Here is a 72089-nt window from a genome sequence, read left to right as displayed (position 1 = left end):
AATTCTAAAATATATGCCTCCTCTAGTGTACGAGGCAACAATCTGAGCGCATCCTCACCATGATATGGCATGGGTACTACAGACAAGTGAGCTAAGCAACTACCGCTAGCTAAACTATCAAGGAAATAACCCACCATACTTCAGAAGGGACAAGACTCAGTAACATTATTTCATAGAATGATGGTGTAAGTGCATAAGCTCTATCCCTCCTCCCTTACTCTATGAGCTCTTCTTGTGCTTTCCTTACTTGATAGGGTCCTCCCCTTGGGTAAAGTACACTCACTTCATCATGTCATTGTTGTGAGGTATCTCCTACCATGGACTACAAGAGTTCTATCCCATAGTGCCTAAAATGACTTCTATAGTGCCAGCATAAGTAGGACGCTACGGATAACATGTGATGTGCTCACAGTAAAAACATGGTGTAAGGTGATGAAATTGTAAGTAAAATAGGTCCACAAATGTGGCTCCACAACAATCACTCCCCTAATGGTGCATAAAAATATCGTGAGTGGGTTTGGAAAGGAGGAATACTTAGCCCCCCTTGATAGTACCAGTCTAGACAATGCAGGAATACTTAGCTCCCCTGGATAGTACCAGTCTAGACAAAGCAGGTCCAAGATAAGGTCACTCATATCAGTCCACAAAAAGTCCATGCTCAAGGCTTATAGTAACAACAAAGACATACATTCATTCTCTCTTTTTGGTATGTGCTCTTTCTCATCATCTTTTTTAATTTTTATTGTTATTTATATTTTTATCGTGTGTATATGTGCTATATTGTTGTATATGTTGGTGCAAGCTGTATTGTCATGGGGCTAGCATTTCCTAGCAAGCTTCCTTCTAATATGGACATGAAATTTGTTGGTGACCGAAATGTGGGGGTAAAATTGATGATATTAGAATAAATTCCCCCTTCCTACTTCATGTCATATCTTTACTTTGCACAAGGTATTGTAGGTCTAACATAACCATCCTTTACAACTTTGCTCCATTAGTGTTTGTTGGTTAGGAGTATCCTTTGTGCTTATTTGTGACATATTGATTTCCATCTTTAAGGGTGGTAAGGGGATTTCATAAGACCAGATGGAACTTATGGGTTTTTCCTTATAAATGAGCATTGGAGATGACACTTGGTAAAGAAAATTCTATTTGCGTAGTGGGTCACTCTAGGGAAACCAATGGGATTTTGGCTTGGATAACCAACAAGGGTTTTGTAACATCTTGTGAAGTAGAAGCTTTACCATCAATCACCCTACCTCTTGAGATAGGGTTTCTCTTAGGGACATATACTTGTTTGGGTGATGGATGGCAAAGGTTCATCTACAATAGTCTTCACTTTGTTTGAATTTGAGTATGTGGAGGAGACTTGGGAATTGGCAAGCAACAGCCAATGAGGCTAGTGGTGTACATTTTGGTTTGGGATCCAAATACAATGGTTACCCTTGTAGTAGAATTGAGCTTCCAATAAGCATTTAGGTATCTATTTTGGGGTAGCATATAGTTTGGACTTTCTGTGCCAATTATTTCATTGAGACCTCCTTCGCTTGGGTGGTACAAATGAAGAAATCTTAGGAACCTATTTCAAGGTAGATTTGTGTGCCAGTTTTTAACCCGTTGTATTGGTTGGTCCTTTTGACATGGAGGGAAAAGAATCAAGATTTCTTTGAATAGTAGACGATGAGGTGGAGGGGGTTTCTTTAGATTTGGTTGATGTTGAAGCTTCAAGATTTCTTTGAATAGTAGACGATGAGGTGGAGGGGGGTTCTTTAGATTTGGTTGATGTTGAAGCTTCCTCCTCGCGTTGTGACTTCCAACAAGAGTGAGAGGGGGAAAAGGGTTCTGAGTATGCCCATTCAATCATACATCCTACAACCTTCATCCATGTGCGACCAAGTAATGTTCTTGTAGGCATAACCAAGAAGTCTCCCACCAGGTGTTTGTTATCATAATATGTTTCAATTTGTTGTAGCCCAAAAACCTTGGCATTCCTACCATTGATACCTTTCACCTCAAAGAGGTGTCTAACAAGTTGAGGTTTTCCCATTAGTCCCATGCATTGTGACTAGCCCCCATGTCAAGCAATGCATTATAGTGCACTTCAACATAAAGGCTAGGCAATTGAATGGATGTTCTTAGAGGTGTTATGTGCTCATCTACATCTCCTTCAAAGTCTCCAACAAAGGCTTGTACATATCCAAGGATAGCTTCTTGTTTGCTACTGTTATATTTTCCTTTCTTTAGCTTCTTGTCAAGCTTGAGATTTCTTTAATTCTACTTTTTCCTTGGCTTCCTTCTTATCATGTGCACTGCAAGGCTTCCTCAGGAAGAGGACCATAATTCTTGAGTTTATTGCCATTAAGGAATCCTATAGTTTCAACCCCATCAAGGGTTTCAACATGCATGGTACTTGATGTGTTATTTCACATGCTTGAAATGGTCCTTTTTTGGTATACTTGAGTTTCTTTTTCTTGTTAGACTTCGTACATAAGTACAAGGTCTCCCTCATTAATTTTCTTATTCTTGAGATATCAAACAACTTTTTTCAGTGATCCTTTTTTGTTAACATGTTTTACATAGAAATTTGCCTTTCTTCCTCCAATTGTTCAAAAATGAACAACTAGTCAACCACCAACATATTACCCTCAAGTCTCTCAGCCACCCACTGATACCCTTAGGTTGTGTATCATGGATTCCCATGGAATTGCCGCCTCAACCCCGTATACCATCGAAACCAATTACAACTTTGTAAGAGGCTCAGTAAGCCCATAAAGTTGCTATGAGCTTGAATTCTCGATCATTGCATTGAGCCTCAATAGTTTTTGTGAATATGGAAATGAGAACTTCATTGGTGCTCGTGGTTTGACCATTTGCTCTCGCGGTAGTATAGAGTGGACTTGCAGTATGAGACCATGAACGTTGTTGTGGGATTTTGGATTATATCATTTAAAAAATGTTTTCCTTGGTCACTCGCCAGCTTGAAAGGACAACCACAGTGGGCAATGATATTCTCATAAAAAAACTTAGTTGTAACCACATCATCCACTTTTCTTGAAGCTCTTGCTTCAGCCCATTTTGTGACATAATCTATAGCTATTAAAATGTACCTTACTTGGGCACTATGTGTAGCCTAAAATCCCATAAATGATTGGCTTAGAGAAAGTTTGAGTTGGTGCTATAGTTGGCTTCTTGAAACAACAATAAGAGATGATGTTGTTTGGAAGAAGTCACATGATATAGCACAATTTTATGCTAGCCAAAAGCAATCAGGTTCCTCAAGGTTCTTAGGTAAGAGGATTGAAAAAGTCACATGATAGAGCACAATTTTATGCTAACCAAAAGCGATCAAGTTCCTCAAGGTTCTTATGTAAGAGGATGGAAGAAGTCACATGATAGATCACAATTTCATGTTAACCAAAAGCGATCAGGTTCCTCAAGGTTCTTAGGTAAGAGGATTGAAAAAGTCTATGAGTTTTCTCCGAGATATTATGGACCTCAATTCATCTTTAAAAATATTCATGAGGTATCTTACAGATTGCGTCTACCACATGTGCATTCTATCTTTCATGTTTGTAAATTGAAAGAGGTGCAGGAGATAGCTTAGTTTCTGACCAAGAGCTTATGAGACTTGAGGATCTAACTATCTATGTTCTTCATAAGGTATTTATGGTTCATGATCGTAGGGAATAAACCCTTAGAAATATATCAAATTTTTAAGTGGTTATTAGATGGAGAGATCATGCAGATGAAGACAACATTTGGGAGAAGGATGCTTCACTTAGACATCAATATCTAGATTTTGTATCCCAGCCTTCCACTTTCTAGGAGGGGTAGAATGTTATGCCTCATGTCCAAACCTATAGAGTGTGGCCGCTCGATTTAGTGCTCATTTATGAGGGAGATTATATGTGGAACTCTAGCTTGGGAGAGGGGCTTTCCAAAGGATCCAAATTTTATCTAGCCCACTTGCTATCAACACTAGTGAAGAGTCATCAGGACTAAGCGGGTGCATGGTACATAGGCCTTGAGGGTGTGGGCTATGTTGGGGTCACTTTGGTATCTATCTTGAGGGTGGCTTATTGATATACTTGATCTAGAGCCTATGTTTAGGTGTTCACCCTTACGTGTGTTCTTGTGGGTGGTTGTGTGTAGACTCATAGAGTGAGCATATATGGATTATGGTAGCTTTCGTTGGGTGGCAAACCTTCTATGTTCTTATGGTTGTGTGTACACTTATGGAGTGATCATATATGGATTATTGCAATAGCTTGGATGTGCTTCTTAGGCTATTAATTGTGAGTATTGGTCTTGGGTGACAAACACACAGACAAACCCTGTTATAACAATATGAAACCACACAAAAAGGCAAATGTGATTGGAAAATGTATTGGTAGTGTTCTAAAGAAAATTTTTGCTCTTTTAAAAATCCATACATGTACCAATTATGGGTGCAGGAGATAACTACACCATATTTTGGTTGCCCAAGTGGGTCACTAATACCAACCCTAAAATGATGAGTGAAAAAATACCAAAACATTAGTCTTGTTCTTGTAAGATAGACCTTTTAAATGTTGTGTTTAATATCATTTATCCAGTAACCTAATTATGTACACATACCTTTATGGGTGTGCCCAAACTTCTCCCTCGATTTTAGTGGCATTAGCGCCTCAATGGAGGATCACCGATGCACACAATTGGAAATCCTCAACTTCAAAGAATGTTGCAAAAGATAAGTGAAAAACCCAGCATACATACTAGAGTACTATGTACAAGCGGTCCATAATATGAACATGCTAAACAGGTGAGCTAGCAAGATAAGTATGTTATAACTTAGTTGGACTAGTACGTAGGTGTAGTTCAATTGCTATAGAATCACTAGCGAAGATCCATCATGTCAACTACCAAACACGTTAGTGGTGTAAATGTGAAAAAGTCACCCAGGCGCATCATAAGTGTCAGGTCATGTTGATCTTGACATCTCAAAACTCTCCCTCATGCTTAACTCCATCTCCAAGACTCCAAGCATAGTGCAAAATCTGCAAAGCTTCTCTGCTCCTAAGGCCTTGGTCAAAATGTCAGCCACCTACTCCTATGTGATGATATACACGAGGTCAATATCTCCTACCAAGACCTTCTCTCTAATGAAGTGATAATGGAGCTCTATGTGTTTGGTCCGCACATGAAACATTGGGTTCATGGACAACTATATGCTAGCTTAAGTAACCAAACTACCTCACATGTTGCCATTGCAGCACCCATGTACTCTACCTCTGTACTTGATAAGGCAACTGTTGGATGCTTCTTGCTGCTCCATGTAACAGCGCCTCTCCCAAAGGAGAACATAAACATATACAAGCCCACTAGTAGATCTTCGCTCCAAGATGCTACCAGCCCAATCTACATCAGTGTATCTATATACTTGCACCTGTATACTAGCCTCATAGAAGAGACATAATCCACTATGGAACTTATGTAGTGTAGTGTGTGCCTCACACTATCCAGATATGGTTTTTGAGGAACCTGCATAAACTAGCTCTCCAACCCAATTATGTAGTTTAATTCTGGCATGGTGATTGTCATGTAGATCAAGCAGCCCACTATCTTCCTATACATAGTGGCATTCTCCAAGATCTCACCTACGTTTGCACTCAGCTTGCCATTCTAATCTAATGGTATAGAAATAGTCTTACAGCCAGCCATACCATATTTGAACAACATGTCCAATGCATCCTATCTCTATGAGATAGCTATATGCCCTCAAGCATCCTCGTGACCTCAATGCCAAGAAAGTATCTCAGGTCACCCAAATCCTTCATGTCAAACTTCTTCTTGAGGAGAATCTTTGCATTCTCAACTTCCTCTTCATTGTCACCACCAATAATCAAGCCATCCACGTAGATGGTGATGACCGTAATCCCCTTATCACTCTTTTGCACATAGAGTGAATGATCAGCCTCTGCCATATGAAAGCCAATGGTAATAAGATATTGTGCAATCTTATCATGCCATGCTCTTAGTGCCTGCTTTAAGCCATGCTCTCAGTGCCTGCTTTAAGCCATAAAAGTCTAGCATGCACACATAGTCTGGGTGACTCAAATTCTTATAACCAAGTGGCTGTTTCAAATATACTTATTCTTACAACTCACCATGCATGAATGCATTCTTTACATCCATGTGATGTAAAACCCTGCCTTTTAACACACCCACTACAATAACATCTCTCACGGTTTCCATCTTGATAACGAGGCTAAATGTCTCCTCATAATCAATGCCGTAGGTCTGAGCATAACCATTGGCAACCAATCTCGCCTTGTACCTGATGCTTTTGTGCTTCACTTTGTAGACCCACTTACATCCAATAGCCTTTTTACCCTTAGGCAAAGGCACCAATTCCCATGTCTTATTTGCATCCAATGTAGCCATTTATTCATCCATGGCTGTATCCCAATTTACATGCCCAATAGCATCCTCAAACATGTGGGTTCAACATCTTGCACAACCTTTGCCATGTATGCATAATGATAAGCTACATAACCATCATACATCAATCTCTGAATAGGATTTTTCACCTTGTTTAACCTGCATGGTCCAAGATCTATCCTTGGTGTCCTTGTGGCTACCTTAGCCTTCCTTACACTAGGTGTTATAAATAAGCTATAATCCCAAACTCCTCGCCAAGGCTCTGCTCTGAGCCACTAGACTCTCCATTAATAACAAATAAATGCCCTGCTGAAATGTTAAGCATTCCAAGGGACTCATTGACCTTCTCTTTGTCTTTATGTGATGGCACCAATCGAATTTGTAGGGCTGACATTCTGACATAGTCTGAGAGACATTGAGCTCTTGCAAGCACACACACACACTCACACAACAATGGATAACACACACACAAAGATGGAAGGCTGAAATCTCCTTCTTCTTCTTCTTACTCTCAAAAGAAGGCTGCAAACAAAAAGATAAGTGAAAACCCAACATAAGTATGCCATAACTCGGTTGGACTAGGTAGGTGTAGTTCAACTATAGAATCCCTGGCAAAGATCCATCATGTCAACTACCAAACACACCAGTGGTGTAAATGTGAAACGATCACCCAAGCGTATCATGAGTGTCATCTTGTGTTAAGCTTGACATTTCAACAACCATAATTTAACTTTTTTAAACCCATTAATGCAAAAACTTTGGATAAGATTTGAGACAGAATTGTTTTCAAATTTAGTTGATTGATAGTATAAAGGCATGGTCTAATTTGGGATAGGATTACCTTATGTGCCCAATTAGAAGATCTATTCCTACATTTGTGGATGTAGTTGATAGGTTGAAAGGGAAGCTTAAAATTATTTGTCATATAATTAAATCACATAATTTGGTAAGCCTAGTTCAAAACTCATGTTAAGAAATGTGATATAGTTTCCATAGAAGTGTCTAGTAGGTTAAGTTTTGAAAGAGATATTGTGAGAATTCCATTTCAATGAATTTCTTTGTAGTTTTCATAAAAGTGTCTAGTAGGTTAAGTTTTAAAAGAGCTACTAAGAGAATTTGATTTTAATGACTTCCTTTTGTTTGGGTTTAAGCTTCATTACTTGTGGATGCCTTAGGGATTTTTTATGAGCGTCTAGCCCTCAAAAAGAGTAGAAGCAGACTTTGATATTTAAATTCAGCCTGGTGCTATTTCAATGAGTTTCTTTGTTTGGATATAGATCCAAGATGTACTTGAATCGGCATCGGAAGTTTCATTTTGGAAATGAAAGTAGATTATAGGATTTGGTACATTAACCACCATAAGAAGGTTGTTAAAAAATCAAAATGTGTGATCAATTTATTAAGAATATCCCACCTTTGCAATCTAAGAGTCCTTTTGCAAAAGGTGATTTCATTTAAAATAAATAGAGGTTGTTGTGTGAGACCCCTACCCCCTATCTATATAATAATCTAGCAGTGAAAATCACCCTAGGGGTAGAAAGACTCCCTTGAGCCCTCATATTACAATGTCCCAAGGTTTGCCCTTAGTCTGATTGAAACAATTCGTACATAAGGAAAGGTGAATGATTCCACCAGGTGTTTTCCCTTCATAATTCTCACAATCACCACACATATAGTAGCTCCCAAGGCTCAACAAGATATCCAGACTCCTCGATTATGAAGGCAACTTCTCTAGCCTTTTGATTGACTTCTAATCTAATATATTCTTCCCAAGTTATCTCGTTCTAGGAATATTGATTTGGTTTTGTTTTGGGAAGCACCTCGTAAGCTTAGGTAGCCTACCACCCACTTTTCGGTATTGGATCCTTATCTACTTAGACCACTTTCATAGACTCAGCCTAGTCCCATCCAATCCCATGTGTCTAGCCTTCCACCCAATCACCTGCTCTTGTATCTTTCATCTCAAAGGGGTGCCTTTATTTTAAAACATTTAAACATAGCTAGCCTATGAGTCACATAAGGCATTCATGATCATATAATCTTGTTTATTGCTTCTTCTTGTTGGTTTTAACAATACCCAATACCCATCCATGGTATTCTATGGGGATTGCATGTATATTCAGCCAAATTATAGCAAAATATTCCATCTAAGCTATTAGTATATGGTCTGCATACATTTATAAAGGCGTACATAGGACTTAATACATGGCCATGAAGATGCATGGAAATATTTCAATCCCCCGATGATCAATCTAGTAATTCCAAGAATAGTCCATAAGAAATAATGGTCAATCTACCGATGCCATGAAAAGTCCATAAGAAAATGTGCAACTATAACTTATATACATACATGAGTAAAACAAAGTCATTAATTACACCATCTAGATAAAGGTGTTGTTCAATCTATACTTTCGGACATACATAACTCAAAGCTCTATTAGGACTTGAACTAGGGAGAAATTTAATACACCAATGATATTAATGCATGAATGAGGCCTCATCTTATAAATAGGACCACCATACAAGAATGCATATGCATATACTGCATATGAATGAGGCCTCATCTTATAAATAGGGCCATCACATAAGAAACTTAATGCATATGCATATACTACATGTTCTTTGATATCTAATTTACCTAACTATTGTTGCATGGGCCTTTGACAAGTAAGGTTTAAAAAAAATGTGGCACCTTTGATTGGGATAAAAACTCATGGTCTTATGAAGGGTGCATTCCAAAGAATCATAAGTAAGTACTAACATATTACTTTTGTTTGGATGGTTGCAAGTGAGGGCTCCATCTTAAGCGATCTACATTTACTTTGAATATAATTGTTATTATCTTGCCACTAGTTTGACATATTTATGAATGTTGATCTTCTTATATATTTTTTGAAATTTTAAAGGTGTGTAAAATGATCCTTCAAAATTTTTAAATAAATTTTCAATTATTTTTAAATGCTCATATGGTGCTATTTTTTACCACTTATCTTCACACACACACACACACACACACACACACACACACACACATTTTAAAGCTGTGTAAAATGATCCTTCAAAAATTTTAATAAATTTCCAATGATTTTAAATGCTCATATGGTGCTACTTTTTCACACACACACACACACACACACACATACATGCACATGCACACGCATGCACGTGCATGTATGCACACACATGCATGTGCATGTATGCACACACATGCACGTGCATGTATGCACACATGTACATGTGTGCGCGCGCGCGCGCACACACACACACACACACACACACAAGACTATTAAAATCCATGAAGGTACATTTATAGGGGAAAAACTTTGAGAAAGTTGTAACAAGAGTAGAAAAACTTTGAGAAAGTTATAAGAAGAGCAGAAAAGTTTTCACAAGAGTATAAAAATCAACTAGATGTAATAAAAAATTCCTAGTAATAACTAGACCTTCTCCTATTAATCAAGTCAATATGATGCCACTTATAAAGGGAATTTCTCAATCTTGTCTAAATAGTAAATGAAAGACTATGGATAAGCACTCACAATTGACAATGTGAAGAATATATTTTTCTACAGCTCAAAATGGTCATGTGCTTTATTTTCATAAACGAGAGTGGACCCTCTTTAAGAAATACAGTGTTAGGAAAAAGATACAAAAGTTCTCAATTTAAATTGCTTAAAATATAGGAATGATTAAAACTATATAGAATATTAGCCTCACTAGCTTAAGGTTGGGCAAAAGGTCATGAGCAATAGTTAGTCAATAATATTGAGAGCAATGGTTTACTATCGTTTTATTCGGCTCATCTTCCAATACATTATTATCTTATCTAAGTAAGAAATACTATGGACACATACTTATGATTAACAATATTATCTTATCTAAGTAAGAAATACTATGGACAAATACTTATGATTAACAACATGAAAACTATCACTTTTCAATGGCTCCGAATGGTCACATTTTTTAGTTTCACAAATGAGAGTGGAACCTTCTTAAGAAATAAAATTTTGGGTCCAAGATAAAAAGTCCTCATTTCAAGTTGCAAAAAAAAAAATAATGATTATCTCATGCTAGCTCAATGTCGTGCATAAGCCGTGGGCAATGAAGAACTGGTCAATGATATTGAAAGCAATAATAATGGAGTAAGACATGGATGGGATTGTTTAAATGGTAATGACCAATGGAGGTTGAGTTGGTGGCATAGATTTACATGACAATGCATACTCAAAACACAAATGGAGATCATTAATGTAGTGGTTAGGATGAAGGTGGAAAATGACATACTTTTATATAGCTCTCTTATTGTTAAAATTAATTTAATGTACTTTCTTGTACTTGTTTTATATTTGGGCTTATTAGGCATGCTTAGGATATCTATCATCGTAAAGGACTACAATGGTTCATGGTCCTCTTTCTTTAGGTAAAGACTCTGCAATTTTTAGGCAATAAACTTAAAGGTTATTAGGTTGTGTTGTGCTGCATGCATGAATGCATGTGCATGTGTATATACATCTGCACATGCATACATGCACATGCAAGTGTCTACATGTGCATAGATGCACATGCAAGTGTATACATGTGCATGTTCATGGATGAGAGAGAGAGAGAGAGAGAGAGAGAGAGAGAGAGAGAGAGAGAGAGAGAGAGAGAGAGAGATTTGTATGCATGTAAGCATTTATATGTGTCTTCATGAGAGCATGCAGGGAGGGGGGGGGGAAGGAGAAGGGAGGGGTGCCATTTGATGTGATATATAATTTAATTTTGTTAAAAATGCAGGGAAAAAACCTCTAACCTTTTAAAAAGTAAGAGATAAAAGAACCCTAGATAAAGTGAACTTACAAAATAAATCGTAACCTAAAATAAAGCATGCAAAAGCAATGTGATTTGGCTCTCTTGTCAAATACACATATGTAGTTTTGATCACAAAAGCAAAAACTTGAGCCTATTTTGATTGAATATCCAAAATTTGTCATACCAAAATAGAGCTCACATGCAAATTACAAGAATGATCTCTAAGAAGATAAGGAATGAGAACTTACCATAAAAACAATAGCTTGGGAAAATTATTGTAATATAAAACATGAGTGATAATAGCCCAAAGAGGGTTTCTGCTAGAATTGCAACCTTGCATTTATGGGATACTTTGGGTTACAAGGTTAGATGAGTACTATATGATTGTGTGAACTGATCAAAGTGGTAGATTTGTTTATGTGATGATAAGATTATCTAAACATTTTAGCTCTTTTATGAAGGATCAATGCATGTATATCCACCCTATGTCCATGAGCATGAGATTGTTGATTGGCCCTTTGTAATGCTCCTTTTAACAAAACATTGCTACCATTGCCTCCCCTTGTGCAATAATAAGGGTACCCCTACACATCTCTCTCTCTCTCTCTCTCTCTCTCTCTCTCTCTCTCTCTCTCTCTCTCTCTCTCTCTCTGTCTGTCTCTTCTAGCCATCCTCACAAATTGCATCGACAATCACATAACTAGATGAGGGTTACTTTAAACTAGAATCCAAAACTAAGAAAAGCGTTGCATTCTTAAAGCTCATCAAAACTGACATTAGTGAAGGGTGTGAGGAGGAGGTAGATAGGGATGTAGCACACACATAGGGTGAGATAATTCTAGCTGCATTAATAGAGGAGGAAAATAGTCTTCAAGAGAGGGCCAAAGCTTCTTAGCAAATGCATGTGTGTGAATTGTATTTACATGACCTCACTCTCACGACATTTGGAACAGTCATTTGTGAAGTAAGGGTATTTTCACACTTGGGTGGAAGCCCACGAAAAAGTTTTGCCCAACCAATCCGATCACCACAATCACTCAGTGCTGATGTGTTTGCTGACTCGAGCCCACCAACAACCACCGTTTCAGTTCCAAGCGGAATAGCCTGCCCACAACTCTCAGTTTGCAGGACTCCTTTTTCGTGGGCATGCCCACGGTCTGTAAAGGGTATTGTCGTCCGGCAATTGTTTATCAAAAGGTGCATGCCCCAACCTTTTTCCTGGGGGGGAGATCCGTAGTCTATAAACACCCTAAGTATCCCTTAATTCTTGACATGAAGCATATGTGGGTTCTAAGGGCCCCTCTTGAAATGGAATCAACAGTGGGGCCGAATGTTAAAAAAACCCCTCAAATTGCAAAAAAGTTTGTAGAGATTCCTATGGAGGAAAACACCATTTTACTATAGGCCATGTAATCAACTTGTACATCATCTTCCAAACGACCGTTCAAGGCAAGTAAGAAAGCAAACAGAAGCAGATTTTAGCTTTTGTCCACAGGGCCGGAGTTTGGCCAGGGGCTGCCCGGAAATGCAAAGCAAAAGTGATTTTGTCTAGCAGACAGCACTGCTGAGGAGAAAACAAAGCAACAGACGGTGCTTGGGGAGACAGAGATTTCGGAGATATTAATCAAGTTTTCTTAAGTTTAAGCTTAAGCTTCATCTTGAGTTTATGCTTTGGGGTAGCTCGTGGTCGTGAGTGATGGCTGGTCCGTGGAACAATTCTTTCTTAACAGACTTTGCGGATGCTCAAGAGTTGAATGAATGTGGGGATGCTGCCCAACAAGGAGTCCAGGACCTGGGCGGGCACGGGTAAGTTCTCCTTATTTTCAGTTAACCATGGTCATCTTGCAACATCTCTTGCACATAGAATGGTGCCCTCTGTGCCCATTTCTTTTTTTAAAGCATAGACAGTAATGGCTTTCTTTCTATCTCTTTGGTTTCTGGCTTACTTGGGCCATGGATGCCATGCTTTCCAACAGGCTGTAAACCCTTGTGCCATCCCAGGACCTCTTGATCCTAGACAAGCATCTTTACCACTTGAGCTATCACCTCATTACCACAGAGCATGCATTCTACTGCATAAATGTTTACATACCCTTTCATCTTCAATTTTTCTTCATTTTGCTTACACGAGAGCATGTTTTGTACACCTTCCTTTTTGGTGCTTATGTTTTTTAGCTTAAGCATAGATATGATTTGGGTGCCGGTGTCTAGTACACAGAAGGAATTGATGGAGAGACACAGGCTGGCAGTTCAATTATGTTGGTACCTGTGCTTCATCAGCAATCAGAATTGAAGGGGCTTCACATTCATGCTAAAAACACCCATGAAATGCATCAAGTGACACGATGTATTGATATTGTATTGTCAGTTTTTTAAGGAGAATGTCAATTGCAACTTGTAAGTTGCTGGCACGTGAGACAGGAGATTTTGTGGCCAAGGACTTACTGGAAAGGGACGAGGGGATTGCAAGAAGCAGGAGGTTGCATTATATATGTGGCAGTAGAGAGGTTAAGGGAGTGACATATGAGAGGGAAGAATTGTCAGAATAGCACTTACGGAAGCAGGATTCATTGAACTTCCTGCTACTCTCTCTCTCTCTCTCTCTCTCTCTCTCTCTCTCTCTCCTGGCTACTCCCCAAAGGCTTGTAGAGGATGTGTAGAATGGGGAGAGGGGGGTCGTTTTAACAAAAAAGTAGGCAAACTAAGTGGATCAACTGGAGGCGTCTAACATTGTGATAATTTATGCTAGTTGGGTGCGTCTTGCATTAATTGGATTCTTACACAATCTCATTTGTGTATTTTTAGATTAGGGTTAACAACACGGCCCGATTATTTGCAAAACACTAGTCATTATTGTAATTGGTGACCTAACCCTAGTTCTAATCTTAATTGTAGCCTCATGACAAATGCATCCAACCAACGGTTGAGGATGATGCATGCGACATCCCCTCTTGCTTATATTGGAACAGTGAGAGGGGTGATCATTCTATAAAGCTGCACATGCGTCCAGGTCTGGACCTGGATCAATAAGAATTGCTGCTATTGCAACAATAGGAAGGTTTGGGTTGAGATCTTGATCTAGGTCAAGAACTCAATCATCTGTGCTGCAAATATTCTTGAAGAACTTGCCGTTTTACTTGCGAAAGTCAAGTGCACCAAAATTGTTTGGTGTGCATTTAGACAAGAGTTGATGTTATCTGCACACTTGTCCCTAGCTAGTGAAACATGCACGATTTGATTTTTTCAACAAATATGATGGATACGAAAACTTGTCTTGCTGCGTTAATTTTTTTTGTGTGGGTCCTTTGGTGAAAGCTCTTCCTCAATCATTTTAGTTGTCGTTGACACCATATACTTTGAAGATACCAAAAACTGGACACACCACACTAGGACTGGAATGGGTGGCTCCTCCCCCCCGCCCCTTTGGATTCTATGTCACATTACCAAGGAGTGTTTATCTGTATCAAACTTTGGGGGTGCTTCCCAGGTTTAGCACTAGGTTACCCAGAATAAAAAAAACAATGTCTCAAAAAGATATCCACATAACCACGGATTCCTGTGGACCATGGAATCTATAATATATGGATTTTAAGTCCCACACATTGCTGTTGAGACCGACAAACAGTGTGAACATTAGTATCCATTGCTGGGTCCTTAGATCAAACAATCCACCATCTGCAACTCCATGATATCCAAGAGCATATCCATGATAACATCGATTTCCAAGTGCAAACATGTGAAGAGAAACAGTCCCATAAGCTGTCCCCGAACTAGTTTGGTAAAGCAGAAAAAGCTTGAAAATTGTCCGAAAAACAGCTGTTTTAAAGCCGAACAACCATATTTCAGATTCTTGAAGACCTTGGTATGGGCATGCCCATACAGTCTGTACGGCATTCGTGAAGGAAGTTAGGGTTAGCCCATGCTTCTGCATGATGAGGAGTGAGTGTGAAGCTATGGAGGATGAAAGATCTCCATGGTGGGTGTATGCAAAGAGAGGAGAACAATGCTCTTAGAGAGAGTATTTGTACAACTCAATGATATTCTATTGATTGTGTCGAAGCTTACACCAAAAATACATGCTTTTGTAGGTTGTAAGCGTTATCTTTTGACTCAAGGGAATTACACACATACTACACAAGTAAGACATGGCATGTCACGTGCACGCCCGTGCCATGGCTAATCTTTGGCATGAACAACATTGATCCCTGGTTAAGTCAGCATTTAGCATCAAAAGCATCCTCATTAGCATCAATAGCATCAGCAGTAGCAGCACACATCATCATCATCAACATCATCAACAACATCATCATCGTCAACAGCAGTATGGAGGGCTAAGGACCCTGTCGACAGCCATCAAGGGGGTTTTCAGCCTGCAGTCGGCAGCCCATAGGAGACCTAGGCAGCAGGCAACACAGTCTCATGAGTGGACAGCAGGGGCAGCAGCATTAATATGAAACGCAGCATTTAAATACAATATAAAAAAGATGTGCCATGGCCCATGTCCAATGCTGGCCGACTGGAACTAAGCTGACCGACCAGCACTCCAGCCATATATGTAAGTACCAAGTCATAAATCAAGTTCATTAATGAGTTCATTCATTCATCCAAAGCATAGTTATCAGTAGAAGCATGTAGAAGGGGCCAGGGGTAATGCCTATGGGGCTGACCAAGGCCCAATCATGTACATATATTTAGCAACCTTTTTGTACAATATAAATACAAGAAAACCTTGATACCAATCTCTCTCTTCTTCTCTCTCCTCTGTCTTAATCATGTTTATTTCAGCATCTTGTTCTTAATGAGGCTTAGGGCTGTGGATCAGTATAGGAAGGCTTCCGCGCATGCAACATGGCACACTTATCTTATCCAGACCAGGGGTACACGTACACGATCGGTACAAAAACAGAGACTCCAAAATGCCCAGCAAACCCCGCGTTGGAGTCAAGGTAGTGTTATAAAGATTGACTTTCATATCTATGGCGCAATTGCTTCAGAAAAGATGTGGGTGCAGTAGTAGCTAGCCCTAGCTTTAGCTATGGTGTTAAAGAAGCTTCCCCCAAATTTCTCAGAACCCACTTTTCAATACTCAAATACGCCCACAAACTCCAATTTCCCTTCTGTCAGTTGAAAATAAGGTTTTTTTACTGCTAAATCTTCTTCTCCGCTACCTATGACCCTACGATTCTTGTTTAGTGCGTAATCGCCGCTATAGTGTCAACCAAGATCGCAATCCATCTGCTAATCTGGATTCTATGACCAACTATCGTGCCACAAGGCTTAATTGCAAACTCTCACTAGTAGCTTTGGTGTATTGTTTGCTGCTAATCGCCCATAATAAACACCAGGCTTTCTAAAGACGATCGTCCACAATGCTTACTTCACTAATAAGTTTAACCAGACAAGAACCCATCAAAACCGATGAGAAACTGTGGGTTTTGAGACCAGCTATGATGTCAAAGAGCACAATTTCAGCTCAATTGCAGTAAGTCCATCATCTAGTTAGGGCTCCTGAGAGCAGCCATGACCACATGCTGCAAGGGAGCGATCTTGCCATGTGCATCTCTCGTGCCATGTTAATCCTCCAATTGCGGCGGCTTTGTCACCCCCCTAGTTCCTAATAGTAATGAAGGATAACGCAGAGCCTTTTGTAAGTGAAGGCACACAAATCTTTTTGGGGGCACGACCCGAGGAGAGAACCCTTATTGCCTCCGCACACAAGAAAACTAGAATGCCCAATCATAGTCTTCCTTAGCTATGGCTAGGAGTGTTTCACTAGACATGGCATACCTTTGGTAGTGCATGGTGCTGACGAGAGTTCAAGCCTCCTCACTTATTCTATCAGACCTTCATGCCAGACTTGTCAAGGCAGAGCCCCCTTCCAAGGATCTCAGCAGATGTACTCTGTAGAGAGTGTGGGTGATTGGCTTCCACGAGCATGGTTGGTACATTGACCCGCCACCGGCCAAGGTGGCCGGAGAGGGCTTTTGGCGCTTATGGTTATGGGAGGGCCGTGCGCTCACACGCCTTGAGCAACCACCAGGCGTTCCCAAATCTGTCCATAAGTCTTGGGCAAATCAAGCCTATTCAATAGCTTCCAATTAGGGTATCCATGTAAGAAAACTTTTTGATAGTAACAGCTTAGAATCAGGGTTTTTGTGCAAAAGCGGCAAATTAGAGGTCCAGCTTCTTCTCAGCAATAGCGTAGAAATTAGGGTTTTTGTATGACAGCCTTAAAATTAAGGTTTTTGAACAAAAGAACCTCAAGAATTAGGGTCTTTATAGAGCAGCTCCTCAGCAAATATTTTTTTTTGCACATCTAGAAATTAGGATTTTTCAATAGCAATAACTCAGAAATCAAGGGTTTATGTACAACAATTGATTGGAGGTCTGGGAATGCTCAAAAACCGTGGTGTCGTCCACTTGACCAAGTAGGAACCATAGAGAATGGGCTTCTCATGTGCTGAAAAGTAGGTGCTATGTTGTAGGGTAGCCTCTTTGACAAGTGTCCCTTGTGTGACATGTCGCTGTCCATACTCAAACTATCAACACTCGTCTTTAGATTAGGATGCTCAATTTATAAGTTTTCTGCTCTTATTTTAGCATCATGTGAACTCGCCAATTACACATGGTTATAAAACCTTTCAAACAATAAAATGGGCCTAGGGGCAATATTCACCACATATAAAACCCATAAAATACACATGCCAGGCCTCAAACAGCTTCATGCACACGTGCCCAGGTGGCATTCCTAGGCGTCCCTAGCTCAGTGGACACTCCAAGGCATTTAAATCCTAGGCAATATCCACATTGGAAAACCAGTTCATGCGTGAAAGTCATTGTTTATTCATCAAACAGGCAAACTATGAATGCACGGGCAAAGATCAAGAACAATCTCCCATCTTCCAAAGCTTGTACTATTCCATACATGGGTCAACCCTAGCATGTCTCTTCTACAAGTCATCCAGAGTGTTGAAAACCAAATGAATCCAGGGGTCAATCCCAGCATCGGAGTGTTGAAAACCAATCGAATCCATGGGTCAGTCCCATCATGGAGAATCAAAACCAATCCACCGGTCAATCCCAACATGGATACCCGTCCAACGTCAGTGTCTCTCTTTTATGGGTCATCCCAAGCGTGGAAAACCAAGACAATCTCCCATGAGAAACTCTCTTAGGCTTAATTTATAATCCACAATGCTTGGGTCAATGTCCAGTTGGCAATATACTTTCGCATAGGTCCATGCATAGGAAGGCACAACATCCATAGTGTTCGCTTTCAGCCCATTTAACGTGAAATAGGAGAGATATCACATGCATTGTTGGAAATCCTTCACCTTCTGTACAGCATGGGTAGTATTGGGTAGCTCATGTTTATATGATATGGTGTGAAGCTTTTATAGCTTAATTAACATGACTAGAGACTTGATTAATGAACATAAAACAAACACTGCAGGAAAAGATTAAATGATTGCATTGAGACAGGGGCTTTTCTTAAATAGAGGCCAAAAAGGTACAAATAAAGAGGCACATCCTTGATGAAGGGGTGTGGCTCTTGAACCAATGGTTATGTCCTTAGGACTTAGGGGTGTGTTTTAATGAATAGGCATGTTCTTTGATAGTGACCCCTTGTGCAAGGGTGTGAACCTTCACAGGTTTCTTTACAGTTAATGAGGGATTAAGGAGCAATTAGGGAGAGATTAAGAGAGTTAGTCACAATCGTGACATTCCCTCCCACTTATAATAAGACTCTGGCTAAAGAAGCGATGGTTGTCTTTGAAATAATTCCCGAAGAAGTTCTGGATATTCTTGTAAGTCTTCATCACTTTGCTAAGTAGAGTCAGAATCATCAAGATCTCTCCGTTTAACCAAAAATTATGTAGTGAGCTTATGTCGTGTTTCTTTCTGTCCGACATCAAGAATTGTCTCTGGAATTAAGAGTATGTGTTCATCTTCGATTTTTGGAACACAATCTAAAACATCTGAAACTAGAAAGTCACCTTTCACAAACTTCTTGAGCCAAGAAATATGGAAAGTCCAATGAATTCTACCCCAAGAAGGCGGCAAATCCAACTTATAACTGAGAGATGTGTTCTTCTTAATAAGGAATCCATAATATCTTGGGTAAAGCTTTGGAAAGACTGATTTCACTATCTTGTATCGGTGAGAGGCAATATATAATAATACCAAGTCTTCTTCTTGAAATTCAATATGATGACTATACTTATTAGCTGTGCGCTGATATTGCTCTTGGACATTGACTATCTTATCCTTAATCTGCAACAGAATATTTTGCATCTCTCGAATGAGTTGGTCTGTTGGTCTGCTAAAGCCACTTTATGTTGAAGAACAAAGTTGGTAGGAACAAGAGGAGTATAACTATAAGCTGCTTGAAAAGGTGTCATTCCAATAGCTGAATGATAAGAATTATTATAAGTAAATTCTACCAAAGGTAAATATTCTTTCCATGAAGCTAATCGAGATTGAACATAATGTCGCAACATTTCTTCCACAATCTGATTAACTCGTTCCGTTTGTCCATCTGTCTGTGGATGATAAGCAGAGCTAAAAAGCAAATTCGTACCAAGAGACTTGAATATCGAAGTCCAAAAATGTCGTGTAAACTTTGGATCTCGATCAGAAACTATAGATTTTGGCAACCCATGAAGTTTGAAGATATACTGTATGAATAGTGTTGCAATATCCGAAGCCTGGGCTGCTTTCTTGCACAGAATGAAATGTGCCATCTTAGAAAATCTGTCAACCACCACAAGAATATGTGTATTGCCTTTAGAAGAATGTGGCAGTGAAGTAATAAAATCCAGACTAATACTTTTCCAGCGTTCATTGGGAACCGGAAGTGGTTGAATAAGACCAGCTGGAACTTGTCTTCTAGCTTTCATACGTTGGCACGAAAGACATGTTGTGACAATCTTAATAACATCTTGGGTCATTTGAGGCCAATAATATGTAGCCGTCAAAAGACGATACGTCTTGTTGATGCCTGGGTGTGCAGCATAAGTGACCTCGTGATGTTCCTTCACCAAGACTCTTCGAACATGAGTATCATGAGATACACAAATACGATCTTGATAATTTAATAAACCATCTACCAATGTATATGCTGCATAAATCTTCAATTCTAAAGGAGTTGCATTCTGAGAATTGAGAATTCGAAATGCATTTCCAAAATCACGATCCTTGAAACTTTGAGGTATATCCATTTCAACTGTAGAAATAGCCAAGACCGAAGTTCGTGGCATACGACTGAGAGCATCCACAACCACATTGGTAAGACTAGGAACATACTCAATTGTCATATGAAAATTGGCTAAGAATTCGGCCCATAACTGGCTGCGTGAAGATGTATTTCAAAGAATGATGATTTGTTTTCACCACTGAATCTGCACCAAGGATAAATGTTTCCATGCACGATAGGCATGAACAATAGCTAAAAATTCTTTGTCATATACTGGGTATCTTACTTGAATTATAGAATGCTTATGACTGTCAAATGCAATAGCTCATCCTTGTTGCATCGAGACGGCACTAGCGGCAATATCAGAAGTATCCGTATAAACATCAAAGGGGAGAGTAGGGTCAGGAATAGCCACGACAAGTATTGTGGTCAAAGCTGGCTTTAAACTTTCAAAAGCTTGAGTTGCGGCTTCAGTCCACTTGAATGCATGAGCAAACTTTAAAAGTTATGTGAGAGGAGCAGCTATTTCTGAAAATCGATGAACCTTTGTGTGATAGAAGTTGGCAAGTCCCAAGAAAGAACGAACATTATGGATGTTTGTGGGAATTGGCCAATTGACAATAACTTGTATTTTCTTTGGATCCATAGAAATACCGTCGGTTGAAACAACATGTCCGAGGTACTCCAAGGATGTCTTGAAGAATTCACTTTTGGCTGGATTAATGTAAAGAGCATTGTCCACGAAGCACCTGGAAAATGATCTTAAGAAGTGCCTTGTGTTCTTCCATATTATGACTGAACACTAGGATGTCATCAAGATAGATAATAACGAACTTATCCAGAAAAGGACGAAAAAGATTATTCATCAGACTCATAAATGTTGCAGGGGAATTGGTTAACCCGAATGGCATGACCAAGTACTCATAATGACCATATTTTGTGTGAAAAACTGTCTTATATTCATCACCTTCGCGAATGGGAATCTGATGATATCCAGACTTAAGATCAATTTTGGAGAAGACCTTTGCATGGAGTAATTGATCAAACAATTCATCAGCGTGCGGGGAAGAGGATACTTATTCTTGATAGTCAACTTATTAAGGGCACGATAGTCGATGCAAAGGCGCATAGACTTATCCTTCTTTTTTACCAAAAGTACTGGAGCTCCAAAAGGGCTTTTGCTTGGTCGAATATGTCCTTTCTCCAAAAGTTCAGTGAGTTGTCGTTGTATCTCTTGAGATTCTGTAAAAGAAACTCGATATGGAGCACGAGTAGGGGGAGCACTGCCAGGAAGGAGATCAATAGCATGGTCAACTGGTTGCCGAGGTGGGAGAACCGTTGGAAGCTCCCGAGGAAAAAGATCCAAGTATGGAGCAAAGAAAAGTTGCTTGAGGTACATCATCTTCGTATCCATGTCCTCGGGAGGATCTTTGGCTGAATAAGGAACAACCACTCTTGCGGACCCACCATTTTGCTTGAAGGGTTGAAAGGGTCGGTGTAACGCGCGGAAGCTTTGGGTAGTCTTCTTTCAGCCCTAAACACTCTTGGAAACCTTCTGATGCAAAAACGCACCATCTGATGCAAAAATGCAGGTAGAGAGAGAGTAGAGAGAGAGAGTGAGAAATGCTGGAATTTCAGTATATACTATGGTACAAAAAGGTACATATCTTTGCAGCCATGGGCTGCCTTCATAAAAAGGTTGTTAACCCTAAAATCTGTCCCCTATGGGACCTCTAGTGATCCAATCCCCTAGTGGGAGAGAATGCCTAAAACAAAGAGAAAGGGTGCCTTTATATAGGCCTTGGAGTATGTGGGAAACTGGCCGACTGCTGGTCGGCCAGTTATTAATTCATAAAATCAATTAAATGCAGCCGACTGGGTCTTCTGGATGCGCCTGCTGCCAGCACCCTCTGTCCTGCAGCCGACAGCCCTTTGGTACTGCTGATGTCAGCCTCCATGCAGCCGACAGCCTTCTGATCCATGCTTTGCTCCAAGTCCTGCTCCATGTCCATCTTCTACTGGTTCATGGTCTTTATCTGTTTGCCTCTTCTGGATCTAGCCCTAGAAATGTCCATGGCATCTGTGATGCACATGACATCCCCCTCTGCTAAACTTGATGACGGGAATCCAACCTGCTCTTGGATGACTGTCATCATCCCAATCCTGTCCCGAAGTCCCTCTGTCATCATCCATCCCTGGCAAAACCTTTTTCTCTGAAAATCCGATCTGTTCTCCAAACCACTCTGTCTCTGATGAAGATCTATGCATCTGGTCTTCCTCTAGTCCACAATCCATTCCTGCCCTGACTCTGAACACCGTCTTGGTCTTCGTTCCTGGAACTGAGTCTGGCACTCTCACATCACCCTTGGAGGATCAACCTCCCTTGGGACCGTTACCTGAGAACCTATCTGGCTCACGGAACTGCCATCCCCATCTGGCACTGTGGAACACCACCAACAAACCTCCTGGGAGTTCTTCCCGATCTGTGTTCCTGCCTTGGGCTTCGAATCCGTGTACTTTCCTGTACCTTGGACCTGTACACCATCATCTGGGACTGAATCAGTGTTTAGCTTTGCTGAGCCTGATGCTCTGATACCAATGTAACGCGCGGAAGCTCTGGGTAGTCTTCTTTCAGCCCTAAACACTCTTGGAAACCTTCTGATGCAAAAACGCACCATCTGATGCAAAAACGCAGGTAGAGAGAGAGTAGAGAGAGAGAGAGAGAGAAATGCTGGAATTTCAGTATATACTATGGTACAAAAAGGTACATATCTTTGCAGCCATGGGCTGCCTTCATAAAAAGGTTGTAAACCCTAAAATCTGTCCCCTATGGGACCTCTAGTGATCCAATCCCCTAGTGGGAGAGAATGCCTAAAACAAAGAGCAAGGGTGCCTTTATATAGGCCTTGGAGTATGTGGGAAACTGGCCGACTGCTGGTCGGCCAGTTATTAATTCATAAAATCAATTAAATGCAGCCGACTGGGTCTTCTGGATGTGTGGGAGAAACAGGAATTAGGGTTAGGCTAGAGATTCATGTGGGAGACATACACAGAGAGAACAAGGGAGAGAGAGAGAGAGAGTTGTGGGGATAAGTCAACTCATGAGGCATGAGTGTGTGACTCCCCTATCACACATGTATATTGCACTAGTACACATAGTGCACTTAGTACATTAAAAGTACTAAGTGTACTATGTACTATAACTTATGGGCTTGTACACACTATAAGGGTGGGCATAACGCCTTTACCCCAACAACCTCCCACTTAAAGGCAAAGTGCCCTTAAGTAAAGGAAAAGAAAAATCAGCATGTACATGATAATATACAAGGCCAAATCAAGGCTGAAACTGGCCTCATCCAATGCCCATCAAGTGTCTGCAATGAGCAAACCGCTCCGGAGGCAAACTCTTTGTCAACAGATCAGCCGGGTTGTCATCCGTATGAATCTTAACAAGCTGAATTTGCTTGTTCTCTATCACCTCTCTGATGAAGTGATGCTCCACATCCACATGCTTCGTCTTTGCATGAAAGACAGGGTTCTTTGCCAACTGGATGGCACTCTGACTGTCACAATGCAACAATGGAATATCCCCTGTATAACCCAAATCAACCACTAACCGAGATAGCCATAATGCCTCCTTGCAAGCCTCTGTGGCTGCAATATACTCGGCCTCTGTAGTAGATAAGGCAGTGCACTTCTGCATCCTGGATATCCATGACACAGCACCTCCTGTGAATGTAAACACATAACCGGTAGTAGACTTCCGGTTATCTGGATGACCGGCATAATCCGAATCCGTGTAACCATGCACTAATGCATCCTGTTTGCCAAAGCAAATGCACATATCCTGTGTGCCCTTCAGGTATCTCATGACACCTTTCACTGCTTCCCAATGCTTCTTGCCAGGGTTGGCCATGTATCTAGAAACCACTCCCACTGCAAATGCAATGTCCGGCCTAGTAGCAACCATGGCAGACTGCCACAAGCTGAAGCATACGGAATCTTGGCCATATCAGCCCTGTCTCTATCCGACTGTGGGTTGTCCATAGCACTGAGTTTCACATATGGAGGCAAAGGAGTACTAGTCTTCTTCCCCCCGTCCATATTGAACCTCTGCAAGACTTTGCCAATGTATTCCTTCTGAGACAAATACAACACATGCTGATTTCTGTCCCGAAGTATCCGCATACCCAAAATGTGATTTGCATTACCCAAATCCTTCATATCAAAGGTTTGATGCAGCCTCTGCTTCAAGGCATCCATCTCTTTACGAGATTTTCCGGCAATCAACATATCATCAACATACAAGATGAGGATCAATAGACTGCCATCCAAAGCTTTCTTGGTGTACAAGCAGTGATCTATGTCACTTCTCCTGAATTTCTGTGATTTCATGAATGTATGAAATTTATGATACCATTCTCTTGGTGCCTGTTTGAGCCCATAAAGACTCTTTTTCAGCTTGCATACAAGCTCCTCCTTTCCAGTCACTGCATAACCCTCTGGCTGCTGCATATATATCTCCTCATGGAGATCACCGTGAAGAAAAGCAGTCTTCACATCCATCTGAATCAAGTCCAGATCATCATGAGCAACCAAAGCCAATACAGCTCTAAGTGTGGTCATTTTGACCACTGGAGAGAAGATCTCATCAAAGTCCACACCATATTCCTGCTTGAAGCCCTTAGCCACTAACCTGGCTTTGTATCTTGGCTTTGCATCTGGTGCAACTTTGAGCCTGTAAACCCACTTGCATGGCAAAACCTTCTTGCCTGCAGGCAAATGCACCAACTTCCAAGTTCCATTTTTATGCAGAGAATCCATCTCTGACTTCATGGCACGCTCCCAAAGAGCCTTATCTGCCCTCTGTAAAGCCTCTTTATAACATGAGGGCTCCCCACAGTCAGTGAGCATCAAGTAGTCAACCCCTGGAACAAACCTGTCAAGGGCTCTGGAGGGTCTTGTGGACCTCCGTACCCAATGACCATCATTTGCAGGTTGCTGTCCAGCCTGCATATCACCCATTGGTGGCTCCTGTTCCATGCCATAAGGCTGAAAAATCATGCCCGGTATCTCCTCTAACTGTGGTATATTCATAGGGATATTTTCTACCATCTCTGGCTGTCCATTTGGACCATCTTCAGCACCATTTAAGGGCTGGTTTTGCTGCTGTAATGGCTGATTTACAGCCCTTTGTTGTTGTCCATGATGTCCATCATCATCAAAGATGACTCTGCTAGGCTCCTGTTGCCTTGCAGGCTCCTTATACATGCATGTTTCATCAAAAATGACATCATTGCTGCGTATAATCTTTCTATTCATGGGATCCCAAAGTCTATACCCCATTTCACCTCTGTCACCATATCCTAGGAATATGCAGTTGTGAGACTTAGGATCAAGTTTGGTGCGCATTTCCCTGCGTATGTGCACGTACGCAACGCAACCAAACACTCTCAAGTGCTTGTATGATGGAGGCTTCCCTGTCCATACTTCCTCTGGCACTTTCCCACCAAGCCTCGTGTTAGGTGACCTGTTTATAAGGTGAACGGCTGTCATAACAGCTTCAGTCCAAAAACCATGAGGTAATGCAGCATGTGACAACATAGAACAGACCTTCTCCTGTATGGTCCTGTTCATCCTCTCTGCTGTCCCGTTTTGTGGAGGATCATAAGGAGTAGAGAGCTCCCTCTTGATGCCTTTAGCATCACAAAAGTCCTGAAACTGTTTGGACATATACTCTCCACCATTGTCGGAACGCAAAGCCTTCAGTGTTTTGCCAGTTTGATTCTCAACAAGAGCAACAACCTTCTCAAACACTGAGAATGTATCACTCTTCAAACGAAGAGGATAAACCCACACCTTGCGTGTGGCATCATCAATAAAAGACACAAAATATTTTGCTCCTCCCAAAGAAAGCTGAGGCATCTCACATATCCACGCATGAATCACACCGCATGACATAGGTGCATCCTTATTCTCAAAATATGCGAGAAAACACCATCAATTGCTCCATTCCTTTGACACTCATGTGTCCCAACCGGCTATGCCACATAGAGATTTCCGGCAGCTCGGTTGCATTTACATTAGCATGGTGACAAACACCTGCATGCATGAAATAAAGAGTGTCCACCTTAGAGCCTCTGGCAACAACCAGTGAGCCCTTACTAATTTTCCACTTTCCACTACCAAATGTGGTAACATAATCAGCATCATCAAGCTGTCCAGTAGAAAGCAGATTCTTCTTGATCTCAGGCACATGCCTGACATCATGGAGCATAAGCTGTGAGCCATCTGAAAATACAAGCCTCACATCACCTCTGCCAGGAATCTTGCATGCATGGTTATCACCCAAATAAACCACTCCTTCATTGCCAGCAGTGTACTTGACAAACAAGTCTCTGCAACCTGTGACATGAAAGGAGGCACCTGAATCAATGATCCATGAGTGCATACCATGACCACCTGTAAGAAGTGAATGGGCATCAAGTGAAGACGTAAAGAGGACCTCATCCTCACTGCCACCTGCATGTGACACATTGCCCTTTGGCTTTACATCTTTGGCTTCATCTTTCTCTTTGTCTTTGCCTTTTCCCTTTTCCTTTTGATCATTTTTCCATTTGTAGCATTGCTTTTTAATGTGTCCCTTTTTGCCACAATAATGGCATTCCAAATCCTTTTTGGAGCGAGACTTGCTCCTTCCCCTTTCTTGGCTTTTCCCCCTTTGCTGGGATCTCCCACGTGCATTCATTGCATTGGACTTTCCAACAGAGTTGTTTTTCCTGTTTATCTCTTCTTGAAGAAGAGCACCCTCAACATCTGCATATGACAGCATAGCATGCGAATTGCTAGTGGCTGTCCTGAATGTGTCCCAACTCTCTGGCAAAGTGCATAACAAAAAAGTGGCTTTGAACTCATCGTCCATTGCCAATTTTTGATTAATGACTTGGCTGACAATACCATTAAACTCATTTAGATGGGCTGTCATAGACGCCCCTTCCTTCATCTGAAGACCTATGAGTTTCTTCAACCAATACACTTTGCTTGAGGCACTTTGTTGGGCATACAAGTCCTGCAATCTCTGCCACATTCCCCAAGCTGTCTTCTCTTCACGAATGCTGAAAAGTAATGAGTCTGACACAGACAACATGATAGTAGATCTTGCCAGCTCATCCATATCTTCCCACTCTTCAGCAGTAAGAGAAGCGGGCATTACACCCCTTGCTTTGATAGGTTTGTGCTGCTTTTTCTGGAGCAACACATTGTAGCACTGGGTTTGCCAAATATCATAATTATGCGAGCCTTCAAGCTTCTTGATGTGAAGCAATGAAGAGCTCTCACCTGTGGTTGCCATAGCAATATGCAACTTGTTAATGCCTGACTCCCTGGAAAATGTGCAAACACTGCACCAAAAGCACACAAAGTGCTCACAGTTGTTCTCCCAAGCTTTATCTCCCACTGCGGAAGCACAAATGCAACTTTTCTCCCACTGTATGTGATGAAATCACCAAAATCTGGTTGCTGCAGATTTTGGACAGCACCTTAAATGTGCTCTGTTGCCCTTCCAAAATACTGTACAGCAGTACCAAGTGCTCACCAATGATGTACCAAACCTGTACCGGCAAGTACAGGAGCTGAAATTGAACCTTTTGGTTACTCAAAACAGTGTACAGCCATGCCAAAACTTGCACAAAGCTGTGCCAAATCTGTACCAGTAGGTACAATAGCAATAAATGCTCTCCTGGCTGTCCAAATGAGTGAAAATCAGACTTTTACAGTCCCGAACACTGCATACAACAGTCCCAAACAGAAATTGGGCAAAAGCCCCTTGACTGCAAGCTGATTTCTGAGGATTCAAGGCATAAATGTCTTGCCTGCTGCTTTGCCAAGCTCAACAAGCATACAAACTTGAAAAGCCCCTTGATTTAAGATCAATTTCTGATCATACATGGTACATTGACGCACATGAAGGCATCCAGAGTGTTCACGATGCTTCCCCCTGGCCACATATACATCAAATACATGAAACCCCCTTGATTTACAGGCACATTGAGTGCTTGTAAGGCATCAACGCATTATCCACAGCATCAAATGCGATTGCCTGCATGCAAATCAACCAAATCGGCACAAAAGCCCCTTGATTTGCACTGCAATTTGCTGCAATTTTGCCCAAATGTGCGATTTTTCACATCATACAGCATGTATGAGTGCTTAATTGCACAATTACATCAAAAGCCCCAAATTTCGACATCCAATTTCCTGCAAATTGATCCTGATTGTGACCAATTTCTTGCAAATTGATCCTGATTGTGACCAATGTCACCCAATTTTGCCAATTTTGCTCAAAAATTGAGCAATTCGGCGCCTGTATCTGCTCAATTAATGATTGCACCTGCTCAATTGCAAATCCCAAAAAAAAATTGAAGCAAAATACCTTGTAATTTTTTGATTTTTTCTCTGATTTGCAGGCGGGTTGATGAATTTGGTGCTGATGCTTATGCAGTTGCTGCTGCAATTGTGATGTTTGATTGCAGACATTGATGCTCTGTTGCAGAAGAGGGTGATGAAGCTGCTGTAGAGAAGTGGCTGCAGACGTGTTGGGGAGACGAGAAGGGGCTGCACACGTGTTCGGCACAGTCGCCTACTAGGCCAACGCGCACAACTCCCAATTTTGCCCGTCAACTGGCCGCGTAGCCAACAAATTCGATGTGGACGTTCGCTATGCTGCTTTCACCGCGCCATCGCGTCTCCGCCTCTTCGCTCGCCTAGTAGCCTTCGCTGTGTAGTGCTACGTCGCCTACCGTTGACGCCTAGTGCAGGTAGCCAGCTGCCTTCGACGCCTACCAGTTGTGCTGTGGTAGCCTTCGCTTCACGCCCGCCTGACGACTTCGTTCGCCTAGCGCCAGTCTTCGCCGTGTAGCGCTATAGTAGCCAGCGCTTGTTGACGTCGCCTTATGGCTAACTACGCGTAGCTCTGATTGTCAACCCCTAGTCGACCAAAGCTGCCGCCTGGGTTCCCTTCGTAGCCAGCTATCCTATGCTGTCAACCGGCGCCTTGTCTGCCTGCGATTGCTGCGAGCAAGCTTCACTGTTCTATGCTGGCCGAAGGAGGTGTGAAACGAAAGCTATTTGTAAGCACCTATTCCACAGCCTGAAATGCAGCCTGAGATGCTATCAAGAGGGAGGGGAGAGAATGACCATAGCTCTGATACGAGTTGTGTGGGAGAAACAGGAATTAGGGTTAGGTTAGAGATTCATGTGGGAGACATACACAGAGAGAACAAGGGAGAGAGAGAGAGAGAGAGTTGTGGGGATAAGTCAACTCATGAGGCATGAGTGTGTGGACTCCCCTATCACACATGTATATTGCACTAGTACACATAGTGCACTTAGTACATTAAAAGTACTAAGTGTACTATGTACTATAACTTATGGGCTTGTACACACTATAAGGGTGGGCATAACGCCTTTACCCCAACACTGGATGCGCCTGCTGCCAGCACCCTCTGTCCTGCAGCCGACAGCCCTTTGGTACTGCTGATGTCAGCCTCCATGCAGCCGACAGCCTTCTGATCCATGCTTTGCTCCAAGTCCTGCTCTATGTCCATCTTCTACTGGTTCATGGTCTTTATCTGTTTGCCTCTTCTGGATCTAGCCCTAGAAATGTCCATGGCATCTGTGATGCACATGACAGTCGGTGTAGAGGGTTGGTCTCTGATGCTTTCGAGTGCCACAAGCTTATCATTGTGAGCAAATTGTATGGAATGGTTTCGGAAACTAATGAGGGGATCATATTGATACAACCATTCTTGACCAAGAATCATATCATAATGTGCCAAAGATATAATTTGGAAATCCAATTTGTCACGATAGCGCTGAATTCGAAAGGAGAGGTGTTTGGCAACGCTGTTACACAAGGATATGGAACCATTGGCAAGCTCTACTTCATAAGTAATAGCACTCTTAGAAGTCCAAATCTTCAATCTGTGTGTTAAGGTGGTTCCCACAGAGTTATGAGAATATCCACTATCTATGAGCACATGAATGGGGTGATTGGAAATAGAACCTTGAAGAACCAAAACCTGAATAGACCGCTGGGGTAACGGTGAAGAGGTAGATTCAGCTGTGGCAGTAGAGGTGATCATCGAAGCATGTGCAATAGCACGGTGATTAACCGCACGCTTTCCTTTGTCAATAATTGGGGGTTTCTCCTTTCGGAAGTGGAGGGTTCAGCATTAGAATTCTGTCGATGGGTTGGTCTTTTGGGACACTCAAACCAACGGTGAGGTCCATTGTAAATTGTGCACAATCCTGTCTCTTGTTGATCCTGAACAGAAGAGACAATGGAAGGACGAGGATTGCAAGATTGATCACAGTCTTGGTCCTGTCCACGATCCGAATTGCGTGGTTGGAAGGATTGAGGATGCCTTGACTGAAAAGAGGACGATCCTTCTGGTTGGTGAGGTTGTTGAGAATTGTTCCATTGGGGATTAGGCTGGGAGGTAGAAGTATCAGAACCGTCCCTTCGACTATCTTGGTTTATACGAGACCCATTGGCTTTCTAAAAGGTATTAGCTCGTTTGAAAGAGACCGGATTTTGAGAAGTAATGTCTGCAACGTGCTCTGCATAACGTATGGCATTGGCAAGATCGACAGGATTATATTTCTGAACATCGGCACACAGTGTGGGGTTAAGACCTTCAACGAAGGCATGGAGTTTGTCCGCATGGGACAAGGAGTCAATCTCCAGTATCAAGTTGGTGAACCGGGAGATATTAGAGGCCAAGGAACCATTTTGGTCCAAATAGCGTAAGCGAGTACGGGCTTGGAAATCCGCATTGGCAGGTACGAACTGCTTACGAGGATCCACTTGAATTTTTTCCACGTTGTAACTGATTTTCGGGCGTGCTGTCGTCGTTGCCACCACAATAAAGTAGTGTCTTTGAGTAGGGATACGGCAAAAGTAACCTTTTTGGAGTTAGAAAGAGTCATGGATTCAAAGTATAACCGCAGTTTGTAGAGCCATTGGTCTAGGATGTGCTTATTGCGCTGGCCACCATAAGATTCAGGGGGTTTAATTTCCAATTTCTTTGTTTTACTGGCTTATAAAAGACGATACAGAGTTTTAAGGTTGTCGCCTTCTACCTCGGAAGTAATGACATCTTCGTCCGCTGGTACTGCTGCTGGTACTGAACTCGTGTGGGAGTGGCGGTCCGTCTGGAGCTGCTGGAGCCTGGATCTGTGAAGCCAAGGATGCCATGGGAGTTAGAATTAGGGTTAGAGTTCATGTGGGAGACATACATAGAGAAACAAGGGAGAGAGAGAGAGAGAGAGAGTTGTGGGGATAAGTCAACTCATGGGAATGAGTGTGTGACTCCCCTATCACACATGTATATTGCACTAGTACACATAGGGCACTTAGTATATTAAAAGTACTAAGTGTACTATGTACTATAACTTATGGGCTTGTACACACTATAAGGGTGGGCATAATGCCTTTATCCCAACAACCTCCCACTTAAAGGCAAAGTGCCCTTAAATGAAGGAAAAGAAAAAATCAGCATGTACATGATAATATACAAGGCCATATCAAGGCTGAAACTGGCCTCATCCCAATGCCCATCAAGTGTCTGCAATGAGCAAACCGCTCCGGAGGCAAACTCTTTGTCAACAGATCAGCCGGGTTGTCATCCGTATGAATCTTAACAAGCTGAATTTGCTTGTTCTCTATCACCTCTCTGATGAAGTGATACTTCACATCCACATGCTTCATCTTTGCATGAAAAACAGGGTTCTTTGCCAACTGGATGGCACTCTGACTGTCACAATGCAACAATGGAATATCCCCTGTATAACCCAAATCAACCACTAACCGAGATAGCCATAATGCCTTCTTGCAAGCCTCTGTGGCTGCAATATACTCGGCCTTTGTAGTAGATAAGGCAGTGCACTTCTGCATCCTGGATATCCATGACACAGCACCTCCTGTGAATGTAAATACATAACCGGTAGTAGACTTCCGGTTATCTGGATGACCGGCATAATCCGAATCCGTGTAACCATGCACTAATGCATCCTGTTTGCCAAAACAAATGCACATATCCTGTGTGCCCTTCAGGTATCTCATGACACCTTTCACTGCTTCCCAATGCTTCTTGCCAGGGTTGGCCATGTATCTAGAAACCACTCCCACTGCAAATGCAATGTCCGGCCTAGTAGCAACCATGGCATACATGAGACTGCCACAAGCTGAAGCATACGGAATCTTGGCCATATCAGCCCTGCCACTATCTGACTGTGGGTTGTCCATAGCACTGAGTTTCACATATGGAGGCAAAGGAGTACTAGTTTTCTTCCCCCCGTCCATATTGAACCTCTGCAAAACTTTGCCAATGTATTCCTTCTGAGACAAATACAACACATGCTGATTTCTGTCCCGAAGTATCCGCATACCCAAAATGTGATTTGCATCACCCAAATCCTTCATATCAAAGGTTTGATGCAGCCTCTGCTTCAAGGCATTCATCTCTTTACGAGATTTCCCGGCAATCAACATATCATCAACATACAAGATGAGGATTAATAGACTGCCATCCAAAGCTTTCTTGGTGTACAAGCAGTGATCTATGTCACTTCTCCTGAATTTCTGGGATTTCATGAATGTATCAAATTTATGATACCATTCTCTTGGTGCCTGTTTGAGCCCATAAAGACTCTTTTTCAGCTTGCATACAAGCTTCTTCTTTCCACATACTGCATAACCCTCTGGCTGTTGCATATATATCTCCTCATGGAGATCACTGTGAAGAAAAGCAGTCTTCACATCCATCTGAATCAAGTCCAGATCATCATGTGCAACCAAAGCTAACACGGCTCTAAGTGTGGTCATTTTGACCACTGGAGAGAAGATCTCCTCAAAGTCCACACCATATTCCTGCTTGAAGCCCTTAGCCACTAACCTGGCTTTGTATCTTGGCTTTGCATCTGGTGCAACTTTGAGCCTGTAAACCCATTTGCATGGCAAAACCTTCTTGCCTGCAGGCAAATGCACCAACTTCCATGTTCCATTTTTGTGCAGAGAATCCATCTCTGACTTCATGGCACGCTCCCAAAGAGCCTTGTCTGCCCTCTGTAAAGCCTCTTTATAACATGAGGGCTCCCCACAGTCAGTGAGCATCAAGTAGTCAACCCTTGGAACAAACCTGTCAGGGGCTCTGGAGGGTCTTGTGGACCTCCGTACCCAATGACCATCATTTGCAGGTTGCTGTCCAGCCTGCATATCACCCATTGGTGGCTCCTGTTCCATGCCATAAGGCTGAAAAATCATGCCCGGTATCTCCTCTAACTGTGGTATATCCATAGGGATATCTTCTGCCATCTCTGGCTGTCCATTTGGACCATTTTCAGCACCATTTAAGGGCTGGTTTTGCTGCTGTAATGGCTGATTTACAGCCCTTGGTTGTTGTCCATGATGCCCATCATCATCAAAGATGACTCTGCCAGGCTCCTGTTGCCTTGCAGGCTCCTTATACATGCATGTTTCATAAAAAATGACATCTGCTGCGTATAATCTTTCTATTCACTGGATCCCAAAGTCTATACCCCATTTCACCTCTGTCACCATATCCTAGGAATATGCATTTGTGAGACTTAGGATCAAGTTTGGTGCGCATTTCCGTGCGTATGTGCACGTACGCAACGCAACCAAACACTCTCAAGTGCTTGTATGACAGAGGCTTCCCTGTCCATACTTCTTCTGGCACTTTCCCACCAAGCCTCGTGTTAGGTGACCTGTTTATAAGATGAACGGCTGTCATAACAGCTTCAGCCCAAAAACCATGAGGTAATGCAGCATGTGACAACATAGAACGGACCTTCTCCTGAATGGTCCTGTTCATCCTCTCTGCTGTCCCGTTTTGTGGAGGATCATAAGGAGTAGAGAGCTCCCTCTTGATGCCTTTAGCATCACAAAAGTCCTGAAACTGTTTGGACATATACTCTCCACCATTGTCGGAACACAAAGCCTTCAGTGTTTTGCCAGTTTTATTCTCAACAAGAGCAACAAACTTCTCAAACACTGAGAATGTATCACTCTTCAAACGAAGAGGATAAACCCACACCTTGCGTGTGGCATCATCAATAAATGACACAAAATATTTTGCTCCTCCCAAAGAAAGCTGAGGCATCTCACATACATCTGTATGCACAAGCTCTAACTGAGCATCTTTCTGTCCAAGAGCTTTCTTGTGGGGGCACTAGAGTTGCCTGCCATATATACAATGCTCACAAAACTGAAAACTTGAAAACTTTAGAGAAGGCACGTAACCAAAACGAGACAATTGCTCCATTCCCTTGACACTCATGTGTCCTAACCGGCTATGCCACATAGAGATTTCCGGCAGCTCGGTTGCATTTACATTAGCATTGTGACAAACACCTGCATGCATGAAGTAAAGAGTGTCCACCGTAGAGCCTCTGGCAACAACCAGTGAGCCCTTACTAATCTTCCACTTTCCACGACCAAATGTGGTAACATAATCAGCATCATCAAGCTGTCCAGTAGAAAGCAGGTTCTTCTTGATCTCAGGCACCAACCTAACATCATGGAGCATAAGCTGTGAGCCATCTGAAAACACAAGCCTCACATGACCTCTGCCAAGAATCTTGCATGCATGGTTATCACCCAAATAAAGTACTCCTTCATTGCCAGCAGTATACCTGACAAACAAGTCTCTGCAACCTGTGACATGAAAGGAGGCACCTGAATCAATGATCCATGAGTGCATACCATGACCATCTCCTGTAAGAAGTGAATGGGCATCAAGTGAAGACGTGAATAGGACCTCATCCTCACTGTCACCAGCATGTGACACATTGACTTCTTCAATCTTGACTCCACTTTTGCCCTTTGGCTTTATATCTTTGGCTTCATCTTTGTCTTTGTCTTTGCCTTTTCCCTTTTCCTTTTGATCATTTTTCCATTTGTAGCATTGCTTTTTGATGTGTCCCTTCTTGCTACAATAATGGCATTCCAAGTCCTTTTTGGAGCGAGACTTGCTCCTTCCCCGTTCTTGGCTTTTACCCCTTTGTTGGGATCTCCCACGTGCATTCATTGCATTGGACTTTCCAACAGAGTTGTTTTTCCTGTTCATCTCTTCTTGAAGAAGAGCACCCTCAACATCTGCATATGACAGCATAGCATTCGAATTGCTAGTGGCTGTCCTGAATGTGTCCCAACTCTTTGGCAAAGTGCATAAGAGAAAGGTGGCTTTGAACTCATCGTCCATTGCCAACTTTTGATTTATAACTTGGCTGACAATACCATTAAACTCATTTAGATGGGCTGCCATAGACGCCCCTTCCTTCATCTGAAGACCTATGAGTTTCTTCAACCAATACACTTTGCTTGAGGCACTTTGCTGGGCATACAAGTCCTGCAATCTTTGCCACATTCCCCAAGCTGTCTTCTCTTCACGAATGCTGAAAAGTAAAGTGCCTGACACAGACAACATGATGGTGGATCTTGCTAGCTCATCCATATCTTCCCACTCTTCAGCAGTAAGAGAAGCGGGCATTACACCCCTTTCTTTGATAGGCTTGTGTTGCTTCTTCTGGAGCAACACATTATAGCACTGGGTTAGCCAAATATCATAGTTATGTGAGCCTTCAAGCTTCTTGATGTGAAGCAATGAAGAGCTCTCACCTGTGGTTGCCATAGCAATATGCAACCTGTCAATGCCTGACTCCCTGCAAAATGTGCAAACACTGCACCAAAAAAGCACACAAAGTGCTCACAGTTGTTCTCCCAAAGTTTATCTCCCACTGCGGAAGCACAAATACAACTCAACTCCCACTGTATGTGATGAAATCACCAAAATCTGGTTGCTGCAGATTTAGGACAGCACCTTAAATGTGCTCTGTTGCCCTTCCAAAGTACTGTACAACAGTACCAAGTGCTTACCAATGATGTACCAAACCTGTACCGGCAAGTACAGCAGCTGAAATTGAGATTTTTGCTCACTCAAATCAATGTGCAGCCATGCCAAAACTTGTACAAAGCTATACCAAATCTGTACCAGCAAGTACAGCAGCAATAAATGCTCTCCTGGCTGTCCAAATGAGTGAAAATCAGACTTTTACAGTCCCGAACACTGCATACAACAGTCCCGAACAGAAATTGGGCAAAAGCCCCTTGACTGCAAGCTGATTTCTGAGGATTCAAGGCATAAAAGTCTTGCCTGCTGCTGTGCCAAGCTCAACAAGCATAAAATCTTGAAAAGCCCCTTGATTTAAGATCAATTTCTGATCATACATGGTACATTAACGCACATGAAGGCATCCAGAGTCTTCACGGTGCTTCCCCCTGGCCACATATACATCCAATACATGAAAGCCCCTTGATTTACAGGCACATTGAGTGCTTGTAAGGCATCAACACATTGCCCAAAGCATCAAATGCGATTGCCTGCATGCAAATCAACCCAATCGGCACAAAAGCCCCTTGATTTGCACTACAATTTGCTGCAATTTTGCCCAAATGTGCGATTTCTCACATCATACAGCATGTATGAATGCTTAATTGCACAATTACGTCAAAAGCCCCAAATTTCGACATCCAATTTCCTGCAAATTGATCCTGATTGTGACCAATGTCACCTAATTTTGCCAATTTTGCTCAAAATTTGAGCAATTTGGCACCTGTATCTGCTCAATTGATTGAATTGATAAGAAATTCCCAAAATTGAAGGCAAATACCTCTTAATTTTTGAATTTCTCTGAGATTTGCAGGCTGAATTTCTTTGTGTTGATGCTGTTGCAGAAAATCTGATGCTGTTGCAGAAGGGGGTGATGAAGCTGCTGTAGCTGTAGCTGTAGCTGATGTACGGATGGCTGGCTGCTATGAAGCGTTGGCTGACGTGGAGCGAAGCGATGGACGCCCGTACCTGTCTGCCTTTCTTCTTCGCTCGCCTGTTGTATTGACGCCCGCCTCCGACTTGTTGACGCCTTGTGGCTGCGCCTGGGTTACGTGTCCGCAGCCAGTTACGTGTCCGCCACGAATGGATGCACGAAAAGCTCGCCCAGCGGTTACACACCTGCGAGTGATTCAACGCCCGCCACCTTCTCTTTCCGCCCACCTGCTGTGCGCTGTGATGGTTGCTGCTGCTGCTGTAGGCGCCTGGCTGCTCAGCGCTGACACGCCTGCCCTTCGCCTAAGTGGCCAGCGCTTCTACACGCCCTTCGCCTAAGTGGCCAGCGCTTCTACACGCTTCCCCACGTTCAACACAGACAGCACACGCCTTGCTTTGCTACCTAAGCCAGGAAAGAAATCAGCGCCTGCACCTTCTTCTCCTCTACAGCAAATTCGACACCACCATTGTTGGAAGTTTAGGCTCTGATACCAATTGAATGGGAGTTAGAATTAGGGTTAGAGTTCATGTGGGAGACATACACAGAGAAACAAGGGAGAGAGAGAGAGAGTTGTGGGGATAAGTCAACTCATGGGAATGAGTGTGTGACTCCCCTATCACACATGTATATTGCACTAGTACACATAGTGCACTTAGTACATTAAAAGTACTAAGTGTACTATGTACTATAACTTATGGGCTTGTACACACTATAAGGGTGGGCATAATGCCTTTACCCCAACACCATGGACTCCTGGAGTTGCTGTTGGAACTACTGCTGAAGTTGCTCCAAAGCTTGCTGCTATTCTGGAGGAGATCGTTTGTCATCCGGTTCTGCCATGAGAGAAGATGCTGATGTAACGGCTGCAGAGAGTCTGCTATTGGTGAAGAAGGTATAGGGGTAGGGGCAGCTGTTGGTGTCAAGGGTGTATAATCTGGTGTAGAAGGGTGCACCGTGAATGAAGATGGGTGAACGTTCTCGGAATAGGTGCAATATTCATGAAAAATGATGCTGCACTCGGGAAGGATATCACCCAGATAAGGATGATGCCCGAGTATAAAATAGTAATGGTCCAGATCCTGTGCTAAAGTATGAACACGGATCACCCACACATCAAACTCTCGGGGGTGAGAAGTTGGTGTGGCTAGCTGAACATGGTAATGAGTGGGTTGTAAAGGGGGAGGCACACTCATTGGGACAGGGGCAGAGATTGGTGGAGAAGCATGGGTAGGAGAGGGCACTATGGATTGTGAGGGGGTGTCTTGTAAATAACTGAATTCATAGGTTTCCTCTGCCATAAGCCATCTGAGAAGAGGGTAATGTGAGTCCATGTGATCTGGGAGGTGCTCTTGTACTCGTAAAAAGTGATATTGGCCCTCGATGAGTGGAGAGCACGCAAAATAATGAAGTGATGGGTTTCTGATATTCTAATGCGTCACATTATGTGAGATTTTAATGCCCAGAAAGATGGAAAATCACACCCGGGAAATGTTGCCATAAATGATGATGCTGCTGTAGGAGAAGCACCAGGAAGAAGGCTGCTGTCCGAGGTACTGCTGTCCAACATGTGAGAGCCTTCAGAGGGGAGAGGGTGGATCCAAGTAGATAGGGGAGACAACAAGGTGTACACGACCATGGCTGAGGGATGAGTCGGGCTGGAGCCGTCAAGGAGGAGGCGACCGCAGGCTGGTGCATGCAAAGGGAGACACAAACAGGCGGCTGGTTTTTTTTTGTTGTGGCTCGCGTGTGATTTTTTTTTTTTTTTTTGTATGCGTGGCAGTTTACAGCTTAGGCCCTTAGTAGGGATGTTTTTTTAAATTTTTTGTTTTAAAAAAAAAAAACATCTACACTTCATTTGCTCACGAAAGGCAGTCGCGGGCCGCCGGCTGAGTTTTTTCAAAACGAACTCATGAAGGGGTGTGTCTGCTCGATGGAGGGGTAGGGGGGGTGCCTTTCCACAAAGGGGTACCTGATGAAGAGGAAGCTCCCTTGCATCTTGCATGCTGTCTTGCCTCTGTTCAAGAATTTTCTACGTATGGCTGGCCGGCATTCAGCAAAAATTGGAAGTTTGGGCCTGAAGTTGATGGGGCATTCTCTCCTTCTCTTCCATGCAATACCTGCTACACCCAATTTTAGGGTTTGGGCTGACTAATTTTAGGGTTAGGGTTAGGGCTGATTTTAGGGTTAGGGCTAGGGTTTGGGCATGCCACAGGGCAGAAAAAAGTTAGCTCGATACCACTATGAAGCTTTTATAGCTTAATTAACATGATTAGAGACTTAATTAATGAACATGAGACAAACACCCAGGAAAAGACTGAATGATTGCATTGAGATAGGGGCCTTTCTTAAATAGAGGCCGAAAAGGTACAAATGAAGAGGCACATCCCTGATGAAGGGGTGTGGCTCTTGAATATCAATAGTTATGTCCTTAGGACTTAGGGGTGTGTCTTTAATGAATAGGCATGTCCTTTGACGATGACCAATGTGCAAGGGTGTGATAAGAGAGAGTCACACTCATGACATATGGCCATCTTATGAGGTTCAGCCATAGCCGGATGCTCAGACCCGCTGTTGGAGGCCAGATGGCTTGCATATGGCTTAGGCAGATTTGTCGCACTGCCAAGTTGGCCACGTGCAAGTTTGGACAAATATTTTCATATTGAGGTCACAGGTGCACTAAGGGCTTGAGGAAATATTATGGGGATGCCCTGTTTGCAGACATAAATGGGCATCCTGACATGTCTGGATGGGTGGGAAGGTGCACCTAGACCTTTGGTACATGTATTAGATGACCAACCTAGACCTATGGCACCCAAGAAAGTTATACATGGGCCTGTGGTGCAACTCTTCTTCATCATTCAGTTATCTGCCTTCTTTTGTGCATGTGCCGTCGTAGCCTCTCTTCATACAGGCTCCATCTCAGCAATTCTTTTCCAGCCATCAAAGCTTCCTTCTCACGAGTGAGTTAGTAAGACACCTGTCACTGATGTGAGATATTATGAGTGCTGGATGATCATAATTGATCCATAAATTTGTTATGCTATCAAAAGTGAAAAAGTAAATACAAGGTAAACTCCAGTGCTCAAGCTGGCAATAACTGTTGGAACATAATGAAGCAAGGTTTGCTCTAATATCAGAGTGTGAAATGTGCCTCGTGTGGCCAGCCCAAGTGTGGGAGATCATGGTGTTGAAGATCGTTTATCTGCCAGACGGATGCATAAAGCAGACAGGGAAAAGCTGAGAAGAGACAAGTTGAATGAGGAATTTTCAGAGCTTGCAAATGCGCTAGGTGAGAGATACGGTTTCAGATATGTAAATAGAGCTGCCATGTTTCTGCATTTCCTTGTTCTTTTGGATTCTAAGAGCTGTTACATTCCTTTTGTTTTATGCTATTTTCATTGCCAGATCCAGATAGACCAAAGAACGATAAGGCCACAATTTTGCGGGAAAGCATACAAGTGGTTAAGGAGCTTCGTGAGGAGGTGAAAAGGTTGAAGATGGAACACGCATCTCTTCTAGACGAGTCTGGTGAAGTATGTTTACATCCTGGTTTGGCATGCATTCCATCCTCAATACCCTTCAATAACTCTCTTTATAGCTATGTACCAGCTTGGATGCTCTAATTCTATGGATGCTTCAAGTATGTGATGTGTCTGTGTAGCTTACACAAGAGAAAAACGACTTACGAGAGGAGAAAGCAGCTTTGAAGAATGAGACAGAGGGATTGCAAAGCCAGCTCCAACAACGCTTGCAGTCATCGTCCCCATGGATGGCTTTGGACCCATCAATGGTGATGGGCATTGCAGCAGCATACCCCTATCCAATGCCCATTCCTCAGGCGGTTTCTCTTTCTCAATCTGATTCACTTCAAGTAGGTGGACTTCGCGCTCCCCATGTTAGTCCCACATCATGCATGCCTATTGCACCGCCTATGGGCACATTTCATATGCATCCTACACTCCAACCATATGCCGTGTTTGGAAATAGGGCTGGAGATAGCAGCAATCCATATATGCCTTATCCAACATTTCCACCACCCGTAAACCCCCATTCCCATGTAGAAAGACCAAATGCCCAATACCCGTCTTCTGTCCAGCAGCCTGTTCCAGGCTACGTTGTCCAAATCTCACACAGTCAGGGTTCCCAAACGCCCCCATCATCATGTTCACCTGTATATAGACCATGTGTACCTGGTATTCCTGTTATACCTGCTGAAAATCATGCATCAAGTCAAAAATCAGAAGGTAACAGTGATCATTCACCTACCTCCCAGAGCAGCTCTCAACATGCACCAGCTGAATCAGAGCAAGATAACACAGGCATTGTGGCAGCACAAGTGTTGCAGTCTCCAGCTGCACAGGTGAGCTTTTATTTCTATTCACCCTTCTCCCACCGGGTGTGGCTGACAATGACAGTTCTTAGAGCAATGCATGTGTATTTGATTGAAATTTCAAAATGGAAAGTGAGTTGTTCAAATGCTCGTCTTGTTGAAACAGGACACGACAGAAGTAGCAGCACAAGATCCTGAAGTGAAGGACAAGGACTCACAGGTGCACAAAGTGAACATCCCCAGTCCCGCTTCAATCATTTCTTCCACATTCTGTGTCAAGGAAAAGCTGGGCTTTTCATTGGATAGAAGTGGGTTATCCTTGGTTTCTGAAGGACATGGTAAAGACTTGGCAGATATTAGGAATTGCTCAGAGGCAGAGTCAGAAAGCGTACGTGATCCGACGTTGAGGCCACCTGCTGCATAAAACCATTTCAAGCTGCTGTTGCAAAGAGGCAGGGTGAATGCCACAGTTGAGCAATGCAGGATTTTTGATGGGGCTTGGTTTGTAGACTGTAGGTATGTATGGAGGGGTTTTACAATATAACCTGCTTTACAGGCTCTACAATTGCATGGTTTCTGTCATCTTTTGTTGTACATGTTACAAGTTCTCTGGAATCTAGCAGTCCTTTTCTGATTCTTGTGTGTGGTGAGAAGACTTCAACATTCAAGGAACTGGTAACTTTATAAAGGAGTGTACTGGTCAAACAGGAAAAGATTATTCGGTCAAAGGATTGTGTGGACTCAGTAACAGAAATGGATAAAAAGTACAATGAACCTAAATGCAAAATAGGCAGATGGATTGTGCCCTCTAGAGTGAGGTTTAAATACAAAGTTTGGAAGCACTTGTTGACACCCACTTTTTGACTTGCATGTGGGATAAGTAAACAGCTCACTAACATGGCCAGGCTTGATTTGTAATGGGTGGGTAAGCCGGTTGATTTTTAACGGGTTTGAAGCGCTTCATACATTACTTGCATAGAGCAGAAAATTAGCAGCACATGAGTATATTTTTTGATAAGTACACTTTCACATAACAGTAAAAACTGGCACGGCAAAAGTGCTTATGCTAATCCTTCATCATTTTTGTTGGCAGTGATTTTAACTTTGTGTGATTCTCTTTGGCAAGCTTATAATGTGCCCTATATATATATATATATTCTTTTGTTAGTATGCATAAGATGTTCTAAACTATGTGTTGCTTCTTGTATCCCTCTTTTTTTTCCCTGACTAGCCTAAGGCCCAAGATCCTCTCGTAGTTACCATTTTCACCACCCATAGTGGTTGCTTTTTATCCGCCCCAACGATCCTGTCGAGGAAGCACCTGGTGGGGTTTTGAACCCAAGACCTCCGTGTTCTAGGAAAACATCTACACCACTTGGGCTATCACTTCATTGGCCCTTCAAGGTCGTTTTTTTAGAGGTTCCTCCCTACTCTTATAGAGGGTAACTTGTAGTGGTTTCTTTGTGACATATTAGTTTTTTATTAGTGCATGATTACATAAATCATGAATTTAGTTATTTTGAATCTACAAGTTTTTCTGCTTACAAATCTCTCTTTAAAAAAAAAAAGGAGGATCAGTAGTGGCTCCAAAAGCATTGGCTAGATATCTCCTTGTTAATGCACATACGATCTCCTCTATTGTTAATATTGGTTAGATCGTGTCGTGTTTGTGGTTTGCTATCTTTCATCTCTTCCTTAGTTTGCACAAGGAAGTCAAGCGACTTTTTATAGACTAAAGATAGCCATTCCATAGAGTATGTTAAAATTTCCTCCTCCTTTTGTATCCACCAGGAATTGTCGAGCTTATATGCCGTCAAACAATCTACATGGCACCCATGTTAGTTAGGATCGCTTTAATAAGCCCTACAAAAAGCTATTACTAAAACTTTAGCTTGTTTTTAAAGGAGATCATGTTATTTGAGCTCGCATGTGAGTTATTCTTTCATTATGAGCTACATTTGCATATTTGAATTTCTTAGGGCCAGATTTTGTTGCGAGACAAGTGACACACATGTCCATGAAATCACATAGCTCATTGAAATTGCTAAATTTATTCAGGTAGATTGCAAGCTTCTCACTTGCATTATTAGCCAACCACATCTACTTTGTTGTGAGGTGTACAACTATGTGCATGGATAAAGGTTTTTCCGGTGTTATATGTTGAACATATTCCTTGGATAATACTCTATTATCTAAGTGTTTTTATAATCTCTAAAATAATTTACAAAATAATATACGTTAAAATAGCATATTCAAGGACTCGTACAAATGACTATTTTTGTAATATCCCCTAGGAGAAAACATACCTTCCTTGAAATGTAATGTGTTCAGTCCCACACCTTTAGTATATGACCTATTCCATTGTTGTTAGGTTTTTCCACCCACACTTTCATTAAAATTGTAAACTTTCTTATTTCTTGTTGTTTAAAGTGACTATAAAAAATGTTCTTCCACGTAGTAACATGTTAGTTATAAAATTTTGTTGAGCTATTACATGTTCTTTGTGTAGCTATCTTCACATTGAAAAGTTTGCTTGACTATGTAGATTTCTCACTATATTTCTTGTTTACCTAATTTACGTGTTAAATTTCTTGTATATCTAATTTACGTGTCTAATTTATGTGGCATATTGAACAAAGCAATTTTGTTTGTCAACTCCTTTAAAATATGCTAAAATTCCTCATATTTTCTCAAATGATTTTAGATGGGTTAACATAGAACTTAGTGACGTAGGATCTATAAGAGCTTCTTGTCTATTGAGTCAAAGAAAGGTAAGAAGTCAGAATCTGATACATTCATAAAAATATGCTAAAATTCCTCATATTTTCTCAAATGATTTCAGATGGGTTAACATAGAATTCAAGGACATAGGATATATAGGAGCTTCTTGTCTATTGAGTCAAAGAAAGGCAAGTCAACATCTCATACATAGAATTCAATGATGTTCGATCTATTAAGTCAAAGTAAGGCAACTTGTACATTCATAAAAAATGACTCACTCTCTTTCCTAAGGACCTATTCAATGTTTCCAGAGGAGACAACAAATGTACTAGAGGTATACATCATGAGCACTATGGAAAAAATAATAGCTCTGTTTTTGGAAATCGATAGAGGAATTTGTGAGGTTTCAATGCATAGAAGGGCCTTTTCCCATTGAGAAAGGAGGTATCTTACATTGCTTACACTTCCAAATGATAGTTTCCACATTGATACTAGGTAAATTAGTTACATGGCATGGGACATGTGTAAAGCTAGTGGGGACTAGTGTTGTGTCGTGCATTAAAACAAGTGAGGATACACACAGTTAAGGGAATGGTCAGTTTATCACATGAAAGACATACATAAACCACATTTCCATTTCTTTACACATAATGTGTCTCTCGATGAGATCACTAGAAATAGCCAAATATATGCTTTATAGGTGAATCTATGTCTTATACAAGGTAGACGGATCTATGCCTTGTACAAGGTATGGGCAAGTGCATCTGAAAAAACAAAGAATGTCTCACACCTATGAATATATTAGAGAGCGTATATATGTGTATATGGATAGCTACATAAGCAATAACTTGAGCATGACTTTTCCACCTTATCAAGGATGCTTAGGACAAGGAAAGAGTTACCCAACTGCATCATGGATCATCCCAATAACTGGTAGCGGCATGGACTTGGGGATGATCATCGAGGGAGCTCCATGGAGGGAGCTTTTCTTGGCTACCCTCTCTCTCTACTTTGAACACTCTCTCTCTAACTATTCCCACCACCCTCTCTCCAACCATCTCACATCTCTTTGTTGCTTCTCTCTCTCTGTCTCTCTCCCTTGTCTCAGTCTCCCTTCTCTCTCTCTCTCTCTCTCTCTCTCTCTCTCTCTCTTTATATATCTTTCTCTTTGCTCACTCTCTCTATCTACACTTAATTTTATTTCTCTTTGCTTCTCTCTCTCTCTCTCCCTTGTCTCACTCTCCCCTCTCTCTCTTTCTCTCTCTCTATATATATCTTTCTCTTTGCTCGCTCACTCTCTCTCTCTCTCCTTCTCTTTACTCACTCTCACACTATCTCCTCTATCCTTCTCTTTGCTCACTCTCTCTATCCTCCCTCTCTCTCTCTCTATCCTTCTCTTTGCTTACTTTCTCTATCTATCCTCCCTCTCGTAAAGATTACACTACAAAGATACAAGTTTTTGCTTACGAAGTATGCATTTTTTGTGCACACATTTGAACAAATGGTGTGGGGACCTCCAATGTCATGAAAACTGATTTCTGTATAATCCATGCATAAATTAATATTTTTTACTCTGCAAATATGCTTGGTTATATACGATGGGTGTGCTATAACTTATGTTGTGCTTCAATTTTGTCTCTTTGTTCTTAATTGCATGTTTCACTTGACTCCACCATTGTGCATAAAACATAGCCATGCATTAGGTTTTTTATTTAAGATTTCTTGTAGGGGTGTTTCTCTAGGAAACTACAATAAATTAGGCTATTATTTTTCCTGTGTGTCTTTTACATGCATTTTTTAACCCCACGTTTGGACGCTCGGAGGTTTTTGCTTCGAAAATGGATATCCCCGTATAAACATATAAGTTCTCCAAATTATGGGTGTTGCATATTATGTGGAATTCAGAGAAATGTTTCTTTGCAGGTGGATGTCAACGTGGATATAACTTTTGGGATAGCGTGTTGAAGCGTCATGCAAAAGAAGGGCAAGTGATAGTAGAGCTTTATGCAGGATGTGGAGATTGTGCTATGGTAGCGTGTAAATTAAGCATGAACATTGTTTGTATTGATCCCGAAGAGGATGTTATAGAGGGTGTCTTGATGAAGATGTCATTGTAGTGCAATGAATATATTTGTTTACGAGTATTCAAGTGATTGGGTTTAACAATTGTTTATGATTATGTTATGATCTTATTTTACATATGAAAAGAGAGAGAGAGAGAGAGAGAGAGAGAGAGAGAGAGAGAGAGAGAGAGAGAGAGAGAGCAATGCATGTTGGGGTTTTATAATAAGATATCATTGACAATTTCAACGATGTTTGTGTTCAACATGTCATTCAAAGTAATAGAGAATTGACATTTTCTGTATTGTGTGCATGAATAAGGTAGTGTTAAGTTTGTAGACTCGAAGGACCAGTATGCAAAACATGAGTTAAATGTATTGTGTTGAGAAATGAATGATAAGAAGGATTTGAAAAAATGAGTTGGGAAGGGAGAGACAGTGAGACTACTAATGAAATAGATGGAGAAAGAGGGTTAAGGGTCATGGAGACAAGGAGACAAGGAGGAGGGAGGAGAGAGAGAGAGAGTGAGCAATAAGAAGGATATATAGAGAGAGAGAGGGAGAATAGAGAGAGAGAGAGAGAGAGAGAGAGAGAGAGAGAGAGAGAGAGAGAGAGAGAGAGAGAGAGAGAGCACAAAGATAAGGATAGAGAGAGAGAGAGGGAGAATAGAGTGAGCAAAGAGAGAGAGAGAGAGAGAGAGAGAGAGAGAGAGAGGGAGAGGGAGAATAGAGTGAGCAAAGAGAGAGAGAGAGAGAGAGAGAGAGAGAGAGAGAGAGAGAGAGAGAGAGAGCAAAAAGAAGGATATGTAAATATGTGTGCACAAAAAATGCATACTTCGTAAGCAAAAACTTGTATCTTTGTAGTGTAATCTTTACGAACATACGTAAATATGCGCACATAAATTATTTCAGCTACAAAACCATAAACCCAAAAAAGACACACAAAAACCACCCCAAAAGATTTCCATTGCCCATCACTCTCTCCTGTCACATGAAATTTTTGAGCACCTACCCCAACTCCCTCTTTTTTAAAGCTGCCTGGTGGTGAACAAACCTTTGCGTAGCCACTTGAAGTCCCGGTTCAGTTATGTATATGTAGTACAGATGTTTACAAGGCACGTTATCCATCCTAAACTTAAAATCTTCAAAACTCTACGATGGGAATGCACAAATTTTCACCTTGTATGTCTTCCCACGAGCCTCACTTCCCACGATTGATACTAGAAATTCCACGTCCTCATTGGCTTGAATGACATTCCTTTCAATAACTTGACACTGAAGGCTAGCAACCAGGATCATCTTTGCGTCCATATCTTTTGTTACAGCCCTTGAAACAACAACCTTTTTACCTCCACAATGTGTTGGATTGGCATCCATACCATGCAAGTCTCCCGCTTCCCCCTCCATTGTGTCATGGGTAGTTCCAATAACCCTTCCCCTCGAAGGACCAATATTCAATAAATCAAACCCTGAATCCCATAAACCTTCAATCTCTTCCCTCATAAGATTTGTGCCTTATTCCACTGGCCACTCTGTCAGCCTAGAAGCAGGGTTCTCAATGACTATATCACAAGGTTCTCTTGTGTGACACACATCGTCACTCACCACCACAAAACCACACAATCTACTTTCGTACACCACTTGGAAATTAAATGAGTCCCTCGAAGCATGGTGCCGGTACACCCACCAAACCACCTCTCCCTTTGCCACCATCAATAGGCTTATCACATTTCCTACCCTCTCCGAGTAGATAGCATAGACATCTTGTTCCACACCCTAGCTTAGTCCGTCTAATGTCCCACTTGGTTGGGTGAACAATCATCTAAACTCTTTAACTTCTATTAGTGCTTGCCTGATAGCCTGTCTATGAGAACCTCTCTGGACCGGTCGAGTAACATACTCATACTTAGGCCGATGAGATCTGTTTTCTTGATGGGTATGCCAATGCCTCCTGCTCGCTGTCTATGTACTGTTCTAGCTTCACCATCCGTAGAAGCTCTCCTCTTTGCTGCATTGAGCTTCACGCCTGCTTCATTGGTGAGGTCAATTACTATCTCGAGGTGCGATTGAGGTAGACCCTGTAGAAGCTCTCCTTTTTTTTAGCTTCTCAAGACCAGGCCCTGTGCGTTGGCGTCCACCTCTCAAATAAGCATCATATCTTGCACTTTGTAGTAGGCAAGCAGTGAGGTCATTCTCATAGGGATCAAATAGTGTAATGCATTTCACACCATCATTTGCTCTACTAGCCAGCTTCCATGAATAGGCTCTACTAGATTAGCCCGAGGCACCAAAAACTTGTCATTGTATTTCATAGCCTGCAAAAAAAATAAAAAACTCATAAAGTACACATGCATGTTTCTCAAATAATAATCTGAATGCATAGCAACTTGTGTTATTACCTCAACCATGTATTCTCCCAATGTGCTACTCTAGCATGCCACCACACAAGTCATGTTTCCAAGATGGTTATCTTTGATTTGTCCACATGCCTGCTCCTTAGCCAATTCCTCAAACCATCAAGTTCAAATTCTATGACATGTTCCGATGGTGCACCTTTCTATTGCCGGTATCTGAATTTGAACTCGTCTTTGCAAATGGGGTGGAATACATGCAATTGCATGTTTGTGAAGACTTTGTTCACAAACATGCAATTGCATGTTTGTGAAGACTTTGTTCCCAATGGAAAGAGCAAGAGCGCTCTCTTCCTTTCATCTCCTTGTCTGAGCCACCATTATACACAGTTCTTACTATACGCCAATTTGCTTGAGCTTCATCTCCCATAAACCCCCTAGATTGTGCCTTTTTATATCCCTCTCTCTCCATGACTCAGTTAAGAAGCTCCTAAAACAATGTTTGTGCTTCAGTGTCCTCTACTTTGAATTCCCAAATGGCTATTGTTTGCATCTCTTGGACAAAAGGATTATGAACATGGCATACCATTATTGACCAATCTATCACTCTCTTCACAAAGTAAAAAAAGATCCAACAACCTCCTAGTTCTCCCTTAGGTCTCATTTTGTTAACTAGTTCAACTCCATTTCCAGGCCCTTGAGAAGACATTTTGAAAACATGACATTCCAGCTGACCTAGGAAGACCATGCTCTAGAAGAAGTAAAAGAGCAACTGACGCTTCATGTCCAATATTGCTTCCATGTGTCTAGAGTTCTAGCCCCTCTCTACTTTTGCTTCTTTCCTCCACCTAGATAGTTTTCTTTTATCAAGCAGAGGTATAAGCCTAGCAAGTGTGTTACCCGAGACATGGTTAGACAATTGCTTGCTACTAATGTATCTCCAAACAAAGCTGAATCCATTACTACTTCTTTTGCTAGTTTTTTTTGTATGGCCTTTGGTCGCCCTTAAAGATACTATCTTACCAGGTTCTCTACTCTACTCTTTGCATCATTCATTGAGCTACTGGCAGCTCCCTCTGCAAACTGGATGCTTGTGAAACCCAATATGGATGCCTCCATGGGATACTTTTTGCTCACCAATGTCCTCTAGGTAGCATAGAATAAGCTTACAAGGACACTCAAACACACATTTGCGAGGGGCACAGTAGAAAAAGCTTTTAACAGTTCCAAAGTTCTCCATAGACATACCAACAGGAAAAACCTTGGATTGGCCGACCCAATGAGTTTCGTTTCTTATTTTTGTTCTTTGAAGCCCTAGCAAGAAGCATTTATACACTGCAAGTATCCACCACATTTTCTTATTCTCACTTTGCCTTGAAAGCCTGACATATTAGATGACCTCGTCAACCCAAACATGCCCATCAGACTTGGTCTCCATCCCTACTATGTTTCGCCCTTCTTTGATTGGAGGAAGCTCAAACATCACATTCTCATCATACCTAGATGGGAGCTCTTGAACTTGCTCTATCTTGCCTACCAACAGGAAGCTCAAAAGGAGGCTATTTTTCTTGGGCAAGTTTCTAATTAAACTCACGACAGTGAACTCTCAGAACCACCGCCCACAGTGCTCACTCCTTGCCTCTCTTCCTTGCCTCTCTAATGACTCTAAATATCCTTCATTTTCTACCATGCATGTTTCCTATGCTTTGAAACTCTCCTTGGTCTCAAAGTTGCAAACCTAATCAGCTTTGTCGCTTTCTCCAGTCTCTACCTTGAAAGTTACCCCATCCTTACTACTTTCCATTGCTTCCACCTTATAACCATCACTTCCAAGAATTTTTTTCCTGGAGATAATGAAGCACCTACCAAACTGGATGTCTAAGTGGAAATCACCCCCAAAGCTCCTATTGATTCTAGGAAGTTCATAGAACAATCCATCTTGCTCCCCCCCCCAACTAGCTGATGCATAGAAACTGTTTGCTCATTGTATGAAAATAAAGCAGCCAACCATTTAGCAGACACCTCCACAACCCCATTCTCTGTGGTAATCTCTATCTCTTTGATTTTTTTTCCATCTCCAATAAGAGAAAACTCCATATTTTTGCTTACCAAGACAGAAACTGTAGATGAAACTTCCACCAAAAAGGTTTAATCATAAATAGTTATGAGTTGTGAATTAGTAATAATGGTAATAAGGTGCATTTGTCAAATTATTTTGTACATTGATGGTAATGATGGCGGCAAAGATATGGCATTACTCATGAATTTAATGAAAAGTATTCTAAAAAAAGCACGTCAAGAATTTGATTAAACTATTTTACTTATAAATTATCTCAGAAATGATTTTAAACAATATCCAATATCAATAAACTTTTTTAATAAAATATCTTTCATGGAAAACTTATTATCTAATATACGTTTTTCTAAGATATTTATTAAAGAAACTTTTGAGTGAAATATCTAATATACATTTTAATGAAATATCTTATATTGACAACTAATTAGCTAATATACATTTTGCTAAGATAGTTCTAATGGCTATTAGCAACTATAGCTAACATCATAAAACTAGTTCTTTTGTTAATTGTCATTCTAAAGTCAATTTTATTACATGAGACTTATACTACATGTCAAGCTCGTGCAAGAAATCTGTAAACTTATACAACATTCAATGAAATATAATATTCCATCACTTTGAACAATTTAACGAGCTTTAATAAGTTTGGTATAATATTCAATTCTTTATACCTTTCAATATCCATTTAGTATCTATTAGTTAAACAATATCAATTTAAATTATAAAATAATATTAAATCAAAAATTATGAAGAGCTATTTAAAAAATCTATGTTATTTATCAACTAATATCAAATAACAATAATTCAATCTATTACCACTGATGTAAATATCATACTCAAACCCACCAAATGCATTAAATAACATCCAACGGCCTAGAAGTTAACATTCTATAATTTGATTAAGTCCAAGTTTATCAAAGAGATCAAGGTCTATTTAGTTTACATATGAGACTAAGGTCCAAAGTGAGAAGCTATGTTAAAAAGTGGCTTGTAGAGATAAGCATGGAGGAAAAAGAAGGGGCTCTACATCATCTGCGGCACATATCCCTCTCCTCTCCTCTGTGGTAAGTGTTCAGATCTTTGTCTTAGATGGTCTCTTTGTATGCGTGGGTATTAGCCATGGGGGGTAGTTCGCTACCCCCTAGAAGGAGTTAAAGGCCTTCAACCCCATGAGCTGAGCTTCTCTCATGGATAATTGCCAAGCCCTCAAGAAGGGACCAAAAGTCGCAAGCAAACTACCCCCTAGCGTTGATTTTTGAAGCCCATCATGGGCATTTTCTACTGCTTCGTACCTATTTTGTTAAGAGCTTTGAGCTTGATGGTGTTAGCTATTTTGCATGAATGAAGTCTTTGCATGTTTTAGAGCCCAAAATCTGTCTTCTCTTATGAATGGGAAGCCTAATAAAAGAAGCTTGCTTTCTCTCATAGTATGGGGATAGTGCAAGGATTTCAATTGAGGTGTCACACAGAGTTTGTAATATGGTCAAGAGCCAAATTTTGTAGTTGTATATGCATTATTGTTTTATGTGTATAATATTTTTGTAGCAAGGGCTATTGAAGGAAAGAAAAAAACCCTATTCATGCAGGAAAAATCAAACAATACAAGGGTTTGTGCAGAGTCATGTGGCCGATGAAGAAGGGAGGGGTAAGTCATGCTTCTCCTCTGATTTGTTGGCTTTGATGCGATTGAAGAAGCATATATCCATATATTCGTAGTTGCTTTGTGTAAGGCCTGGGGGTAGTTCGTCGACGAACTACCCCCATAAGGAGCAAATCATGCGCATTTTGGTTTCTGTTTGTACAAACGATGGACATGCTGCTGCTAAAACAGTTGTGAGAATAAGATGAGCTTCGTGGCAATGATGACCCTTGGTTCATGCAAATATGACTTGCAAGTTCATAGCGTTACCATGCACACATCGCAAAAGCTCCACACCACTCTCTTTACCATGCATGGTAGCCACCTCATACCGATTGAAAGTTGGGACATTAGTTGAGATTTGAGAGATAGATATGGCTTAATTTTGAATGTGAGAGATGTACTAGTCTAGTTGGGCTGTTTGAATGGGTAGGCATTATTGCTATCTCTAAACTTTGGGTGTATTTGATGAGCAGCTGTTTGTTTGAAACTAGCCTTGGTGATTGTCTTGAAAGTTCCTCTGAAGGCTATGTGGGTGGCTATGTGATCTACATTATTCATCATGTCCTTACTATGGCAGGCTCTTAACAAGCCCTTCATCTTATATGGTGTGTAGAAGAAGCTCGACAGTCGGTAGTTTGTGGGCTTCAATGCAATGATTGCATTCGTATCTGCAATGATTGCAAATATGAATGCATCAATCAATTATGTTTATGCACGCATGAAAGTTTGCATATGTGGATCATAACAACTACTTGATTGCTCTATTGAGGGGATGTGAAGTGCCCACAAAGGATTACATGACCGAGAAAATTACCTTGATGTACACGGCTTCTACACTATAACTCTCGAAAAAGAAAAAGAAACATACCCGGTGGTGGCTCTGCAACATGAATGCCACCCTTTGTTCCTCTCCATCCTCCAAGTCTGATACTTCCTCACTTGAACAGGAGGCCTTACAGGGCCCCTCAAATTGGATTTTCTAGGAGCTTTACCTTCCCCTACTTGTTGATCATGTTCTTCCTCTACCTTGTTTAGCAGCGTCTGGAGCCCCGCCACTTTCACTTGTGATGTATCCTTAGACGTTCTTCTTTTCAAACCTGCAGTTCTTTTTAAGGATGCCTCAACAAGTTTCACCTGAAGCCTTTTCCAGTAAGATCGTTCTTGGATTTTACATTCCTTAGTTTCATTGTCTGAGGAGATTCATCATCGTATGCTTTCGGGAAATCCACAAGTTCTGACGATATATGCCCTATTATATCCTTTTGTATTCACTTGGTTTGACTATAGTTTCAAAGAGATGCTCTGAAGGCCCATTTGGTTTACACTTACAATACTGATGAGGTTCTTAACCACAACATCATCTGCTTCACTAGATGCTTTTGGGGGTATTCGCTGGTGAACTACCCCCTAGAGACTATGCCCCCCTTCAAGCTTGGTCTCCATCCCTACTATATCTACTATATTAAAAGCATGTGCTCACATACTAGCTTTAAACTAAGGCATGATATTTCATATTAGTATTTTTAAATGGGGTTTTGACTTAGACCCATTCATAGTTAATTCTCTAGTTTGCATGTATGTCAAGGGTGGTAACACACCTTGTGCATCCATGGTGTTCATAAAGGAGGTGTATTTGACCACGTGCCTTTTTTCTTGTGTATTCTTTGTAGGTTGAGATGACAAAGAAGAGAAAAACAACAACATCAAGGCCCAGTCCTAAAAAGAAGAAATGGTATAACATTGGATCATCATCTGGGACATGTCAAGAACAAACTATGAGCACTGAGGGAAGTGAGAATGTTGAAAAAACCCTTTGCATTGATACTGGTTAATCCTATTGATGCTTTGTCAATCAATGAAGTAGAAGAGGAAATGGATGTAATTCCTCAAGTGGTTGTGAAGTAACAAACAATGATCTTTTGTAGAGTGTCACTATCAACCCAGGTGTTGATGTCCCTTTGGTGCCATTATGCAAATGCATTATAAATCCACATGTAAGGGATCTCTACCATGATTTGTCAAAATTGAAAAGAGTTTTTGCACATAAGGGTTACAAGCCATATAAAGGGGTGTTCATTCTTTCTCTAGTATTACCTGACGGTAGTTCAAAGGATGTCACAGATGACATTGTGAAGTCATAGGACAAGCATTGGCAAGACATCAATGTAGAATTTGAGGAGCAGTTGAAAATGAGGCAAGTGTGGTCTATACTTCAAGGCAAAATGTTCTATTTGTGGGAAGGTAATCATAGAACTGCTTCATGGATGGAGTGTATAGAAGAAGAGTTCAAGACTAATAGAGTCAAACATCCTCATATTCGAGCGGATTTTATCGTACCTAGTAAAGAGGAAGAGTTGGTTTTGATGGCGTCTCTTCAATGCTTGAACATGTAAGTTTTTGGCCTCTTGCAGATGTTTTAAACTTGTTTAGACCTTTTTTGTGGTATCTTTTCCTAATAATTGTCCTTCTTATGTGGTAATGCTTCGTCTATGGGCTTTGTCTTTTGGTTTTGGTTTTTGTAGCGTGAATGAAGAGGCCATTGTGACCACAAACTTAAAGGATTACCTCTATCACATTATGATTGTTTGCTCATGTGATGAGGGGCCCCTCATGGGGTTAACTTTAGTGAACAAGAAAAGACGCAGGTTGAGACAAAAGAGAGAATGAGGCAAAACTTGGAAAGAAAGTTTGGTATCCATTGACACAAGCTATTCTTGGAAAGTAGATTGATATTTCTTCTCACATAAATGATGAAATGGATTCTCAGTGGCATATTGGGTATGTGTATAGGGTAAATGGACTTCCAAAGGAAGACTATGCTGGACAAGTTGTTAAAGAAGACACACACAAGGTCTTACACCCGAAATATGACAAGGGTATGTGGATTGGGTTTCCTATTGAGATCTTGTTATGGTTCAATAAGTCAAAGTTAAAAGGTATGCTTAAGGTAATTAAGATTTGATTCAATTTATTATATTGGATATATTTTTAATGTAGCTCTTATCTATGGTGAACCCTTCAAACAAGGATGACTGGTTTGAGGTGCTTTGGGCTCTACCATTTGAAATCACAGAGTTTAGGATTACCATCGAGAAACTCTACTCCATTTCATCAGTGGCATCATCAAAAGGGTTGAAAATGTGGTTGCTTATTCTCCTTGTTGGAAGGGTGAGAATATGAGATAGTCTTTTGGGATGCCAATGGGTAATCATGTGTTCATTCCTTACATTGCGAAAGAGGTTTGGATGGATCAATTATTGGAGGAGTCAAATCGTTTGCTCTCACAGGTTACTAACTCAACAAATGGATCTGACATTGTTATTGTGCTACCAGAAGAGCCTTAAGTTGATAGTTACTACTGTGACATAGTAGCATAATATAGAGGGGTCTTATATCATGCATTTGAGACACATATGAATGTGGCCACTCCTGTGGCTAATCATGTGGACATGCAGAATTCAGCTAGACGCTTGCTATCAACGGAGAATATGTTTTTTCAATACTCTGTGATATTGTGTGTTGACATCATTTATCTTTGCTATTATTTCATTTAAAGACTCACCTTGGTGTACATATTCTTGATGCATCTGATTGAAAATAAGAATAATATAAAAATGCCTAGGTTTGTAAGGCATGGACAAACCATGAACCTCCCCAATTTTGTATATACACTTCGCCTATTTTTAGAGAGAATGGTCAGTCGAATGGGACTTTTTTGTTGATTGATTATGAAAGGAAAAAATGCCTGTGGTGGTTAGACACAAAAAAAGAATCATGTGTTGAAGAGAAGGTGGCACATTTGAAACATTTGAAGGGGGAGTATATGTCAGATTTCGGTTCATCAGGGGAGTTGTATGCCGAAAACAAAAAAGTAGATTGAGGAGGAGCTTCAAGCAATGAAAGAGAAGGAAGAGAGGGAGTGCAAAGAAGTGGCCAACAAGGGAGTTCGACCTTCCAAGCATTCTATAAGTATGATTGAACATCTCATGGAAAGCCACAACTTAATTGTATGTATGGTTTGGTCTTTGCGGCATATTGATGTTCCTTGTCCAATTCAATCAATAGTGCATCTTTTGTTGTTGCTACTTTATGGGATAGGCAACTATGAGGAAACACTTATTGTTCTAAAGAAGAGGTCTAACACATTCTAACCTCTTGCTACATTCACAAGCATGAAAAGTGTCGGATCTTCAAAGAGTATAAAAGTTTGGCCATATGACTATAATGCTCTTGGTAGGAAAATCTTACCTGATAATTATAACCATGGTTTTGAAATTATGCATTGCTTTTACTTGGATCAAGGGAGTGGACCTAAGCTAAGGGCTTCAAAAGAGAAGAAATATGGTGTGGAATACAAGGTAATAATGCATTCCATCATACATTCATTGGTTGTATTCTTGGTATAAGGGCTCGTTTTGAATCATTCTTATTTGAATGTTTGAAGATATGCACGATCACAATGTTCACTTTGCACAAGTGTGAAAAAAGCCCTCAAGTTTACATGCAACAAATGGAAAAGGTAGTCTTTTTCCTATGTCTTTGGGATTTCTTTTTAAAAGCTTGTCTATTTCTTAAAAGAACTTGTGCGTTTAAGTAATGATTGGTGTTCTATTTGTATGATTTGGTTAACAAGTTTACAAAATTACTGCTCTAAGATATATCCACAGATGCGATGACACACTACTTGCCATCATCGAGTAGAGCTAAGAGGGCAAGCAAGAGCGACGGATGGCGGGGGCCACTTAAGAAAAGCGCTCCCTATATGATACTATTTTTGGAGGCATTGTGTCCACAGAAGGGATCGCTTCTTAAGCTGGGGGGGACTGGCCCTTTCATATGCACACATGTAGACCTTGCCTTGTCGTGGACTTGGACATATATATGGAGTACTTGACGCCTTAGGTGGATGATTTTTTGGGCTCCCAGAAATCTACTACATTGGATGTGGACAAGTAAGATGATGATGAGGTGCATATTGATATCCCAAATGTGCCAGCAAACTAGTGAGTATTATATGATGTCATTGGCATTTGTCATCAAACTGTGTTATTGCACTTTCATTGCAGAGATTGTTGACTATGAAGTGCTTTGCCTTGTTATGCTAAGTAGATCGCTCGTAGGATAGCACAAGATCCTCACTATGATCGACAGGTGGTGGATAGTTGCAAATTTGCATGTAATCCTTTTGTGGAAATAGTGCTATAAAGGATTAGTGGAACCATGACTTCACTTTTTTGGCCTTTTGATATTATGCACGTGGGATTTTTTGTCTATGCTAAGCATTTATGAGACTTTTTGGTCCTCGTACTCTATGGCTACGTGACATATACTACCTTTCTATAGCGAATTATTCTATGGCTTTGTTATAATTAGACTTTCTTTTATGGTTGTGATTTGGACACTTTTAGGGTGCTTCGTTGAATGAAAACCAATTTGTTGTGTTCAAAATTGGACTAAATTTGTTTTGAAGATTTGAGAATATTTTGTTTCATTTGTTGAGCTCCTAGTGTTTGTGCCATAAACTACCTATCCGAGCACGTTTCTTTATGGCTTTTTTGCAAGTGGACATGCTTTAATGGTTGTGATTTGGATGTCTTTATGATGCTTCATGGCTTTTGAAAACCAATTTGTAGTTGTTTGGTTTGTTGAGTTGCTAGTGTTTGTACCATATGCTAATAATCTATGGCACATTCCTCTATGGCTTTGTTATAAGAGAACGTGCTTTTGTGGTTGTGATTTAGATACCTTTTTGATGCTTCATGGCTATAAAAACCAATTTGTTGTATTGGAAATTGGTTTCAACTTGTTTTGACAATTTACTTTTATGGATAGCTCATTAGTGACCTAAATTCAGCATTATTGGTTTCTTGCATGGGAAGCAAGATTTGAAGCTAGTGGTTCATCCATTAACGTCTTCTCCATAGCAAAATGCTTGTTTTCACAAAGAATCAAGCCTAGGATTACTAGTTTGACATAGATTTCACAAAGCATCAAGCCTAGGATGATTAGTTAATTAGAAATCTGGTTTAGAAATACTACTCATGGAAGTTTCTTGGAGAACTAGGTGAAAGTTTGGATTAGAAATTTTTTCGCTCATATGTTTTTGCTTAGAATACTAACACCTGGTAGTAGTAGCAACAAGGGCTAAATGCAAGCTATGTGTCTTCAAAACCAAGAAAGTAATACTTACCCCTACAAGCTGCTTCCTCCAATGGGGATATCTAGTACGCCACCAATTAAGCGAACAATCCAAAGTTTGCAATAGTGACTTTATCGTTCATCCACCACGATCTAATGTGTTTGTATTTCAAAAGTGCCTCTTCTTCACTCAATGCACAACGCCACTAATGGCGTAGTCGCTTGTGCTCTTCTTGAAAATTCATGACCACATATTGTACTATTTGTGTTGGAATTAGGGTTGCCGAAAAGCACACAAAGCTTGGAGAAGAAGAAGCAAGAATGCACACAACACAAAGTGTATTCGATTGTGTCAATGTACAAAAGATAAGTTAGCCCTAGAAGGATGGGCGTATATACAAGCCGGGGGAAAAAACCTCCTAAAGAGAGAAAAAGTGCCCCGACGGTCCTAAGTGTGTTCACACACATCACTGCCTATATATATATATTGTTGGAATTAGGGTTGCAGGAAAGCACACAAAGCTTGGAGAAGAAGAAGCAAGAATGCACACAACACAAAGTGTATTCGATTGTGTCAATGTACAAAAGATAAGTTAGCCCTAGAAGGATGGGCGTATATACAAGCCGGGGAAAAAAACCTCCTAAAGAGGGAAAAAGTGCCCCGGCGGTCCTAAGTGTGTTCACACACATCACTGCCTATATATATATATATGGCAACAAATCCCCCCTGGGAGTGATGGTGTGAACGAGAGCTGGCACTCATGTATAGGGGAGTGCCATGCCCGAAGTAGATCAGTCCACAAAGGGGAGCAAGCCCAAAGCTTTGCGAAAAGCTTTGAACTTCTCACGAGGAAGCGCCTTTGTGAAAAGATCGGCGAGGTTGTCCTGTGTTGGCACATAGGCCAAGCTGATCTCTCTTGCTGAGAGTCTCTCCCTGATGTATAAAGAAGGCTGTGGAAAAAGTTTATCAAATGTTCTTTGGGTTTGAAATATGAAGACAAATCTCTTTTTTGTCTTGGCCATCATAGACCGTGACTTGCGGGTTCACTTTGACAAGAATGGTACATTCATTCTTGATGAGGATAAAAAGTCATACAAAGGGCATTCAAAGGAACAACTTGTATGAAATTTTAGCATTTGCAGTCTAGGCCGATTCAGGTGGCAAAAAAATATGGCATGAGAGATATGGGCATCTCAGTATGCAGATCTTTCAGAGATGTAGAAAGGTAAGATAGTTGAGCAATTGTTACCAATTTCTAATAGTCCGAATGTATGTGAATCTTGCATGATGGGTAAGTAGCACCAAAAACCTTGTCTACAAGAGACCAATTTTAGGGCCAAAGCTTCTCTTTATGCTCATCTTTGTGGAAAGATGATGATGATTGCTATTACACTTAGAGGTTCTTCTTATTTTTTCACATTGATAGATGATTACAATAGGAAATTTGGGTGTATTTAAGGAAAAGTCTCAGGCTTTTGGATAATTTAAGAAATGGTGTGCTTTGGTTGAATGTGAGAGGGGAACCAACTTGAAGTAGTTCAGAATAGATTGAGGAGGAGATTTCATATCTGATGAATTCTTAGGTTTTTACAAGGAAAGAGGCATAAAAAGTGGTAATTTACTACCACTTACACTTCGTAAAATAGAGTTGCAAAGCCCAAAAATCACGTTATGATAACAAGGAGCAGGATTATGGGAAGGAATCTTTCTAAATTCTTTTAGGCAGAGATAGTTGACATGGTTGTGTAGATTCCTAAGAGAAGTGCAGCAAAGGCCCTACAAATAAAGGCCATCAAAGGGTTGACTTTGGTAGGCCTTCTACACACTTCAAAATTTTTGGGTGTGGATATTATGTACATGTTCTAGATGCTCAGAGAACCAAATTAGATACCAAAAAACCAAAAGTGCATCTTCTTGGGTTATACATGGAGTTAAAAGATATTGGCTCTATGACCTTAGGAAAAGAAGATCATAGTGAGCCATGATGTGGTATTTCAAGAATAACCACGTTAGATGGAGGAGGAGATTTCCTCTTCTTCATTGTGCAACAAGGAAATCACAAAAGCAATAGAATTTTTACGTATAGCATGGACTTTCTCACATTCCGATGGAGGGAAGTTCAAGTCAAGAGCTTATCTTAGCCTTGCTGAAGTATGTGTCATTGGGTCTTGCCTTTGAGCCATAAATGCAACTTCCCAATGTGGGTGCGCTAGCTCCCATTCACCATCACATCATCAATCTATTGTCACATTGGAATGTTCCTACCAAAGGGGTGAAGGGAGGGCTCTCAATGCCTAGATGGAGGCAAAAGAAGAGACCCGTCTTCACGATGGTTCTCTCTCACAAAGGCAGGGGAAGAAGAAGAAGCTATTGTAAGAAAAAAACCTACAATCAAACCTATCTGGCATGCATCCATGAAGTAAGCAAGATTCAATAGTAGCAAGAAAGAGGAGGGAAGAAGGAGAGCTCACAAGAAAACTAATGTAAGGGAATGATTGTGTATTGGTTATTGTAAAATATGACTTATATACAAATGACTAGTTTTTACACTAGGTTGGCCAAACTTAAAAATGGTCCGGCCTATATTACTAGTGTTACATATAAGTATGTAAAGTCGAGCCTATATTACTAGTGTTACAAAAGTATGTACAGTCCATGGACTTTTCCTATTTGACATTAAGCTCATAGTAAGGTTGCTTTATATGTTCCAGAGCCATCTTACAAAAGTTAAGTATTTGTTCGCATGGGTAAGATGAAAAAGTGCCTTACGGTAGGTTTGGCACAAGTGAAACCATGTTAACATATAGAGTGGTTACAACACTCCCCTTTCTAATGGTATGACCACATCTTCACGTTACCCAAGTTAGAGGTGAAGCTGCTCCGAAAGTGGATGAAAGGTCTAGGGTATGCCATGGAGTTGGCAATTGAGGTTAAGTGGCTAGTTTAGGTTTGATCCATAGCTAGATGTAGGGCAAAGTGATGGGGAGCTTTGGGTAGCCTTGTAGAGGTGGCATGGAAAGAAATAGGTAATGTAGAGGTGTTTCTACGCATTTGTTTATAGCAGTTGTGGTGGACATGGTGAGGACCCTTTAGTAGTTGGTAGAAGCAGTCTACACCCTGTGATTGGTAGAATGAGTGCTAGGACCCCATGGAATCATTAGTACCGGTAGATGAAGGTCTAGGGCATCTTGGTGTGATAAGATATTATCCCCAGATGGGGCAATTCTTGACAAATATGTTAGTCAAGGCAAAGTGACATTGTAATCTCACAAACTCAACGTGTAAATGACTTAGAAAGACTACAATAATCTTAAGAAGAGGTTACATAGTTAAGACAAACTAACAAGAATTTAGAGGAACATGCACTCCAAAAAACCCAACTAAAAAGTACTCTTTTTAGATTAAGAGTGAGATCTAGACAGCTTAAGAGTGTTACATGCTTAGCAACACATGGGGGTGCTAAGAAGAAATGGATGAAGCTTGCTCAAAGCTATATGTGTCGGAGGTTTTTGCTTAGATAATCCTCTAGATAGAATTGCTATAATCAAGTTTGCTATTAAAAACAGTGACTTGATTGAAATGCTCAAGCTCTCAAAGTGTGCAGGGCTTCAAAGGAGGGTAGTAAAGAAACTTTAGAATGACTTTCGTGACTTGGTCAAGCCTGATGAGGTGGTGGAGGCTTGCAAAAAGGTTTCAATAATTAGGAAGGGATATAGAGACATATCATAGCTACTCATATCATAATCAAGTCTGCTATTAAAAACAGTGACTTGATTGAAATGCTCAAGCTCTTAAAGTGTGCAGGGCTTCAAAGGAGGGTAGTAAAGGAACTTTAGAATGACTTTCGTGACTTAGTCAAGCCTGATGAGGTGGTGGAGGCTTGCAAAAAGGTTTCAATAATTAGGAAGGGATATAGAGAAATATCATAGCTACTCATCCAAGGTATGAAGGCTCATCGTCTTTGTGTGTGCAGCTTACATCAACCACATACCATAGCAATGGCATGACACCAACAAAATTTGGCTATTCCAGGGTTTATAGGTGAACACGAACACATTGACAGTTTAATGACTGTAGAGAAGCCAAAGAAAAATAAATCAACATTCAACTACGACATGTATAATAACATATTTACAGACATTAGAAGGGTCCAATTAGGTGAAGTTTTATCAGTGCTTGCACAATAGAGGGTTGTGAGGGTAATCTTATTTTTGTTACTAAAGCTTGATGAGGCACAAATCCTCAAACATCAAAAAATGGAAAGAATCAATATAGGAGTGATGAACAAAGCTTTAAATTATGCCCAAGGTGGGGGAGACCAACCATTACATAGTGCATAGTCAAAGATGGAACTATGGTACCTAGGGGCAGCCTGCAATGCCAGATGAGAGTCATGATACTTTCAAATGGTTGTTCTAGCACACAGAAATTCCAAACATCATTGATGTGCACGTAATAAAGGTGAGAAGCTTGTGATGGGTGGGGTGGGAAACTTTACAGTTGAATGGTACATGAGTGTTGACTTAAAAGAATTGAAGTGCATGTATGGGGTGTGTGGTGGTCCTAGATCATCAAACCATGCCTCTATTGCATGGCAGGCATGAACACTCTAGAATGGTACAACCTAACAATGGATTGTACGAAGCCTCCATCCAGAGAGACAAGATAAAGGAAGTAACTGGTGATAAAGACCAAACCAAGGGTAAAGGAAAATCAAAGACCAAGAGAAAGGGAAAGTCAACAAAAATAGTCGACGTCAACATTGAACCTTATATTGTGCTACCTGAGGATCCCAATTGGGATCCCATACTTCCTGTAAAGCTAGAGAGAGTTCACATTGTACTTTACATGCAGAAATTAGAATACTAGATAAGCTATTAAAGCTTCATCTTGACTATATTCATTCCATTTTGGCATCAAAGCTATCAGATGCATGTTTAGAGCAATGTGAGATATTACTCTCTAACATGGGCTTTCATGGTGGACATGTGTAACTTAAAAAGGATGACAAGCAGTTAGGTACCACTGGCAGATGTGTCAATGGGAGGAGCCAAAGCTAGGAGGTTAATGTTGGAAGGCTTTATGCGAGCATACAACTAACCAAGCTAGTGATCCAAGGATGACAAAGCTTCATATGAGAGTCAGGGGGACGACAGAGCTTGATAATTATAAGCACACCACTGAAGGTGATTATGCAAGTCAGTTTGAGATAGCAATCAAGACGCTTGTGAAAACAATTGTAGCTGCATGGGGGAACAAGGACATAACCTTCTATTTAGTAAGAGTTTTTTCTTCATGTAATTTGTGCACTGACTAATTAATGACATAAATCGCTTATTAATATGTTCTTTTTTCTATGTGAAGCATATTTTGTTTGTACACGGCCCATACTTTGTGAAGAACCAAGGGCCTCTTGCTACATGGAGTACTCAAGGCATGGAAAAATCACACTTATCAACTACTTTCTTACATCCTGACACGGTGGTGGAAAAACAAAAAAAAATGCATTACGAGAGCTCTTCAACACATTCTACCGAATACAAATGCAACGATACAATGTAACTCTTAAAAGCCAGGTTAGTTTATACCCTCCTTTTTAGGGTAATCCTCTTTGGATACTTCTTTAACCTCATCTTCTTCGAGTAGTTTGCCTTTATACCTTAGTAACTTTTGTCATTGATAACCTCCAAGGGAACAAGTATTCAAATCAAGATTTGCCTTACCATAATCTGCATAACAAAAAAAAACCCTACCCTCGATGCCCACAACCCTGGTCCATATCCAAATATACATAAAGCTTCTATCTTCTCCATCAACATGATATTTTCTATGTTATGTTGTATCTTTGAATATCCTAAGTATGCTGACAAAAATTTTAAGGCCATTAATGGAATGCGTGGATCATTTGAATATTTTGAATGGTAAATGATCAACATGCTTGGAGGTATCCTTGAAATATAGTGGCCGAGGGCTGAATCTCTGCCAACAAAAGTACGTGTATCTCCACCTCAGCCGAGGAACCCATCTTTTTATACTATCTCAAGCTACAAAGAGAAAAAATATAATTATCTAGACAAAAATAAAATCTTGAAAAAATAGATTTTGAATTTATTCTTATAATTACCTTTTTGTTCTCATCTTTAGCAAGTCTCCTATCCTCCCACAAGTCAATTGAACCTTTTAGAGGCATCTCTTCTCCTGAGCATGGAAGTATTTGGTTGCTCTCTTCCCATATTGGAGGTTCCCATACTTTCTTGAATAGCCAAAAACTCTTCTTCTATGGGAAGAGTGTTTTCTTATTCTTCAATCTTTTTACAACACATCTCTATAGCTCTGGGTGCATCAATGACACTACTCTCTATTGATTTTGTATCAAGAATTAAAAATTCTTTCACTTCATTTGGATCTAAAAAATCTAAGGCAACTTGATACAACTATTAATCCAAGACAATAGTCTTGTCTTAAATTTAAGAGTTTCTAGATATTTGTAAGTAGTAGAAAATCCTTGTCCTTGAGTGGGAAGGATGGAAGGCATGGGAGAGTGATATCCTTCTTTGAAACCTCTATAGGAACATTGTCTCCTTCTAGCAAAATTAAACTTGCTTTAAAATTTGCAACATCAAAATCTTTACTCAATATTTCTTCTTGTTTCTTATCTATGATCATTTCTACATCATTCATTTCTTCTTGATATCCCCTCAATATCATCTAGAGATAATGTAGACTACACAACAGAAGTGTCAAGACTTCTCTTTCCCAAATCTTCTATACCTGCTTGTGCATAAAGATAGAGAAGGAAGGCTACATGATGCTGCAGGAGCTTGCACTTTCTATTATGTAGGTTGCATGGATTCATATGACCTTCAGATGCTGTGGAAGTACATCATATTTCTTCTACAATCTGGCCTTTTCTAAACATGCATTTGCCAAACTACCGAGATGATCAAATTTTACACCATCAATATGTAGAAAATTAGCATGAGTGGTGGTGATAGTTTGTGAGAAGGAGCACTACATGTAAGGTGGAAGCAAAAGAGAGGGAGAGCCACAAAAATGGATAAGATACTTAGATGAGGTACACTCCACAAATTAAAGCTAACACATAAATTTTGTATTAACTTATCACTTTTATAAAGAAAGGCTTCTTGTGTACAATACCACACAATACACCAAGGCACCACCCTATTAAATAGGGCAACCATGGCTACAAAATCCTTATCCAAACTAGAGAGATCAAACCATCCAATCACACTGACGTATAATTTTAACACAATAACTACAACACCATTAGTAGTCAAGCCAAGGAAAGCTTCCAGTTCTTCTTCATAGTACACCTTGAAATGATCAATGACTGAACACAAGTCAAAACTAAGATTGAAGGATTCCCTATGTAAGATACAAACAAGTCCTATACACTTGCTGCTTGAAAAAAGTAAAAGAGCTTCTTTGCAGGGGTTTCCCTATCCTCACAGGAATGCCTTCATCACTCGAACCCATTTCAAGATGTATTGAAAAAACTATATAAGCTAAAAATTTTTAAAAAAGTTGGTTTTTGAGGTTTGGAAGCATTGTAGTCGGAACCCTATGTACACATTGTCTTTCCACAACCCTATATTGTCACAACAAGAAGATGCTGAAGGAGTCTTGTAAGTACGGTGTATCACGGCATGTTTCTATTAGTAGGGAAACTAGGGCAACAAGGGCCAGTAGGCTAATTAGGAGTGGGAGAACAAGGATAACTAGGGAAACTAGGGCAACTAGGGAGATTGGGAGTGGAGGAATTAGAGTTTTTGTAGTAGAACAAAAAAACAAAAAATCACCTCGACATATTTATAAAGATGTGAGGTCCGTACGATTCACACGTGTGATCAAGGCGATGTACCCACATGTGCAAAACACGTGACACACGTGTGGCCACAGGTATAATGCCATGTGTCAATACGACACGTGTGGCACCGGTTTCATGCCACATGTCAGTATGGCCACGTGTTTGTACGGAATACACGTGGCCCATACAACTATGTCATCGCCTGGTAACTTATAAATGAATGTCATTTTTTTAAAATTTTTTCCCTTGCGTGGAAAGACAACACAAGTCTTGCTTTTAGTTCATTACTATTTTCTATTATCTCGCCATCTTTCACCTTTCTAATTTTGCCTTGCTTTGCTTTGGAATTACTTTGCCTTGGCTCCAATTTCTTTAGAAAGCCTTTGCGTTGGCTCCAATTGCTTTGGAAAGACAATGTGGGTCAAAGCAACAATGGTGTTTGGATTCTCTTGTGCGCTTCATCATTCCATATGGTAAGAGCTATCTATTCTCTCAGCGTGTCGATCATGTTATTTGCATCAATATAAAGACTTTGATCGACATCAATATAAATATGGAACCCATCATTGAAAAAGTAAAAAATGGATAAAATTTAACTGGATGGAAAGACGGCGTGGTTGAAAACAATCGGTCAAGAGTGGTTTGTCCTCTGCGCAAGCTTTGTCTTTCAGATTTTCTCCATTTTTCACTTTTTCAATGATGGGTTCCTTATTTATTGGTATATATTCTTTCTTGTTCTTACTTTGTAATTGGAAGATAGGATCTTTTGTGTATGTGATATGTTTTCTTTATTTCTTGGTTGACAAGACATAGATGGCTAGATAAAGAAAACATCAAGAATGGTTGGCGAGGTCTAGGTTTCGCAGAAAAAGCAATACATCAAAGCAAAATAACAGGGCAAAAGCTGAAGAAAAGGATAAACCAGCATGTGAATGCCGTCAGAGAGATAAGGAGGGCCCAAAAGCATATTGAGCTTCTTATACCCATGCTTACATTCATGAGAATTGTGAGATAGATTTGTGATGATTGGAAGCTTGGGATGAGATGGACCGGAAATACATTATGTGCCCTTCAAGAGATTTTTTAATTGACAGTTACATATGTTGTGCCCATTCTTATAGGGTCACTCTTATGGACAAGGATATGCACACCTGCATGCTTATAAGATACATATTTGAAAAGCTATTGCATCCTACACCATTGAGTGACTCTAGGGCATTTAATATCTTGAATGTGCCTCTAGCTAGAAAACCCAAAGATGCAGGTAGTAAGATTGAAAACGTTACCCATGAAAGGGATACTAGAACTGTAGATCAAACAAAGGCTAAGAAGGGAAAAGAAAAGATGTCATCTATGGAAGAAAGGAGAATTGAGGAAGAAAGAATAATGGAGGATGAGCTGATGGATCTTAACAAAAAGAATCTTCAAGATTTAAAGAAGGTACCTAGACAACTTATTGTTCAGGTGAAAGATTTTGCTGATAGTTTAGAGTATCTTGATATAGCACCTTCAGATACATATACGCTAGTAGAGAGAAATCAAGAAATAAATGATATAGTGATCCTGATATCTCTCAAGTAAGCTATCTTTTTTGAAGATTTTATTATTATAGTCTTTTATGAGGATAAGAAAATACTTTATCTAGTGATTTGTTTTTTCGCAGGCTTCTTTTGGCCACCCTACCCCCAAAGGCCTACTATCCTTTTTTTTGTTAGACCCTATAGTCTCTATTTATTTAAGATAAGCAAGCACCAATTTTAACAGGCTCAAAGAATGGTTGATGATATGCAACTTTGAAAAGGTGCAATATGTAATTGTGCCTTATAATGAGATGTAAGTATTCTCTTTTTAATATATATCTTGTTTAGTTTTAGTTGCTTCTATTTATCCTTCTATATCAATGATCATTTTCTTCTTTTTCTATTGTGTAGGAGCCATTGGAGTGTATTTATAATCGATCTCAAGAAAAGAAAGACATGTTTCTTAAATTCCATGCTTGGTATGCATGTAGAAGAAAAATGACGTCTTTTATTTAAATGGTCATTGTGTTTAATTATTTATATTGTATTGTATTCATTCATATTGTATTAAATTGAATAATCTATGTGATTTGTTATTTTAAAGGGTATCTAAGCGTACAATGAGCACATTAGAAACCATCCATCCTCCACTCCTTGACAATTAAACTCCACATTAATTTTTCATTTTACTTGTATGTTATCAGAGTATCAAAATGACAACTTTAAAGTTTCTAATAGACCTTTTGTCAAGAGATTTAACAATAACTATCATTGATATAGGTTCCATTATAGACTAATGGAAGTCTATGTGGATGGAGATTGGAGTAGCTGTAAGTATAGACGTCAAAGAAACTAGTAAAAAATTTATAAATTTATCTTAAAATTTCATGTTGTAATAATGTTTACTAAGCATTATATCATAATTGTTTGTAGTTTACAACTTCATGTTACACAGACACATACATATGGCCGATGAGAGCAAAGGCAATTAGATTAATGCTCGACAATCGTGTAGATCTTCTCGCAAATCTAGATTTACCACCACCCACCACAAAGAAGCAATTGAAAAAGAAAGGACTTTTCATATAGATACGGAGAATAAGGGAAAGGCTTCTCGAAAACAAAAACACCCAAACTAAGTCCAAGACGTCGGAGTCCCAGCAAACCAAGGAATCGCAAGAGGCCAAAGTTTCTATGGACACCGACCAGCCAAAGCAAGAGTAGAAAGTTCTTATGCTTTGTAACCAACCAATTTGTATAGATACCATTTTAATAAATATATATATGAAATCATTATTGAGTTCAGTTTCTTGTTTTACAAAATGAAATCAATATTGAGGTCATCCTATCTTAATAATGTTGAATATCTATTTTATAAATGAATCTACAACACACCATAGATGGGTACAAAATTATATTTTATTAATCTCAAGATTACAGGTGACAGACATTTTATACAACTAAAAGTATGCTCGGATCTTCTTCCCACCGTAACACCATCTACCTTAAATTTGAAGTCCAATGGTATGACACCTAATAGAAATTCCAAGGATGTGTGCACATCCCTCAATGTCCATTTTATATTTACAGTAGGGACAACTCTGTTTTCATCATCATCACTCTATTAGTCCAAAGCTTAATCCAAATCTGGTACAAGTGATTAGTAAAATGTAGCCCCTTTTAAACATTTTTGGCCCTAATGCCTTTTTTGATTCTCCTGGAGGCTTGATGTCACCACGCTTGATGGCCTTGGCAATTAATGATTTCCTGTGACTCACATGACCCCACATACGATCCAGCATCTTAAGGTCATTAAATTGTAAGTCAAGGTGGGGCAAAAGAAACTATGTCTTTAATACACTTAGAATGTATTGCTTCTTTGCATTGTCTTGATTTCTCTAGTTAGTGCCCCAAATTTTTCTGAACTCAAGATTCACAAGGTGATGCATCGTGCCATGAAATGATTCCCCTTGCTATCCTCAATGATCGACCCATTTGTGCTACTCATATGGTAAGGAAGCATCGCTGGGTCATAGGCATTTGGATCCACCACCTGTTGTGTCGGCACATCCTCTAATGGGAAATTGGGCTGCCCCCAAATAGCCCCTGCATCCACCCCCATCAGAACGATGACACCCACTAGAACGACGAGAAGAGGCATACCTCCTATCTAACGAGGTCATGGTACGAGGTTGTGGATTAGGTGCTAGAGAAGAGAGTGGAGTGGCCTGGTCACAACCTCCTTACATTTTGGATATCATTTGTCACTTCTCATTGAACTCTAATATTAGGATGTCTAGCAAGCATTGTGATGAATATGTCTATGCACATGTAAACTCTATGAATAGAGAGAATACTTTATGCATAGAAAAAGAGAGTATAAGAAATATATGCTATATGGATAAGAGAGTATAAACAATCAAAAAGCTTATACTCCCATCCATGCATAGCACTCCATATAAAAAAAAGCTTTATGTATAGATTTAGCATTAAAAAGATTTACACTCTATGCATTAAGCTTAATGTATAGATTTAGCTCTATGCATAGAGCTTAATCCATGCATTAAGCTTAATGCATAGATTAATCTCTATGCATTAAGATTAATCCATGAATTAAGCTCTATGCATAGAGCTTAATGCATAGAGTTTAATGCATAGATTAAGCTCTATGCATTAAGCTTGATGTATGTATTAACCTTAATTCATAGATTAAGCTCTATTCATAGAGCTTAATGCATCATGCATAGAGCTTAATGCATAGATTAAGTTCTATGCATAGATTAAGCTCTATGCATAGAGCTTAATGCATGCATTAAGCTTAATCCATGCATTAAGCTCTATGCATAGAGCTTAATCCATGCATTAAGCTCTATGCATAGAGCTTAATGCATAGATTAAGCTTAATTGATCTTAATGAATGCATGCATTAAGCTTAATGCATAGATTAAGCTCAATCCATAGAGCTTAATGTATGCATTAAGCTTAATGCATAGAGATTAATCTATGCATTAAGCTTAAGCTCTATGCATCATTAGAACATTTTGGAGATCATTTGTAGGACACGAATTCGTATTTTCTCTCTCTAGAAAAAATGTACAAATATAAAACAACTGAATTTTAAGATGTGATTATTCTATTCTCGCATTTATGAATAGCTGCAAGCTTGTCATGAATTCGAATCCTAATATAATCTTAGTTTAATATAATTCTTGTTAGCTTGTCATAAAGTAGTTATTTTCGAATCTTATACACCAAGATAGGGCTCTTTAATGAAGCATTTCGCACTTAGAATTAAAATTCTAATAAACCCCTTGATAGTATAAGCAAGATATTATCACCCTCTCTTCACCCTTACATGTAGTCCATGGAGAACAACAGTGTAAGCAACCATTCTACTAACGATCTTAATGAAGTAGATAATAAGAGAAAATATCATCTCCACATTGATCTTGATAGTAGTGAGTATGAGCCCATTCAAAAGCGCAGAAAATAATCTACAACGCTCTCATCACAAATGATAAGGCAAACATGAGAGAGTCTGGTTTGCAGCACATAGATCTTTGGTGTGATGGATCAATCTATCTTATCAACCCTACAACCGCTTCCCATCCTCCCTTCTCTAATCCCACAACTCTATTATATTTTACAGGAGATGGAGTCAATGGATTGCTAGGATACTGTTGGCACTAAAATTGAGAATGGAGGAAAATGATGTTGAACTTCCAAGACTACGAAAATAGTTAGGCAAAAGGAAACAAGCGTTGGACTACGACAAAGGAAGAGAAAGCTCAAGATCTTTGAGAACCTAAAGCCTGGCTCGGGTGGGCTAAAGAAAAGAATCTAAGCAATAAGGTAAGAGATGTATTTAAAGCTTTGTTTATTTTGTGTTCTTTATGTTAGAACTTATCATTAGGTGGCTTAAAGAAAAGAATCCAAGCAATAAGGTATGACTGTGTTAGAAATTATCATTGACTGTGTTCTTAATGTTAGAATTTATCATTGTTATAACTATAGGATTGTACTGTGTCGTCCTGGGCAAGAAAAATATTAATTTAAATATCCATCCAGCAGCAAAGAAATTTAAACCTTTGCTTACATCAAGGATGGCA

General features: G+C 40.5%; 1 protein-coding gene and 1 long non-coding RNA gene across 2 annotated transcripts; both read left to right on the top strand.

Moving 5' to 3' along the window:
- The first annotated feature begins 12588 nt into the window (after positions 1-12588).
- On the top strand, positions 12589-42605 carry LOC147638013 (uncharacterized). The gene is made up of 5 exons (XM_086797430.1): positions 12589-13017; positions 40477-40601; positions 40718-40845; positions 40974-41672; positions 41809-42605. The coding sequence occupies exons 1-5, from the start codon at positions 12908-12910 to the stop codon at positions 42064-42066; spliced, it is 1320 nt and encodes a 439-aa protein (XP_086653556.1). The 5' UTR covers positions 12589-12907; the 3' UTR covers positions 42067-42605.
- Positions 42606-51784: 9179 nt separating this feature from the next.
- On the top strand, positions 51785-55992 carry LOC147638012 (uncharacterized). Its single transcript, XR_015265329.1, has 5 exons — positions 51785-51915; positions 52438-52496; positions 54164-54882; positions 55016-55369; positions 55491-55992. It is a non-coding gene; the product is annotated as an uncharacterized LOC147638012 (long non-coding RNA).
- Positions 55993-72089: the final 16097 nt, after the last annotated feature.

The sequence above is a fragment of the Cibotium barometz genome, chromosome 5, assembly GCF_041138505.1.
Source record: "Cibotium barometz isolate CiBa-2024 chromosome 5, ASM4113850v1, whole genome shotgun sequence".
In the NCBI taxonomy this organism is placed as follows: Eukaryota; Viridiplantae; Streptophyta; class Polypodiopsida; order Cyatheales; family Cibotiaceae; genus Cibotium; species Cibotium barometz.
This window is presented reverse-complemented; position numbering and strand designations above follow the sequence as displayed.

What these genes read in the sequence shown, in the direction of transcription:
- LOC147638013 (XM_086797430.1), top strand. Translation starts at nt 12,908, where the DNA reads ATGGCTGGTCCGTGGAACAATTCTTTCTTAACAGACTTTGCGGATGCT. An exon ending in CAGGACCTGGGCGGGCACGG is followed by an intron (nt 13,018 to 40,476) that starts GTAAGTTCTCCT and finishes TCGTGTGGCCAG; the next exon opens with CCCAAGTGTGGGAGATCATG. An exon ending in AGAGCTTGCAAATGCGCTAG is followed by an intron (nt 40,602 to 40,717) that starts GTGAGAGATACG and finishes TTTCATTGCCAG; the next exon opens with ATCCAGATAGACCAAAGAAC.